Consider the following 72089-nt stretch of genomic DNA (forward strand, 5'->3'; position numbering starts at 1 on the left):
TCTCGTTCCTTTCCTCGCTCTCTACTCTCGCTCCTCTGGACTCCCACCCCGAGCTAGAGAGCTGCAGGCTTTTTATAACAGGTGACCATCTCCCGATTAGCAACAAATTAAATCACCTAATTAATTCGGGAGATGGCCACCTTCTGCACGAGTTTTAATTATGTTGTGGATGGGGCTACCCATCCACACTAAACAAAACAAATCGGCTACGCCGTCAAAATACAAACAATAAAACATACGGCGCTCGCCGACATAAATATAATAATCAAAATAAACACACACAAAATAACACAGGGGCGGAGGGGGAACCCTCGTTCTAAAAATAAACAAACAATATACAGGGCTGCTCGCCCTGTTACACCCTGCCAATCACATCTCAAAAAGTGCACCTGTCAAACAATTTTGTGTAAAATCAAAACCATACATGATAATTAAAAAATTGTTTCAGACTCTAGTTCCTGGGTTTGTGGCTACCACTGATAACTTTACATCGTTTAAGTAGGAAATCAGTAAATTACACTTATGAGGACATTTCTAAATATATATATATATATATATATTTCAAGTGTATTTTTTAACTTCTGTTTCTCATTCAAATTAGGCCAATGTAGGGTATAGTGAAACCATTATTTATTTAGTAATCTGCAGAACAACAGCTTTTTAGAATTGTATCATACTGTATACTTTAAGTGGATATTTGGTCTGGTACATTCTCTAAAGTTAAGTCATGTCAGTTGGCCCTTAAAAAGTAGAATTCTCACAGTATGCAAAAGGGCAAGAATATTGTTGTAAAAACTGTGTATTAAAGCTGAGACAGCTATAAGCAGAAATATTATTGCGGAAGTCTGTGTTAGCCTAAATAAGAGACTTGGTGAAACTATAAAACACTGACCTAATTTAATAACCTTGATGGGGCCTCTTGGAATGCACGTATAGCTGCAACTTATAACAGGAGAGCTTCTTGCTTTTTGCTTTTATCATGTGGGAGTACCAGGATTCTTATGGTACCAGAAAATATATTTAAACAACCAAGGCAGAACTCACTGACACAACAGGTGTTCTAATTCAAGGTCCTCTCATTTTTATAGTCTTTATTTTAACAAGTGAGAGGCAACTCCATGGTACAAGAATATATATTATTAGTTTTAGATAAGACCTCATATATCCTTATCTTATAAAAATAGGAAAAAACCTGGTATTGCATGTTATTAGTTTTAAGGAGTACCCTAGCACCAGAAAGTATATTATTAAATTTAGAGATAAAGGCTGTCTAACAAACCAGATGTTTAGTTTAATTAAGCCTTTTGATGCACGAAGGGAGAGAAAAAGTCCTATAAATAGGGAGCAAAATTACAATTAAGTATCAGTTGAGTTTGTTAAAACAGACTTAACTGGTCAATCTTTTGGATACCTCTCTGCGAAGCTGACTACTGGTGTTGTATTCAGAGCCTGTGGTTTGGACGACTGATCTTTCTTTGTTCTGTTTTATATTTTAAGATATACTTCTCTGCAGGAGGGTAAGCATAATGTTGAATTTATTTATCACCATATTGAAGCATGATGCTATAGGATAGGAAGACCTCTTCTTCCAAAAGATTTGCAACCCTTCCTCGATCCATTAGGGTTTGGTTCAATGACCATTAAATACAAATAAAAAAGCAAATGATTACATATAGTCCAATAAAATGTAAATAACGTAAAGCATATTTCTCACTAGAATAGTCTTTGCAGAGCATAATTTTGCAGCTGGCTCGCAACATGTGGCCTATCATCTACATCGCCCAGCCCTCCTTCATTTGAAAGTGCAGTGGTGGTGAGTTTTAATATCAAATACACTTTTTTCACCAATATATTCAAATTTTAAAAAATGTGATTTATATACACCTGCAGTTTATAAATAGGGGTGTGTGGCAAAGTGGTTAATAGTGTACAGGTGCAGGTGATTAAAGAACAGACAGACAATTGTAATCCAGGTGAAAAGGTTTGTTTTATTTGTTTTTGTCCAGTGCCTGATGGTGAAACAAACAGTAATCAATAATGAAGGTAAGTAATACAGCAGCGTGTATTACTTAATTTATAATCCCCGGGTTTGCCCTGCAAATAATAATCCTGTTTTTATTATACACTTACACAAAACACAAAACACATACACAAGTCCATGCGTGAATTAGTGCTAGTGGTGCAAATACAGTTAGTGATCCGAGTGCAGTGCTGTTCCGGGTTTGTGCTGGCCTCTGGCGACAGCTCCGGAACGTGTTAGCTGTCTAGTGAATACAAACAAACAAATAGACAGAACAAAAATAACACTCACGATTATTTCACCAAACACAGGTCCTTCCGGGTCACTTATTAAATAACCAAAACGAAGGAACAGATAACATTGCTTCGACCCTTATTTATACCGTCACTCATGACCCCTTGGTAAACGATTGCAGCTGCTTTTTATGATCTGCAGCTGCCACATCATTTCCCCTCCGGGTCAATGAGTTAGTGTACCGAAGCACCGTCTCTTTTCTATGTGTCCGACTTCCTTTTAACCCATGGAATGAAGTGTCAGACAACCTAGTCCAGAATACTCTGTTCCCGTTACTTAGCACCCTCACAGGTCGAGAGGGAGATTTACCACCAAGAATCATTGTCTCTCTGTCACAGGGGGGTCTTAGATTTTAGTTTAATTTACAGGCTTTGCTGCACGCAGAATGTAGACAACAGACAAACGAAGGTGCAACATTGTATTAAATAAATCTTTTATAAAGTTATAATAAAATTATAATAAAAAAATTAAGCTAGACAAACATTACAATTACTATTCGTAATTGCATTAATATTAATAAAGACTAGTCACTTATTAAAATGTTGGACCCTTGTTTTCTCGTTCTTTATAACTCTTTTAAATGCGAAAGTAAGGACATGAGGGAAAAGCTCATTTAGTTGTTTCACAGCAAAACTCTGTAAATTAAACAGATTTTATTACTACTAGTATTGTAGTATTGTTAATACAGTATACCTTTAATTTCACAAACCTAAAAAAATGTAAATGCGTTTCAGTGATCACAGATTAAAAGTACTAAGGGCATTCTACTAGTGAGACCAGACCGTGATATAAATAAAAGGTATACTGTAATAATAATAGTACAATCAGTTTAATTTACAGGGTTTGGCTGTGAAACAATTAAATGAGCTTTTAAATCCTCCACGTCCTTACTTTCTCATTAAATGTGGAATGAAGACCGAGAATAAGTGACTATGTTAATACAAATACGAATAGTGATTGTACTAAAATGTATCCATCTTAATATATATATATATATATATATATTATAACTTTATTAATGATTAGTTGCTTATTTAAAAGTTGCACCTTTGCCACTGTCCCAGCAGCTGCACTGTATCCTGGTAGAACCTACAGCACAATGCTACAATATTGTAACGACCCAGCGATTTCCATTGTTGCAGGACTTATTGACTGTCCTATTTGTTTGTCTTTTATGTTTCTGTATAATGCATAATGTTTTGCTGTGCCACACCACTAGCTAGCGGGGGGGAATGTTGGTTGCCAGTCTGTCCGGGTTCACCGATTCTGGACACACATTTGTACCCCCAGAATACTGGCGGGAGACTCGAATCCAAAAAAAGTTTTGGGAACCCCTGCCCTAAGGCAATCACAAAACACTTTTACGGACAGTAAGCACACCAAAATCAAGCGCACATGTGGGCAAATAGACTTTGCCCACTGATGTGATTTAGCAACCGTGTTTTAGTGCCCATCCGGCAAGTCAGCGTTAGCACTGGACATGGGTTGAACTTTAGCGCAATGTCCTCATTTACATATAAATGTAATGATTTAGCAAACCATCAACAGTGTTAGCGTTTGTGTTTCAATTGACATGTGAAAACCAGGTCTAAACTGTGCGCAAATTACATGGTCGACTATAAATACTGCTGAAACTACCAGGGAAGCAAGTAAAGAAAAGAGAGAAAAAAGAGAAATAAAAGAAATGTTAGAAGCCATCTGTCTTTTCTGAGCCTGTCTGACACACAATATGCAGCAATTCTGCCTCAACACACAAACAATCATTGACATCTGCCAACTGCTCCAGGCTGGCCTGGAAGGAGACATGCGGACAGCACACTGTTTGCCTGTAGCACTAAGGGTACATTTTGTGCCACTGGCTCGTTCCAACTCACTGTGGGTTATTGTAAAACCATAAATATTTGCGACCAAAATATTTGGCGAATCATAACCATAAAACCTATTTTGCTCCAGAAATGTTGGCTACCTGTTGCACTGGTCGTAGTATAATACTTCATTATATCTACAGCACTAAGGTATTCGTGCCAAAAATGTTTCTTTTTTCATACGTGAAAAACGCATAATGAAAGTCTCGCAGATGTAACTATCACTATTTAATCATATCCTGATGTAACTTTCACTATTTTCTGCTGTATTATTGAATTGTGGTTTGTCACACTTGAGAATTATTGTATTTCTTGTTCTTATTGTATGACTTATATTGTAACACTTGAATGTATTTGTATTTGCTTGCGATTGTAAGTCGCCCTGGATAAGGGCGTCTGCTAAGAAATAAATAATAATAATAATAATGATCCAGTCAGCTGTATCATGTGCAGTGCGAGATGTACCTGCAGCTTTAGTAACAAAATATAAAGCAGGGTTTTCTTGGGAGGTATGGGTTTCCTGGTGTCCTGAGAGCCATCAATTGCACACCCACACAGAATAGGCACCTCTACATAAATCGTAAGGGGGCCTATTCTGTCAATGTTTCAGCGGGGTGAGAGGCTGGTTGATAGGGGACAATGGGTATCCACTGAAGCAGTGGTTACTGACTGCTGCTCAGCCCCACAACCCCTGACGAACAGGAGTTTAACTGTACCTTTAAATGTGCTTGTACTTTAGAAAGAGAAAACATTTGAAATCCTCAAAATGCGATTCCGATGTTTGGATGTCTCTGGGGGAACACTACAGTACACTCATCAGAAGGATAGAAATGTAATCCTGGCTGGTTGTGTTTTACATAACATAGCACTCCATAATGGATGTGATATTGAACTTACAGAGGAAAGATTACAGGGTCTGAGGGAAGCAGATGCTGAACTTTAAGCATCAGTGGTGGAGGTTGCAGATGCTACAAGTGCCAGGCAGGTCAGACAAAGCCTTATAGATTACTTTTTTATTTTGTAAGTATTCACTCTCCACCACCAGGCTGCTAAAATAAAATGTGTTGCCTTGCTTGAGGGGCTTGGTCATCCTCCTCACTTGGGCTGCTGTACATTTTTATTTTTTTTTGCGCTTTTGTCTCCTTTCTTCTTTTTTGGGGTTTCAAAATGCCATGTGTTCGCTATCGCAGACGCACAGGTGCTTTTAAATGGACTGTTGAATGCTTATTTGTTGTAACCTTACTCCCCCCACTGTGCTGGGCACATGATTCGTTATTTTTTTGTGATCAATTGTTTTTTTTATTTTTAATAACAGAAACAAAGCACAAAAAACAACTAAAATAATATAAACTATTTACAATATTGCCAATGCTTGCACATTAAAATAAGAAGAAAAAAATAAATAAGAAAAAGTTACTATCCAAAGCCATAAAATTGATTTCTTGGCTGCAGTTAACCCTGCCAGAAGTATCCTGCTCTGGTGTTGACAAAGGCCCAGGGAGGAGTCATCATTCAATAGAAATACAACCAGATTTTTTATGATGAGAACCTCTGTCAGCTCAGTAATAGTTTGAGCTACACTGTCGCAGAACGCAGCCACAATCGGACATTCCCAAAACATGTGTAGGTATGAGCCCACTGCACCAGCCTGACAATCTGTACAGAGCGGACTAGGGGACCTTTTCATTTTAAAAAGTATGTATGGAGTCGCATATGCTTTATGGATAAGTTTAAAGTGTATTAATTGGTAAGCTGGGTTCTTGGATGATTCACAATTTGATTTGCGTTAGCCCATGCATGTGACCCGGGGCATGATTTTCAAAACCAGTGTTATTGTATCAAACTCATGGTATACTAACTAGAGCTTTAGTAGCAAGTGATTTTCAAATGAAATGTGTTAATTAAATCAATCCATTAATGCTTTGAAATTGAGTTGATGAGGTTGTTGAACTGCGAGTTAGTCAGGGAACCTGCAAATGTGCTAGGAGCTAGGTGTTTGGTTTAGTTTTGTTTATTTTTATTAAAAGTGCGTGCAAGCGCTGAACTTACAATTTTGTGTCGGTCTGTGTTTTAAAGGGGTAAAACGAACCTCGGTGAGTGTGGCCATGTTACAATATATATACTGTGCAATAAGGCCCGACAGGCTGTCAGTATACATTGAATATACAGACGCCTCGGTGCGTTGTGAGGAATGAGGCTTTGTCTTGTGCCTCCAACCCCTGAGAAGTCCATATATTCAATGTATACAGATGCCCTGAAGGGCCTTATTGCATTTATAATCCAGATCAAACAGTGGATTAGGGCAAAAAATTATTCATTTTTTTTATTAAATATCCTTACGTCAATAAAGTAGTCCCATTTTTAACTACACACTAAATTAAGCTGAGTAAATTAATTTTATTGGAACATGCAAAAGAAAGTACATCTGTATTTTTGATATTGTGGACATTGAAAAAAATACACCATGGGGTGGAGTCGAGATGGCACTGAGTTCTTTTTTTCCCCTGTCACTGTTTGAGCAGAACAGACGGGAGGAATAAAAATAAATACAATGACGTCTCGGATTTCAGTGTCTGAGAGAGGTGTTAATGTGCTGAAGTGTCTTTTTCTGTAGTGTTTACAAACCGCTATAAACATATATGATTCTACTTAATTAAATACTGCATGTGCTCATTATTTATTTTTAAAATCTATTATTATTAATTCCTTTAGCTAAAGCCTTTATCCAAATCAATTTACAAGATTACTCAATTATTAAAATACATTATGTTGCATATTTATTCTTACTGTCAGAGTAATTAATATTGTGCACTGCATAGCATGTTATAAAAAATTGCGTAGTTATTTATTTTTAATCTTAGGTGCACTGGATACAGCACTGGAGAGGATAAAGGAATTGGAAGCCCAAATTTATAAATTATCTTTAGTTGAGCTACAAATTGATTGTTTCTGTGCATCAGATGAAGACTTCCGCTATTATACTCGTTTCTCATCTGAACATGTTTTTAAAGTTTTTTGGGACTCAATTGAACCGTCTGCTGCAAGACTGGTCTATTGGTCCAAGGCACAGAAAATGGGCTTGGTAGCAATTGATGGGGATACAATACCCAGCCCTCTGCGGACACTTCCACTCATTGATGAGTTTTTTTTTTATATATTGTTGTCGTGTTGCTGCAGTTTTGAAAGAGAAGGTTTTGGCCGACATTTTTAAAGATAGTGTTTCATCTGTCAGTCGTATAATCATCACCTGGACTAACGACATGTATTTAGTGTTAGGTTCAGTGCCTATCTGGATGTCCAGAGAACAACTAAACACTACAATGCCAGAGAAGTTTAGACAGTGTTGTCCAAAGCTGAGAGTCATTCTGGACTGCACAGAGCTCAGATGTGAAAACCCAAAATCGCTTACGTTACAGTCTGAGGCTTTCTCTATCTACAAAAATTACACCACCTTCAAAGGACTGATTGGAATTGCCCCATGTGGAGCAATTACATTCATCTCAAAACTCTACACTGGATCCATCTCTGACAAAGAAATAACTAGGCTTTCAGGTATTGTGTGTCTTCTGGAACCTGGAGATGAATGCATGACAGATAAGGGCTTTCTCATTGAGAAGATGCTGGCAGACGCCGGAGCAAAATTAATAATTCCACCTTTTAAAACTAATGAAGTTCAGTTCAGCAAGGAAGAAACAGAACTTACCCAACTCATTGCTTTCTGAGGATCTTAGTTGAGAGAGCCATTAGGAGAGTTCAAGAGTACCACACTTTACCATCAGGGCTGGCCCCAAGATGTGGAGCATCTGGGTGCACTACCAAACCACAAGGCAGGACATTGACATTACACATGTCTGCATACTGCTGTAACACCTGTGGATCAAGGTCTTTTTTTATTGCACCTGTCTGCCGAATTCCCTTAATCATTCTCGCTGCAAGAGTTTGGTTAAAGGATTCTCCCCGAACATGACAAGCTTCATGAAATCTGCTAGCTGTAACTCGTGGTTGATGCATGCTTACCCAGAGTGGGGAGGTGGACTGCTCTCAGGTAGCCTTCTCAATTATTAACGATAATAATTATACAATCATATAAATAAACACAGTTTTATAAGTAGAATGGGCAGTTAGTAAATATATATGCAACAATGTAGAAACAACACATTTAATTCAACAATGTCCTCTTGGCTTAATAATAATATAAATATTGGCTAACCTGGATATGCTCTTGTGGCAAAGTGGCTGCTGAGATGAACAGGTGTAGAGGTGATACAGTGCAGAAATAATCACAGGTGAAAACTGTAATCCAATTTGGAAATGTTATTTTTATTATAAACACAAATCCTGGTCTGGCGACCAAACAATAATCCTCCGGTAATACACCCCTGGTGTAAAGCTCAGCAGGAAAATGATAATAATGATTTGTAAACAAAACAAATCCGCTCCCACAATACTACTAACACAACTCCCGTTATCCGCTCCCACAATACTACTAACACAACTCACCAGTCCGGGTGCGTGCAGTAGTGCTCAAGGTGGGTGATAACAAATAACAGTGACTGTGGTGTTGTTGTTCCGGGTAGTGCTGGCCCAAGGCGACAGCTCCGGAGATGTGTTAGCCATCTAGTGAATTTACAAACAAAAGACAATTACTAACAGTGCTACAAACAAACAAAACACTCACGAATACTTTTTTTCATTATTTTGGGAACTCTCCCAGTCCTTCCAGTTCCGTGCTTCTCTGAACCCAAGCGAAGGAAAAGATTTACGATTCTCCGGCCCCTTTATGCCATTCCGCATGACCCCTTGGTAAATGATTGCAGCTGCCTTTACTGTCTGCAGCTCCTACCTCGTTTACCTTCCGGGTCAATACGTTCCTGCAGTTTTTGGTAACCTAAACTTTTTTTTTTAACCTCTGGCAGTTTACCGCTTACCTTTGTACCATTTCAGGTTATTCACTTGACTTGAACTGCTTAAATTTCAATAAAAACTGGAAAAATGGGGGTGTTCTAAAACTTGACCGGTAGTATATATATATATATATATATATATATATATATAATGTGTATATGTCATCTAAATTAATGAATTAATAATAATAATATTAACCGGCAACAGCGAAAAAGTCCGATGTTTAGCTATGTATATGTCGTATATAATGTATATATATGTCAGCTATTAATTAATTATAATAATACCGGCAACAGTGAAAAAGTCAGATGTTTATGTATATGTAATGTTTATATATCAGCTAAATTAATGAATTATAATAATAATAGCTGGCAACAGTGAACAAGTTTGATGGTCTATTTGCCGCTACACTGACAGCTACTCCTTGACAAGCTACTGGAAGTTGTTTTACCCTGCAAATCAGTCAGTCAGATTTCAAAATGGCTGTGTGAAAGGGGCTAATAATGCAGCCATCCCAGCAGTATGTTTGACTCTCCCAGGAATCACCAAGAACCTCCCTGCATCTCCTTCCAGACTTCCAATAATTGCTCCAAAAGCATCATTACCAGACACTGGTTCTCTTCTCACCTCTGTGCTCTCGTCACCAGAGCAGGTCTTTCTCTCCAATTCTACACCACACACTCCTTCAGGATTGGCGCAGCCTGTTCAGTAGCCAGAGCCCGCATCAGCCATCGCCTGATCAAGACCATGGGGCGTTGGTCCTCTTCAGCAGTCAACTCCTACATCCGATCGCTGCCATCTGATATCACTGCAGCACATCAGTCTATAGCTAGCATGCCCGGAATAGGGGTGCCCTCTCCACAAGGACCATCAGAGGTTTTCCTCCTAACAGAGGGTTTTTTTTCCTCTCTACCAAGCGGATGGCCATCATATAGCTAGTTCCCTTAACCCATTGCGGTCCTATGTCGGACCTGTCTGACATCATCAAAAAGACGTAAAAAACAGGTCTCTAGTTGTTTTTTTCTCCGGAAAAAGGCGAGAAAACCATTCAATGGCCGAGTGGGAGCGACAGGAGCCGAGACAAACCGATCAAAAAAAAAATTTAAAGAACGACGTATCTCATGAATAGTCATTCTTGCCCCTGGCATCCCATATGGGCGGTCATAAGGAAACAAGCTGGCTGTTACTGTATCAGTGCACAGAGACTATCACGGACATTTGCAGAGCTTTTTTGAGATGTTATAGTAATAAAATAATGACTTGGATTGCATTATTGAGGAGTTTGGTGATAAAACGAGTGATCAGGAGATGATTGATCGGTATGTACAACTATTATTATTATTATTATTTATTTATTAGCATATGTGAAAGCGATAGCGAACGAAAGGGTGGGGCGGGGCTGGAGATACCTAGTGAGTGCTTTGTTGATATGCAGGGCCTTTTAAACCCATTTGACTGTGGAAAAAAATACTTTTAAACAGCGCGTCTAAAATTAACTGCGGGTGTGAAAATAAATTGGACCTGACGTGCCTGACGCGCACTTCATAAATAGACTGCAAAGGGTTAAACATCGTAAAATTCTAACTATAATTTGTGAGTTAAATAATGTTGTTAATATATTTCAGAACAGAAAATAGGAGGCACTTTTTTACACAGAGAATTGTGAGGGTCTGGAACCAACTCCCCAGTAATGTCGTTGAAGCTGACACCCTGGGATCCTTCAAGAAGCTGCTTGATGAGATTCTGGGATCAATACGCTACTAACAACCAAACGAGCAAGATGGGCTGAATGGCCTCCTCTTGTTTGTAAACTTTCTTATGTTCTTATATTTCTCATTGTGTAAAAGCTATGAAAGCGCTTTGTGATGGTGGTCCACTATGAAAGGCACTACATAAAATAATTAGATTGATTGATTGATTGAGGCTTTGAAAATGATTTTTCTTTTCTATTAAAATGTCACTTGAATCTATTTATTCTTTAAAAGCAAGACTTTGTGCCTAACTTGTGCTTTCATAGCTTACCTTTTAGGGGGTCGTTTTCTTTGTTTAGGAGGCAGTGATGTTGCTAAAGTTGAAAATTATTATTATTATTTATTATTATTATTTATTTATTAGCAGACGCCCTTATCCAGGGCGACTTACAATTGTTACAAGATATCACGTTATTTTTTACATACAATTACCCATTTATACAGTTGGGTTTTTACTGGAGCAATCTAGGTAAAGTACCTTGCTCAAGGGTACAGCAGCAGTGTCCCCTACCAGGGATTGAACCCACGACCCTCCGGTCAAGAGCGCAGAGCCCAGAGCCCAAACCACTACTCCACACTGCTGCCCTGTAGTACAGTGTAGTACAGTGATCTTCTTCAGCTTGAACAGGGACCTTGTGGTCCAAAATCATGAGAAGTCTGGTCTGTACCGCTATGGGCAACTGATGTGATGCCAACACCTGCTGAAATTAGTATGAACTTCAAGGGAGAAACATAAACTAGTGTATGCTAGAAATGGAGCTGCAGGAAATGAGACAGCAACAGGAACTTGAGGAGCTGGCATACCCACAATTCATGCAATTCATGGAAGTCAGCACCCCTAGCAGACTGAAAGCCACCAGGGAGATAGAAGAGGGTCAAAACAGCTGGGTTCAGGTAGGCAGAAGCAGGGAAAAAAAGAAACTTCATCAAACACAACCACCAGAAATCAAAACATCCAACAAATTTGAGCCAATTCAAAATGTAGATGATCAAAACCAACATCAAAAGAACGAAAGGAACACATCCAGGACCCTATAAACAGTGCTGGACAGGCAGCAAAGAGACGGGAGGTCATGATTGTTGGGGACTCCATATTAAGAAACACAGCAAGTTCAGTTCGCAGTATGGACCCCCTTACTACAGCAGTGTGCTGCCTTCCAGGAGAACGTGGACAGACTCCTAGAACGAACAGGAGACGACCCGGTAGTAGTCATCCACATTGGTACAAACAACATTGGAAGAGAGAGGCCAAGATCCCTGCAAAACAAATTCAAAGAGCTAGGAAGGAAATTAAAAGACAAGACCAAAGCTGTGGTATTTTCTGGGATACTGCCAGCACCTTGCAAAGGAGCATACGGACAGCTGGAAATACATAATCAAAATGCATGGCTGAAATTGTGGTGCACACAGGAAGGCTTCACCTTTCTTGAACATTGGAGCACATTCTACAACAAGGACTATCTATATAGGCGGGACGGACTGCACTTAAACAAAAAGGGAAGCAATCTACTCGGAGGAAGGTTCCTTGAGGATGTTCAGAAGCATTTAAACTAGAAAGGAAGGGGGGAGAAAACAAAAAAACAGAAGGGAGACCACATCAAAACAAGGGCAACAACTCAGGTAAGACAGCCATTCAATGTATTTATCTAAATGCTAGAAGTTTCAGAAACAAAATGTTAGAACTTGAAGCTACTGCACTAACAAGTAACTACGATGTGATAGGTGTTACAGAAACTTGGTTGTCTGAGAGTGATGGAATATAATATTAGTGGGTACACACTGTATAGGAAAGACAGGCAAGACAGAAGAGGTGGAGGGGTAGCGCTATACATAAGAAACAGTCTTGAAGCCCAGGTGTTAAATCAGGATAAAGAAAACAACGCAGAATCAATATGGGTCAGAATAATGGAAAAAAATTCAAAGGGCATAATAATAGGAGCATGCTATAGACCGCCAAATTCAGATGGAGAGCAAAATAATCTGTTATACAATGACATTATATATGGTGGATTTCAACTTCCCCCATATAAAATGGGAAAACCCGGTGGGGAGCACGACGGACGAAATTGAAATGGTGGAAATGACAAATGACTGCTTCCTAACGCAATTTGTCAAGGCACCGACTAGAGGAGAGGCATGCCTTGATATAGTCTTTTCAAATAACAAAGGCAGAATAACTAAAACAGAGGTCAGAGAACCATTGGCAAACTCAGACCACAACATGGTCTCATTGGAAGTGATTTTTAAAACCCAAAAAGTAATGACTAAAGCTAAGGTTTACAATTTTAGAAAAGCAAACTATGAAGGTATGAAACAGAGACTAAGAGAAGTAGATTGGGGTAAAATAGAGAAAACATCCACAGAAAAAGGATGGTTGTTTTTTTTTAAATGTAGTACTAGAGGCGCAAAACAATTACATCCCAAAAGTAGACAAATGTAAATCTAAAACAAAATGGCCAAAATGGTTTAATTGATCAATTAAAAAAAATATTCAGCGAAAAAAGGCACTTTACAGAGCGTTTAAAAGGGACCAAAAACAAAGCACACAGAAAGAGTACTTGGAACTGCAAACACAAGTCAAAAAGGAAGTTAGAAAGGCCAAGAGAGAGATAGAAATCAATATTGCTAAGGGGGCTAAAACCAATTCCAAAATGTTTTTCCAATATTATAACAGCAAGAGAACATTCAAAGAGGAGGTTAAATGTGTAAGAGATATAAATGGCAAAATCATAGACGAAGAAAAAAAATAGCAAATATATTAAATGATTACTTTTCACAAGTTTTTACAAAGGAGGACACGGACAACATGCCCCACATGTCGACCTGTTCCTATCCAGTTTTAAATAACTTTAGCATAACAGGCAGAAGTGTTAAAGGGACTAGGAGCTCTTAAAAGAAACAAATCCCCTGGACCGGATGAGATCCTCCCAATAGTACTCAAAGAAATGAAAGAAGTTATTTACAAACTGCTAACCAAGATCATGCAACAGTCTCTTGAGACAGGGGTTGTACCGACAGACTGGAGAATTGCAAATGTAATACCGATCCACAAAAAGGGAGACAAAACCGAACCAGGTAACTACAGACCAATAAACCTGACTTCTATTATATGGAAACTTATGGAAACTATAATAAGATCCAAAATGGAAAATTACCTATATGGTAACAGTATTCTGGGAGACAGTCAGCATGGTTTAGGAAAGGGAGATCACGTCTAACTAACCTGCTTGATTTTTTTGAGGATGCAACATCGACAATGGATAATTGCATGGTTTATTTAGATTTCCAGAAAACCACAGGGATCAATATTAGGTCCTCTGCTATTCCTAATCTACATTAATGATTTAGATTCTGGTATAGTAAGCAAATTTGTTAAATTTGCAGACGACACAAAAACAGGAGGAGTGGCAAACACTGTTGCAGCAGCAAAGGTAATTCAAAATGATCTAGATAGCATTCAGAACTGGGCAGACACATGGCAAATGACATTTAATAGAGAAAAGTGTAAGGTACTGCACGCAGGCAATAAAAATGTGCATTATAAATATCATATGGGAGATACTGAAATTGAAGATGGAATCTATGAAAAAGACCTAGGAGTTTATGTTGACTCAGAAATGTCTTCATCTAGATAATGTGGGGAAGCTATAAAAAAGGCCAACAAGATGTTCGGATATATTGTGAGAAGTGTTGAATTTAAATCAAGGGAACTAATGTTAAAACTTTACAATGCATTAGTAAGACCTCATCTAGAATATTGTGTTCGGTTCTGGTCACCTCGTTACAAAAAGGATATTGCTGCTCTAGAAAGAGTGCAATGAAGAGCGACCAGAATTATCCCAGGTTGAAAAGGCATGTCGTATGCAGACAGGCTAAAAGAATTGAATCTATTCAGTCTTGAACAAAGAAGACTACGCGGCGATCTGATTCAAACATTCAAAATCCTAAAAGGTATAGACAATGTCGACCCAGGGGACTTCTTTGACCTGAAAAAAGAAACAAGGACCAGGGGTCACAAATGGAGATTAGATAAAGGGGCATTCAGAACAGAAAATAGGAGACACTTTTTTACACAGAGAATTGTGGGAGTCTGGAACCAACTCCCCAGTAATGTTGTTTTTTTTTTCTTTTTATCATGTCTGCTGCTGTTCACTCCACATGTATGCTACTTGAGTTTTCAGGCAGTCCTTGTTTTCAAAATACAGGATACAGCGATAACTGTCTGTCATGGTGGACTTATGGATTCTGGATTTCTTTTCTGCCTTCCTCTTGAGTTTGTCCCAGAGTATTTTACCTACTGTTAAAATTACTGGGTCTGTGTGACATAGGTGTCCAACATCATCGTCCTGAAACTTTACACGAATCTCATCCCAGAAGTTCTTGTTGATTTGTATCTCAGTGTTAAGCAGAGAGAGACAGGAATACTTGTCGTATAGTGGCGTAGTTTGTCTCTCCTCTGCATCATATTTATGTCTTCAGATAAAAGTATTTGAATAAAACCCATTGCAAAAACAACACAAACCTAAAGGATTCTCTGTTTTTGTTTTTGTTTTCGCTCACACTCTCTAATACATAGGGTTACTTAGTTTCATCTGCTCTTCATTTCTGTTCAAGACTCCCTTTTTCTTAAATTTTGAGAACATTATTTTCCTTTCTTTGGCTGGGTGTTTAAGTGTGTTGGCCACATCTTGTTCTTTGTGCTTCATTTTAATATGTTGTGATAGCACTATGTAACACAATTTTTGTTCCTAGGTAGTAAGTGTTATTTCCTAATTGCTTATGCCTCAAAAGTATAGAAAATGGCTATTATTCCCCACAAACTTTGCTTTTGTGACCAGACAGTGATATTTTGAAATTTACCTATTTCCAACGAGAAAACGGGCAAATTTGTGTCTTTTCGTTAACATAAAGTCAGAAAAAAACAACATATGAATCCAAATTAACATGTATTTATACTAAAGTAATACAAAAATGACTACAAAAGATTTAGATAACTCCACATAGTTTTCGGCCTTGTGATTGCCCAGGAAGCCCCGAACCACTGCGACAAAGCTGTTCCACGCCGCTTTCCCCTTACTAGTGAGCTTCTTGGGGAATTCATTGCACTCCAGGATCTTCTTTATCTGTGGTCCGACGAAGACACTGGCTTTGACCTTTGCCTCAGACAGCTTAGGGAAGAAGTCTTGAAGGTACTTGAAGGCTGCCGACTCCTTATCTAGAGCTCTGACAAATTGTTTCATAAGGCCCAATTTGATGTGCAGTGGTGGCATCAGCACCTTCCGGGGGTCCACCAGTGGCTCCCACTTGACGTTGTTCCTCCCCACAGAGAACTAGGTCCGCTGTGGCCAGTCCCGCCTGTGGCAGTGCGCCTTGGTGTCCCTGCTGTCCCAAAGGCAAAGATAGCAGGGAAACTTGGTAAAACCGCCTTGGAGACCCATCAGGAATGCCACCATTTTGAAGTCTCCTATGACCTTGATGCCATCTCAGAAAAATGCAGATATGTATCCACTTAGGCAGCTGGAACTAAACTGAACTGGTGGGCTTAAGGCCCCTGTATTTATACTACTATTTATATTACTGGAAAGCTCTAGAAAGTTCTAGAAGTTACTCCAAGTTTACTCAGCACTGAATCTATCTGAAATGTTCTGGAAAATAGGTAAATTTCAAAATATCACTGTCCTGGTCACAAAAGCAAAGTCTGTGGGGAATAATAGCCATTTTCTATACTTTTGAGGCATAAGCAATTAGGAAATAACACTTACTACCCAGGAACCAAAAAAAAAAAAGAAATTATTAAACGGTGTAGTTTGCTCTGCCTAATGGAGCAGAATGGATAAATTCTGTATGTTTTTTTTTTTTTATATGGTTGGGGCTTTTCTGTAGATGTTGATGCAGGAATGTCATCATCGGATATAGAAGTAGAAGGACAAGAAGCTGAATTAGTCCTCAAGTATTTAAGGATGATACAAACTATTCATCTGCAAATATTAAGGATTATATGATTCAGACTATAGCAAGGAAAACTATTAACATGCTTTCATGATGTCTGTCATATTCATTGACATGCTTTTATGATGTCTCATAAAAAAAAGAGGTGGAGAAATATGTCAAGTGACTAGGGGTGTTAACAATATATGGTGCATCGATCAATCGTGTTACTTTCTTACACAATGTATCATATTGCAAAATAAAAGCACTATTTAGCTCCCTGTTATCAGCAAAACAGATCTTGAATTTTGGATAATGATGATTGTGGCAGGGCCCCTGTACACAATATGTTTTATTAGTTTATAAATATGGTTTGGTGGGATCTGTTTGAGTTTTTAAATAAAAATGTATAATTTTCTAAATTAAAGTATGTGCAGGGCAGGAAGGTCAGACTGCCATCCCTGCCTAATTGAAATTGAATGTGCAGCAGGTGGCCAGGTGGCAATTGGTCATCTGCCTTTAAAAAGGGTCTGGAAAGCCAGACCTTTGTTCTGTGCTGTTCAATGCTGTGTTCTGCTCTTTTTATTTATTAAATCAGCACATCAGCGCATTCATTCACATTCACTAACCAGCCTGTTTCCATTCAGTTCCTGGTCTGACGTCACCCCTACAGCCATCCTGCCAGGGAAGTTTATTTTTCTTTCTTTTCTAAATAAAAATGGAAGGGGAGTTGGAGTCAAGCCAGTTGTGGGATTGGATTATGGAGAATCCAGGGCTAGAAGACCAGTCAGAGGGATGGGGACTGATGGAGGGCCTGGCAGCGAAGACACAACCCAAGGTCACTGCAGGAGGTTGTGGAGTTGGTCCTTGGCCACTTGAAGGCAGATATGGAGAGAACATCAGTCCAGGTATCTTCAACACAAGAGGGAGAAGCCCCGTTGTCTCCAGCGCGAGAGGGAAAAGCCCCGCTGTCTCCAGCGTGAGAGGGAGAAGCCTCACTGTCTCCAGCGTGAGAGGGAGAAGCCCCGCTGTCTCCAGCTCGAGAGGGAGAAGCGCCACTGTCTCTGGCACGAGTGGGAGGACCCACGCCTACCGCAGTGACTGAAGGAGAGCCACACCAGACCCCTCGAGTGAAGGAGAGCCGCACCATTCACCTGCGACCAAGGGAGAGCGCATCAGTCCCCAGTGATGGAGGGAGACTATGTGCTGCTCTCGCCTTTGCCGCCAGGGGGAGACTACCCGCTGCTCCCACCTGCGCCGCCAGGTGACTGCATTTTGCTCCTGACTCCACCGCAAGAGGGAGACTGCCTGCTGCTCCCACCTTCACCGCCATGGGAGGACTGCCTGCCGCTCCCACCCCCACCACCATGGGAGGACTGCCTGCCGCTCCCACCTCCACCGCCATGGGAGGACTGCCTGCTGCTCCCACCTCCACCGCCATGGGAGGACTGCCTGCCGCTCCCACCCCCACCACCATTGGAGGACTGCCTGCCGCTCCCACCTCCACCGCCATGGGAGGACTGCCTGCCGCTCCCACCTCCACCGCCATGGGAGGACTGCCTGCCGCTCCCACCCCCACCACCATTGGAGGACTGCCTGCCGCTCCCACCTCCACCGCCATGGGAGGACTGCCTGCCACTCCCACCTCCACCGCCATGGGAGGACTGCCTGCCGCTCCCACCTCCACCGCCATGGGAGGACTGCCTGCCGCTCCCACCCCCACTCCCACCGACCCTGCACCACCTAGGGTTGCCGAACCTGCGCCGCCTAGGGCTGTTGACCTGCATCGCCCGGGGAGGCCAGCTAGCCGTCGCCCAGGGAGGACTGCTCCCCGTCGCCCGGGGGAGGCCAATTCGCCACCGACTGGGGATGCCTGCACAACACCACCTGCTTGCCATCACCCGGGGCTTTGTTGTATTCAGCAGCAGCAGTTGTGCTGCCAGAAATTCTGGGGCTGGAGCTCGAGAGAAGGGAGCCACCGGCTACAGAGAAGGGGGAGTAATAGTGATACGACAGAGACAGTTCAGAAGATGGTGAGCTTTTCAATACAGGAGATAAAAGATGCTCAATCAATGTATTTGCCTCATAGCAATGTTTCTCCTGCGCAGTGAAATGTCAAGGTTTATAAACTACCTGTAACCACATCTTTAACAAAACGTTCTTCAGATGTATTCTCCCATAACTAAAACATGTAATCAAGTAAAGATAGGAAACTAGTGTGTCTTCTAGTTCTCTATCAAAGAAATGGGCTGGTTTTGTTACGTTACATTGTCTGTAGGCTTTTTCTTCTTTAAAACACTTTTGTATAATTGCAACACGCAGCAATACAATGTAACAATTATGCAAGAATACCATAGTTGAAAATTGCAACTTTGAATATAACTGTGTACCAAACTAGACTGGTCGATGTACATATAAAAATCACACCGGAATAATCCTGAGGAGCTGGGAGAGTGAGAGAGGAAATAGAGAGAGGAGACAACAGCTTGGGTAGCAGTTCTTTGGGGTGATTTATGTTTCTGTCAGAGCCAGAAAGTCTAGAGAGATGAAAGGTATAGACAGAGATGAAGTCTGCCTTGTTGCAGGCTAACTAGCAGTTGCAGAGGGCACCAGAGAGAGCAGGAACAGAGGATGGGGGCAGAGGTAGAGAAGTCAGGTTGGAAGGGTTAGAGAAGTGCTGGTGAGAGATTATGTGAGTGCGAGAGGAGAGAAGGATTTGGATAGGAGAGACAGTAATAGTTGATAGAGTGGACCAACTAGCAGTTAGAAGGTAGCAGAGGCAGGGAGCAGTGTAGACAGTGCACAGAGGCAGAAAAGGCAGAGAGTATATATAGAAAATAGCCTGCATTTTGGGAACTTATCTAGACCAATGGTGAGTGTGGTTGCAGATCACGCCTGTATCAATAGCACCTGTAAGAATCTAAACAGTCAGCAAACAATTAACCTAGGAATGTTAACCTAACAAGCAGATTAACCTGAAAAAGGCTCTATTCAAATGGCAGTAAAATAAACAGCCTAACCTTAATGGCACAGTAAGCCTAATCAAAGCTAGAATTAAAAATAAGTCAAAAAGTAAATCCTAAGAATTAAAGCTGGAATTAAAAGCTGCCTGGACCCAGATTGTAATAATAATAATATTTGAAAAATGATTTAATTGTCTTTTTGACTGTTGTATATACTTTAACAAAACACCTGACACACCACTTTGGTCTTTACTAATCAAAAACACTGTGGAAGACATCCCACCATAGATCCATAACAAAACTATTAAAAGGAAATGGCCTAATACCAGCAGGATGGATTCAAGTTCAGCCCAGTCCATGGTCCACGCAGAGGGCAATGCAGCAGTTCCTCCTCTAAAGTCTCAGCCTGTTTATCTCTTACTGGAAATAAATCAATCCATCTTGTCTTGCATGTTATAGTTCTTTTAGATTTGATTCCCCGTTTATCAGAGACGGATTGTTTTCTTCACTGGAGATATATAGTAACTTTAAATTAGATTTTTGTCTACAATATAACACACATATATAACACCTTTTTGGGCATTTATTATTGCTTATTTTGTTTTAGAAGACACCGTATTAGAAAAGCCTACAACCTTTTTTCATTGTACTCATTGCATTAAATAGAATTTATGACACCCAATGAGCACATATAAACAATATTGACAACAATAAAACAGAAAAAGTTTTAAAATATGCATTTTTATTTATTTTATTTAATTCGCCAATTGATTTTACCACGTTTTTCTCCGAATTTGAAATGGCCAATTTTATTTTAGACTCAGCTCACTGCTACCACCCCCGCGCTGAGTGGGAGCGGCGAAGACGAACACATGCTGTCCTCCAAAGCGGGTGCCGTTAGCCGACCGCTTCTTTTCACTCTGCAGGTCCACGATGCAGCCAACCCCAGCTACAGCATTGGAGGATAATGCAGCTCTGGGCAGCTTACAGGCAAGCCTGCAGGGGCCCGGCCACTCTACAGGGGTCGCTGGTGTGTGGTGAGCCAAGGACACCCAGTCTGACCTTATGCCCCCCCCCACCTCCGGGTGGCGCTCAGCCAATTGTGCGCCGCCCCCTGGGAGTTCCCGACCACGGTCGGCAGTGGAATAGCCTGGACTCAAACCGCCGACCTCCAGGCTATAGGTCGGATCCTGCACTCCAAACTGTGTGCCTTTACCGGATGCGCCACTCGGGAGCTTGCATTTTCATTTTGACATTCACTTATATACAAAATATATTTCCTCTAAGCTAATGTTATTGCCACTTTACATCTAATCCAAAAGATATACACATTTCCATCCATAGGAAGGTCATTCCACCACTGCGGGGCGAGGGTAAAGAAGAAGCGGGCTCTGGAGGCAGAGGAGCGTAGAGGAGGTACAGCCAGTCTTCTAGTGCAGGCGAAGCAGAGAGGTCGGGTGTGGGTGTAGGGAGAGATGAGGGTCTGGAGGTAGCTGGGTGCAGTCGGTAGGCATCGGTAGGCGAGTACAAGAGTCTTGAACTGGATGTGAGCGGTGATCGGGAGCCAGTGGAGTGATCGGAGCAGTGGAGTAGCGTGGGTGAAGCGAGGCAGAGAGAACACCAGGTGAGCAGCGGATTTCTGGATGAGCTGGAGCAGACGTGTGACGTGTATTCTAGGCGGGAGAGTACCAGGGCCTGGACGAGGAGTTGTGTGGAGTAGTTGGTGAGGAAGGGTCTGATTCTTCGTATTTTGCTCAGGAAGAAACGGCAGGTGCGTGCTAGAGTGGAGATGTGCTGTGAGTAGGTGAGGCAGGGGTCCAGGGTTACTCCGAGGTTCTTGGCTGAGGAGGAGGGAGAGAGCATGGTAGATTCCAGAGGAATGGAGATAGAGAGATAAGAGGAGGGGGATGATGAGGAGGGGAAGAAAAGGAGGTCAGATTTAGAGAGGTTGAGTTTGAGGTGATGCGAATGCATATGAGATGGGATGGCTTGGCAAATCTTAAGAAATGCATAATATAACAATATTAATATATTTCATAATCTTCTGTTTTTTTTAATTAATGTACTGGGATTATTGGACTAAATTAGGGCTTGCTTTGCATGATGAGTTGGTGTGTTACATGGGGATGGGAGAGGCTGGCTTGGCTAAAGAATTAAAATACTGTATGCCTTTTTCATACAAAAGATTTAGTAACTTCACCTAGTGTATATACTCAGTGCTCATTTATGAGAATGATGCAACAAGATAAAGTTTAATTTAAAAAGTTATAAAAAAGTACAATTCAGGTTGTGTAACATGCAAACTTTGTGATTTTAACAAATGGGCAGATTCACATTTTAAAAACTTTAAAGATGTGGGTACTCATTAGTATAATCATGAAGTGACTTTTTACTTGGGCATAGTATGTTAACCTATGAGGACTGTAATTCAGATAGAAATAATTTGTCTACCTTTCTTGATAAGAGAATATTCTTTAAATACCATGGTGTCGGACATACTCAGACAAAGTGACATGTTCAGCCACACTGTTATGGTATCAAAATAACTGTGAGTTGAGGACAAATACAATTTTTTTTCTATGTGTACGTATATCAGACCCTTATCAATACACTACAATGGAAGTACAATATTTCATCCTTGGGGTAAGATCTGCTTAAAACATTACCATTTGTGTATTATTTTTATTCAATCGGGACGGTCTTTGGAGGGGACACAATGCAGCTTGGACTATTTGCTAATGAACTTTCCTTGTATATTTGATATATGTGATTTGTTGTTTCTTTGTCTAAACTGAGTTTGATGTTATTTAGTTACATACAGAAGAAGTCAACATTAATTAGTTTTATTTTGTGCTGTCTGCTGGAGGTGGGATTTATAAGAGTCTTTGCAACATATTGATGTCGACTCCTTTGTTTTTCTGGCAAAATACACTTGAGTGTTTGTTTATTGACAATTCTGTGTCTTGAATGTATTCCTTACACTGATACTTCCTCAGTGCCCCAAAACTTTTAAATTTAGGTCCAAAAAACATTAACTTAATTGTGTTTGTATTAAGCAACAGCTTTAAATTCCCAAAACGTTCTTGTACAATATTGAAGCCTCTTGGAGTTTTTTAATTGTGTCTATAACAGGGTATCCAGTAGCATAAAGCACTGTATCATCCTCATATAGATGACAATAGACTCCATTCAGAGTCCGACACACATCATCGATATACAGTGAAAACAGTGTAGGGCCCAGGATAGAGCCCTGTCTTTTCATCTCTAAGATAGAAGACAATATATCTCCTCTTTACCTGTTGTTGTCTATGGATCAATCATGGCTTTATCAGACAAACCCAATTCCCCCAACCTATCACATAATAATCTGTGGTCCACAGTGTCGAAATTCTTTGGACAGATCAATAAAGACTGCAGCTGCCATTGGCTTACTATCCAAGCCACTAGAAATATAATCAGCCACTTTAGTCACAGCTGTTATTGTTCCATGGCCTGATCTAAAACCAGACTGGATTGAGGACAGCTGGTTGTTTGAGTAAGTAAAGGCTTTCAGCTGATCCAGCACCACCTTCTCCAAACATTTTGTCAGAACAGGCAACAATGATATGTGTCTGTAATTGGCGACCTCCCTTATGTACTGGTACTTCCTGTTCAAGCTTCCACAATGTTGGGATGGTTCCAGTATTTAAGGATAGAGTAAGCAAATGTGCCAGAGGGTATTACTAAAATAATATTACTAAAAAAAAGGCTCAAATTGATTTGCTTCAGCCCCCTTTGAAGTATCCAAGCCTTGTAATAATGCACATATAGCTGATGTCACATTCTTAAAATCAAATTTAACAGAACCAAATGTTTCTTGTCTATTAAAATAAGTAAAATGTCTTGAGAGCTGATGTGGATCATCTTTCTCATACATACCAGAATTACATTAAATGCATTACTAGCTTGTATAAAATACTGATTAAAGACATTAATAATATTTCCCAGATGCTGAACTTGTTCATTTCCAGTGTTAAGTTCTGTTGGTAAAGCATTTAAAGAGCAGGTACCACCAATATCCTGAACAACAGACCATATATTCGTGCACCAGCTCCTCTCTCTGCTCCGCCACCCCCACCACCGGGACCGGCTCAACGACCTTCTAGATCGCCGGCCCCAATGGGCAACCTTGCCTCCCCTCCATGGAGACCAAGGTTGGCCCCCAGCTGGGGTAGAGGTGTTGCCCCTGCACCGTTGCCATACCAGCAGCAGGACAAATATCTAACCTCTGTGCCCAACTTTCCCCCTACCTGTTTTAGGTGCCACCAGCTGGGTCATCAGGCCAAGTCATGCCCATCTGCGATGGAGTGTGATGTGGCTGCATGCAGTCTAGCATCAGAAGCTGGTAAGCGAGGGGAAAATGGTCGGGAGGGGCCTTGTATTGTTAATGTCATTTTGGCAAATGTGAAAACCCATGAATTAGTGGACACAGGGTGTTGTCAGACATTAATTAGAACGTTTCCCTTGGGTGGTGTGTTGTGGCAACCACAAGGTCAGATGGCTATCTCCTGTACCCATGGAGACACGGCAACATACCCCACACTAAAAGTATGTTTATCGGTTGGTCCGATAAAACGTCACCTGGTAGTTGGGGTGGCGGAAAAGCTACCACACCCAATAATCCTGGGTGGAGACTGGCCAAACTATAAAGAATTGGTGAAATTAATGTCAGTCCCGACCGCACACATAAACGTGGCAGATAAAGACGAAAGGGAAATAATTGGTAATGTTTTTCTCTTTCAAACTGAAATGTTTTCTCCTCTGTTCCGCCCGAGAAAAACAAATAAAGAGAGAAGGATGTGGAAATGGGAGGGAGCATTAATGAGACAAGGCTAGGGGCTGGTGGGAGCCTGCTACAATGGTGACAAACGCCAGTCAAAGGGGGTCGGAACGCAGTGTGACCGAGAAGGCGAGGTTACTGGGTCATCAAGGGCAGATGTTACTCCACCCCTCTCAATATACTGGACATGTGGCACTCAAGCGCGGACATAGTGTGGGGCCAAAATAATGACCCCTCACTAGTGCACACTTGGGGACAGGTCCGTTCTATTGAAGGTAAGGATGTTGAAGGTGCTGGGGCGCTAGTATTTCCACATTTCATTATCAAGGGGCAATTACTGTATAGGGTAAACATCACCACGGGCACAGGACAGCCTGTAACACAATTATTGGTTCCCCCGTCTTTTCGACTGGAGGTCATGAGGCTGGTGCATGATATCCCTTTTGCGGGGCACCTTGGAGCTGACAAGACAAGGGAGCAAATATTGGCTCAATTTTATTGGGTAGGACTTCATAAAGATGTGTCGAAATATGTAGCCACATGCCCAGACTGCCAGCGAGTAGCGCCGGGTTGAGTGCGCCCCGCCCCTTTGGTCCCACTGCCGATTATTTCCACCCCCTTTGAATGCATTGCAGTGGACATAGTCGGTCCTTTGCTACCTTCTGACTCCGGGTATACGCATATATTAGTGGTGGTAGATTACGCAACACGATACCCGGAGGCAGTTCCATTGAGGTCCACTGGTGCCACTGCGAAAGCCAAAGAACGAGTGCAGATTATGGCGAGAGTAGGGATCCCCAAGGAGATCTTGACTGATCATGGAACACACATTTTGTCTAATACGTTACAGCAAGTATATAAAATTCTAAAAATACATCCCATCAGGACGTCTGTTTATCATCCACAGATGGACGGTTTGGTGGAACGCTTTAATCAGACCTTGAAGGCGATGCTGAGACGATTTGTAAATCAGGAGCAAAAACATTGGGCATCGCTTCTTCCCTACCTCCTTTTTGCAGTGAGAGAGATGCCGCAGAGTTTGACAGGGTTCTCCCCCTTCAAGCTCTTGTACGGCCTCATGGCATTCTCGATCTGTTGAGAGAGGGATGGGAGGAGCACAAAGGCTCGTCCAAAAATGTAGTGGAACATGTGCTCCTACTTAGAGATCGCCTGGTCGGTCGTTTGGCCAAGGACAATCTCAAATCGGCTCAGCACCGACAACAGCAGCATTACAATCAAAATGCCTTAATTCAAACCTTTCGACCTGGAGACAAGGTAATGCTTCTGCTTCCCTGGTGAATTATGAAATTAGACAGCCCGATCGCCGTAATGAAAAAGAGATTTATCATATAAATTTATTAAATCCCTGACAGGTAATGGAGGCCTTATTTATCGCCTCAGGCAATGTAGAGGATGATTTGGGCCCCAAGCTAGAGATCTCTAGTACAAAGTCTCTCCCCCAGTTGTCACAGTGCAAGAGAGACCTTATCGGATCCCAGAAAGTCGACGAGGTGGCGTTCGCAAAAAGGTATGGGACATGCTCGAACTTGGGGTGATTGAGCCTTCCAGGAGCGAGTGGTGCAGTCCAATTGTGATAGTGGCCAAAAAGGACAGCACCAACCGCTTCTGCGTTGATTTCCGCAAGGTAAACGCTATTGCCAAGTTTGATGCATATCCCATGCCTCGGGTCGACGAGCTTCTAGATAGACTGGGGATGGAAAGGTTTATTTCCACTCTGGATCTGACAAAAGGATACTGGCAGATCCTGTTAACTCATAGTTCTAGAGAGAAAACCGCATTTTCAACACCAGAGGGGCTGTTTCATTTCACAACCATGCTGTTTGGGCTACATGGTGCACCCGCTGCCTTTCAGAGACTGGTGGACCAGATTTTACATCCACATCGTGAATATGCGGCAGCGTATATCGACGAAGTGGTTATTTACACCTCCACCTGGCGAGAGCATTTGGCTAGGATCACAGCCGTCTTTCAGTCTCTAAGGGCAGCCCGGCTGACAGCTAACTTGCGAAAATGTGTATTTGCCAAGAAAGGGACACAATATTTGGGATTTATAATGGGGAATTCCAGGGTGAAACCTGTTGTCACCAAGGTCCAGGCCTTGGTGTATGCGGCAATCCCCAAAACCAAGGCTCAGGTGAGGTCTCTACTGGGGTTAGCTGGTTATTACCGCCACTTTATCCCCGAGTATACAGTATACAGTATACAGTGGTTATTCCCTTAGTTGACCTCACCAGAAAGAGCACACCAAATTCAATTAAGTGGTCAGAAGAATGTCAGGGGGCATTTGATATTGTTAAGCAGAGACTTTGCCAGGCCCCCGCTCTCATCACTCTAGACTTCACCAAGAGATTCATCCTCCACACCGATGCATGGGATGTCAGCTTGGGTGCAGTCCTGTCCCAAATGGTAGACGGAGTAGAACATCCCATTCTGTATATAAATTAAAAAAATGCTCCCTCGGGAGCGCAACTACTCCATTGTCGAAAAAGTGTGTTTGGCCATCAAATGGGCTACTCACTCTTTAAGATAATACCTGCTGGGGAACTCATTTGATCTCGTCACTGACCACTCCCCACTCAAGTTGTTAAGCACAATGAAGGACAGCAATGCCCGGATAATTCGGTGGCATCTGGCGTTGCAGCCTTTCATGTACCACATGGTACACCGTGCGGGGAAAGACCACCAAAATTCGGATTATTTTTCTCGGGAGGGGGAAGTAATGGGAAAGGTAGATTTAGCTGAGTGTTCCTTCAGCTCCACTCTGAGTGGTGGGATATGTGACAGAGAACGAATGATTCTTGGTGTTAGATCTCCCTCTCGACCTGTGGGGGCACTGTGTAAAAGGAACATAGTACCCTTAACTAAATGGCAAGACAATTTATTCCGTAGGGTAGGTGGAAGTCGGTCATTTAGGAAAGGGGCGGAGCTACGGTATCCAAACTCAATGACCCAGACGGTAAACAGTGTGGCATCTGAGGATTGGAGGAGCGGATGCGCTCGTTAACCCAGGAGTCATGAGCGAGGGTATAAATAGGGGACATAGCGTAAATGCTCTGTTCCTTTGTAAATGGTTAGAACAACCTAGAAGGAGACCGCTGTGATAACGAAACATGAGTGTTTGTTTGTTTTGTCTAGTAAAAACCATTTGTTTTGTTTCTAAAGCCTACTAACACTATCCGGAGCTGCAGCCGCAGGCCAGCAACAAACCTGGACACCAGCACTTCCCTGTTTCACAACGAACGTCTTTTCACCACGAGCACTAGTTTCACGCACTAAATTAACACTGTGTCTTTGTGTTCTGTGTTATGTGAGGGTGAGGAAAGAACCAGGACTTTTGTTATTGGTTTCGGGTCAAACCCGAGGATTACAAATGAAGTGATACACACCGTTGTATCATTTCCAACGTTTATTATTTACAGGTGTTTGCCCTAAGGCGCTGGACATTGTAAAAACAATAAACACCCTTGCACCTGGAAATCATTGTCTGTGTGTTTTGTATCCGTTCTGCACTGCACACATCTGTAACCATTCACCACTTTGCCACAGTGACCAATTATTATTATTTTTTTATTTTCCCCCAATTTGGAATGTCCAATTCTTTTTTTTCTCCACACTGCAGCAGGTCCCCACACATCACATACATTCTGAGGGCGTGTGAGAGTCCTCCGATCTCAGAAGCCTAAAGCCAGAATCGCTTTTACACCGAGCCATCAAGATCAGATGTGGGTGGGCTACTGATCCCGGAGAACAGAGATCAGCCATGCTTTTTCAACATGAATGCTGAAATCCCCCGTGATGAGAACTTAAACCTGCATCAGTACAGAAAATCTGAAAATTCACGATAAAAGAAGAATTGTGTTTTGGGGGACGATAAATGATACAGAGAATCAGAGAAGACAATAAAGGGAGTTTAAAAGTGAGGTGCTCAAATGTGGAATTTTGTTAGGATGAATACAGGAGTCAAATGGGATATGTAAATAAGTGCTAGACCCCCATACTGGCCACTTGCACATGGTTTCTCCATAAAAGACCCTGTGGGGTAGCTGACTGAATAGGGTGAAGATCATGGGGAGAGTGCCAGGTTTCAGTGTGAGACATAACATATCAAGTGAATTATCAGTGATCAAATCAGCAATAAGAAGAGCTTTAGAAACAAGTGAATGTGTGTTAAATAAGGCCACTAAGTGTAGGAATTTTAGGTACAGGTGCATGTAGAGTTCCCGTCAGAGTAGAAACTGACCCAGGAATTAAAGTTAAGAATCTTTTTCAAAAAATCTTTCTTAGTGAGTAACAAGATGTCTGGGGAATCCAGACATTCGAAACAGAACTTGGTATAAGAATAGTAGTTTGCCTCCTTGAAGGCAATTTAGACAGACACATGTTAATGCTAATGCTAAACAGTCAGTGTTCCAAATCATGAGCAAAGAACATATTGTATATATTGCTTCAGGTGCGGACAAGCCCTGCACTCTGCACACCGCATTTACCTGTGCTGCCACCAGCAACAGTTCAGCACAAAGTCAATTTTAGAAAGCAATGGAAGGAACGTGTCCCAGTGCTGTTTACAGCTAATAAAACTGGGGGGTACAAACTGCCACTTCTCATTGGAAAGAGTAAAAAACCACGCTGTTTTCACCGTGTTATATGCACAATCTGCCTGTGATCTATGAAGCAAGTAAGAATGCCTGGATGACCAGCCACATAATTAAGTCATGTTTTTTTTTTTTATATATTTGTGCCTCAAACCATATGTTTTTGCAGTGTAAAAATCTTGAAGAAAAGGACCTTCTTCTGTTGCATAACTGCACCGCACATCCTCATGCAAACAAACGTATTACGAATGATGGCAAAATTAAGGTTGTGTACTGAACAAAAAACACAACCAGCAAGATCCAGCAAATGGACCAAGGAATGATTTCAACTTTTAAAGGGCACTACCGCCGAGAGCTGCTTCGCAAACTTCTTGCAGATGAACGGGTTTCTTTCCAACAAGCCATCAAAGCGCTAACAGTAAAAGATCTGGTGTATATTGCTGCTGATTGCTGGGGCCGGATAAGAGCAGAGTCAATCAAAGTGCTGGGAGGTGCCTTTGATCAAGTGCAGATACTGAGGATACAGAGGAAGCAGCTGTTGCAGAACTCTCAGAGACCCTAACTAATGTAAGTGAAGATTATGTGTGTGTGCAGACACGTGGAGACATTTTGATGACGACTGTGAAGCATTTGCCCCCTTGAGCAGTGCCGGCGCTAGGATTTACTGGTCCCTGGTGCAAGACTGTGACGTGGACGTGAATAGCTTAAAATTAGTCACAGAATGTATTATTAATAGGCACAAAATGGATTTTGTAATTTATATTATCAAGTGCAAAAGTTAGTATGAAAATGTTTCTATAAAAAAAAAAAAACACTTGTGCATCTCAAAACCTAGCCCATAGTACAAATACATGTTACAACAGTGAAAACATCATTCTATGAACACACTTAACAAATGAATATCCCAAAAGCATGTATTTTTTTTAAAATACTGAATTTTGATCATCTGTTAGTAAAGGCGGAATTTCGTGAGGCAAACAGACTGACACGTTCAGCTTGTTTGATGTGGAACAGGAACAGGTTTTAGCCTTTTCGCAAAATCATTTAATTCAATTTAGCATCCTGGCTGACAGCAATTTGGAGATGCTGCTTATGCATTGTGGTGATTTTTTTTTAGACAGAAAGTTCCAAGCAGTAGTTACATCATATGTAATCAACTATAACATTAACATTATGGGTCGAATATACAAAACTATACAGTACAGACCATCATAAATCAAGGCTACATTTATTGTATTTTGCCAGTATTGCATGTACCGTTGTAATGTATCTATTAGAATGCAGTGAATTAGCAGTACTGTTATGGCCAAAGGTTTTGCATCTCCCTATATAATTAAATAAAGTTGCTTCACAGAGTCGAATGAAGCCTGTGGAATAATGCTACGTTACATATTGAATTACATACCGCTTTGTAGTTTTCCATACTTAATGAAAAACTGACAATTTAAAAACGTGACATTTCTAAGTCCAACCTGCCTTAAATACCACTGTAAAACTGTTATGGCTTTTGGTATAAATAAAACATCTACATTATGTTAATCTAGGTTTTCTTTTTTTAAATTGTCTCAATCCAAAAAAAAAAAAGAAATGTAGGTGATACAAAACTTTTGGCCATAGGCTGTACCTGCGGGGCTTCACCATGTTTCACCGTGACCTTATTCCACTCCTGGTCTTTATTATTAGCAGCTTCAATTAACTAAATTAGAACCTGCTTGGAGTAAAAACCTGGACTGGAGTAGATCAAGGGTCAGAGTTGAGTACCACTGGTTTAAGCCATTGCAGCAAAGCTGTAAGTAGCACATTCAAGCAATCACGAGAGGGTATGCCAGCTACTACACAATAATTATTATCCAAGAGAGTAGTGTGTGGTGGTCGTCAGTTCCAAGAATATATATAGATAAAACATCGACTACGCCATATATATAGTTTAAAGCGGAATGGAACCTGTAATATGAATTCAAAGAGGTATGGAATATTCAATAATACGTGGTTCCTCGATACAAGCCTCTTGCAACTAAATGAAAGTCAGAGACAAAGTTATAGTTATGCTCGTCCAAGCAGGATAATTTATTTTAACAGTAATAAAAATAAGTTTTTCACAGGCAGACCAAGCACGGACACAAACCAGGGACAAAGATTACCAGGTGAACTCACCTATTATCACCCTACTCATCCAAGCCCCAGATCAGATCAGACGCAGCCAGGCATATCACCCAGTGAAATAAATAGTGCTCACAATACTAAGCAAAATAGTGCCAAGTGCTCCTGACTAATATATTTAGGGCCTCATTTACGAAGCGTTTACTGTATGCATTTCAATTTCTGAAACACCATTCGCATCTCAATTTTCCTCCTGCAATTCTGGCCAAATTAGCGCTGCTTAGTAAATGAGGCCCTTAGAAAACCGTGCATAAATAAGAAACTAGGCAATGAAAAAATAAAGTAAGAACCAAACTACATGCGTGGCTGGAGCCAGAATGAGTCCAGGGGAGCAGAGCGATGAAAAAGAGTGATGCACACCCGCCCCCAGTACAGCAGTCCAGCCTACCAAGCTCCCCTAGGAAACTAATCTCAAAACACTACTATTTTAATAAACACTAAAAAAGACTCAAACAGACTTAACATAAAATGATTAAGACCTTTAAATAATGCACAACACAGGTAAAAACAATGATAAAACCTACATGATTTCCATTACACGAGAGTAGATGTTAAAACTTCATGCTGATTTGAACTCGGCTCTCGCCAAGATAAGCACCAACTAAGACATAGCTTTGCAGTAAACTAATGTGATCCATATGTGTCTCCATCCATTTGCGCTTCTTTCCATATGATGATGTAGCTATCCTTCTGTCTGGTTTTGATGGCTGAAGTGTAATGCTGGCTCCAGGGATCAGCTTATTGCCTCCCTAGCGCATCAGCACACACAACGGCTGCGATGCTGGCTCCGGGGATCAACCACAGTGCGGTCTCCCCAGCGCATCAGCATGACAACCATCTGGATTGAGCTAAGTAGAGTACATCTCTGGGGTCTTCAAGTGGGCACCTTCCATCCTCTGTGTTTCGTCGACTAGCCCACGACACCTCAAGAGGGCTCGACGGTGATTGTGTCGTCCGAGCATCACCCCCCTCCGTCCCCCACTCAACTCAGCCCAGCTTACTTACCTGTACATCAGCTTTCCTTTCTATTGTGCTTGAGATCCCCAACCAGAATCTTTCCGTCTCAACCACAGCCAGTTGCTGATCCTCTCTGCTGCGTCACTGTGCGACGCAACTCTTGGCCACTGAATCCGACGTCTTTGAGAAACCGGGTTGTAGAGTGTGCCACAGATCCTTGACAACCCACCTCCACTGGGTAAACCCTCCATCCTCGCTGTTCCGCTTCAGAGACTAGTTGAGCATACCGTAGTTTCTTCCTCTCATACGCCTCATCTACAGCATCCTCCCATGGCACTGTTAACTCTACCAGGTGAACAAGGTGTGCTGATCCAGACCACAAGACAATATCTGGTCGAAGGTTAGTGGTGGCAATCTTGGGTGGAAAAATAAGCCGTTGACCAACATCTGCCGGCATTTTCCAGTTTCTAGCAGCTTCCAGTTATCCTGGGCGAAGATTGGTAAAAGCAGTAGACAAGAAAGCAGTGGCTGGCTGACATCCTCGGGGAGGTCAGAGAAACGGCCATCCTATACACAAAATACACTGGAACTCTCCCTTGTAACAGGTGGGGAAAACTTGACAAACTCTAGAACCCAGGACACAGTGAAACTCTTTTCCTGCTTTTCCAAGTGCATTTTATATACATGATAATTAACCCTTTGCGGTCCTATGTCAGACCTGGTCCGACATTGCAATTATTCCTATCCGGTCTAATGTCGGACCCTGTCCGACATCATCAAAAAGACACAAAAAACGAGTTTCTAGTCGTTTTTTCTCCGGAAAAAGCCGAGAAAACCATTCAATGGCCGAGTGGGAGCGACAGGAGCCGAGACAAGCCGGAAAAAAAAGGGTGTATCTCATGAATAGTCATACTTGCCCCTGGCACCTGATAATGGAGGCCATAAGGAAACAAGCTGGCTGTGACTGCATCAGGGCTCAGTGAATATCACAGACATTTGCAGAGCATTTTTCAGATGTTATATTAATAAAATAATGACTTGGATCACATTATTGAGGCGTTTGCTGATAAAACGAGTGATCAGGAGATGATTGATCGGCATGTACGACTATTATTATTATTATTTACTTCTTAGCATATGTGAAAGCTATAGCGAACAAAAGGGTGGGGCGGGGCTGGAGATGCCTACTGAGTGCTTTGTTGATATGCAGGGCCTGTTTGACTGTGGAAAAAAAATACTTTTAAACAGCGCGTCTACAATTAACTGCGCGTGTGAAAATAAATTGGACCTGAATGTTCAGGGGCATTTCTTACGACGGAGAGTGCAGGCTCCTGAACCTTCCTGAACAACCCAGGAACAGAGGGAGAGTACTGAGAAGAAGGGAGAGTATTTAGGGTCTGCATTACCCTTTTTGATCTCCCTGAGGATTAAATTATAGCTTGATACCGGCTAGTTCAAGGGAGCAGTGTGGAGTAGTGGTTAGGGCTCTGGACTCTTGACTGGAAGGTGGGGGAACTGCTGCTGTACCCTTGAGCAGGATACTTTACCTAGATTGCTCCAGTAAAAACCCAACTGTATAAATGGGTAATTGTATGTAAAATAATTATGTGATATCTTGTAACAATTGTATGTCGCCCTGGATAAGGGTGTCTGCTAAAAAATAAATAATAATAATAATAATAATAATATTTCATTATGTACAATTGTTTGTAATGGTCATACAATAAACTTGGTTCATTATATAATTTTCATTATCTATATTTGGTTTTATCCATTGTAAAAGAACCTCACCACTCACGGTTCTTTGCCCCTTTAAAAATAGACCCAGACACAGGAAATGGATTTTTCACGGCTGACGCACTATTTTTTAAATTCACACAACACAATAAAATAAACAAAATCAACACCTAGCTCTTTTTTTGAGCAATAACTAATACACAAACAGGAACCTAAGCTAACCCGCAGGATGGCTAAGCCGTTTACCTGCCCAACAACAAAACACTCAGTTCTGTAAACTTACACTTTTACTGTCCTTTTTCACAACTGCTTGGAAGCAGAGCACCCCTTCTGCCTCCTTCTCCTCAGCAGCCCTGAGCAGACTGACTGCTTCTCTCTTATACCCTGCAACTGGCTCTAATTTAATAAAAATCACCAGGAGCAGGGAATAATCACCAATAAAATAATTAACAAAACTAATTAAACAATAAAACAAACAAACAAAAATGTGCATGCGCACATGTCTTACGCAGGGAGGATTTTAACCCCCTCCCTGCTATGTTACACCATCTTATAATAATAATATAATATAATGTCAACATGGGTCATTGCCTCTCTAAATGACCTACCTACCTGAGCAACTTTGGGGAGGAAGATAATAATAATAATAATAATAATAATAATAATAATAATAATAATAATAATAATAATAATAATCCTAACAAAAACTTCTTTCATCCGTAATCAATAAAACAACAGTGCTCTCTTGTAAAGGAAGAGAGAAAACATGGAGAAACAAAAGGTCCTCCCTAGATGACAGAATTAAAGTTATTAAACTCGTAAAGACAGTAAGTGCCAGAAAAACTGCTGAAAAATTTGGCACTAGAAAGACGCAGATACAGCATTTTGAAACAGAAAGAACTAGGGTTTGAAACTTTAGGTTTTTATTTTTGTTCATGTGACCGTGTTTTGAGCTGATTTCAATATCTCAATTAAACTCGGAAAAAGCTATTAATTACTAAACAAAGTCTCTTCTTTTTACCGTGATGTCCTGATTGACACCTTCATTATTCGAATACAAGAGCAAGCAATGATATTAATCACTTCCCCCAGATGCTCCTTTAACTTGCATTTCGTTCTCACACTTGCCTGGGAACTAGGTAGCTTCCAATGTATCTGTTTCATATTGTGTTGTTCTTTCCCACTAATTTAACAGAATGTTCTCATAATTAGGATGCAGTGGCTTAAGACTTAAAGGAAAACCGTTAAAAGGAAAATAATCACTGAAAAATTCAAGCCATACTTATAAGAGTACGAAAACAATATGCGCGGTAATCGAAAAAGATCTTATGCTTATGCTGGCGTTGGTTTCATGATGCAATGAATCGACACGTACCTGAAAGGCAGACACAGGCATTGAAATTTGCAAAGGATTTAAAATAATTTGTGTGACCTGAGACAGGCAAGCATTCATTACTTTCACAAAATAATTTGTTTTGTAGATGCATTACCTAAATGAATGTTATTAAATGACATACTTTCTTTTGTTAATATTACACGACATACATAATTACAGGAAAGCATGACAGAGACAAATAGAAAATTCATAAGTTATGGGCCCTCTTCTAAGAGACCACCTGTGTGAAGAGGCCACTGTTAGACTGTCCCTTGAGTGGTCTCTTAATACAGGTTTGACTGCACTTCCAGGCACAGGAGGAGGTCTCCCACAGTTTAGGGCCCCTCAACTTTTTGCCCCATAATTCGAGTACTGAATAAGCATGATAAATAATCGAAGTAGCAGCATCAGTAATTAATTATATATATACCATTAATTACTTTCATATTGAATATATATGGATTAGATTTAAACCTATTACATCTCTTCTAATTGGATGCATATGCCCCATTTACTCTTTCATGAAATAACATGCTCATCTCATTTCTTTTATTTCATTAAGTGTGAGTGGAAATTTAGTATTTGTACTTTATATGAGATTTGTGCTTTGTGAGTCGCAGACCTTGAAACTGTTGCTAGGATGTGAATGTCTCCATGGAAACTGTTAAACTCCACTGGCACTAGCAACTGCTGTATGTTTCAATCCATGTCTGGAAATCGTCAACTAGTTTTTAATAGAATATTTCTTATACCGTTATATTGTCAGGAAATCTTAGTTGTCTAATCATTTTGCATTATAAATTGTTTATTAAATGTTCATTAAATATTTATTGGGCAGTGAAATCAACTTCAATGACATACTGTAATTACAATTATAGTTAAAATGCAGATTTACTCTTACAGGTCTATACACTATATGTGATAGCTTTATTATTTATATTTTACTTCACACATTTTTACCTCTCAGAGGTACAATAATTTCATTTCATATTTTCAATTCCATATTTTCCACATAATATACAACAGTGATTTTGAGACTACTGCCTGAGGTTTCTGAGATTGTGAAATGCCCAAAGGTGAAGGAGACACTACATGTATTTTACCATTATTATAACTTCTATATTAACTATGTAAATATTGTAAAAATCAATTGTCCTATAAATGGCATATAAATCAATTCCTTAAAACAAATAATGTGTATAAAGAGGACTATATTTAATGTACTACAAATAAATAAAAGGTATGAAGGTATGGAAAATATGTAAACAGTTAATCTTTTTTGTATTTTTAATACTAGTAGTTGCTTAGCAACACAAATCATTTTGTCACCAAACAAAAATTACTTTATGATAAATCCAACAAAGATTACAAAGACTTTGGAAAAAAAAAAACACATATGGAAAGACATTGCCGTGGACTTGGGCATGAATGATATGTATTATAAAACATGAAATTATGAACTGATAGCATACATAAACATGTGGATTTTGTGCAGTAGGTTATTACAAGCATACACTTTTTATTTCAATTGTAGTCGAAGAAGTAAAGAAACAATGGCCTAACCTGGAGACACATATCAGAGACAGAAGCGTGACAGGGCAAGAGCGGTCAGGGCCTAACAGAGGGGCAGTACATAAAACCGATGGAATCTCTGGCTCCATACACAGAGAGCAGTAGAAGGTCATTATGATAAAGTATTTTCAGTAGCTCATTGCTAGCTTCCCAACCTTTAGATATATTTATTACAGGAGCGAGTGTTTGAAAAATGTAATATTGGTCATATGGTTTCTGATACTATGACAACTGTGTTGTGTAATATCATATGTTTTTTTAGTTTTTTTATTATTATGTACTGCGTAACATTATTGTAGATCTAGTAGAAATATAATGATCAGCGTTCGCTGATCATTAAGTTTATACTACATTTAACAATTTGTGTTCAAAGTTATGTACAAAGCCTCCACTGCACACCAGCACTCTGAAGTACGATATTAACAAATTTAGTGTGCAATGGACTGATGCACACATTTTTCGGATGACGGATGCTAAATGACGGAACGGATCCAGTGTGCAACGGCCTTAAAGCTTGGCTTTAAAATTGAGTTTCTGTTTGTGTTGTGCATATATGCTATTTTGCAGTATGATCATGTATTGCTGTGTAACTAATCAGAGGTTGTTGTTTTTTTTTTTTCCAAGCGGCAACCTCTAATGATGGAGATAAACTTTATTGTGTCTGGTTTAGCTTACAAAGAAGTGTTTTTTTTAAAGTTAGTTAAGTATGACTATGCTTGCAATTAGTTGTGTCTCCCTTTTTCTAGAATTATGATGCCATTATACATTTTGGAACTTTGTTCCTTGCATCAAAATGCATCAAATTGAAGGAACAAACTGAAGAATCATCATCTTACTGAGAAAGAAATACACCTCCTTATACCCTGTAATCCCATTGCAGGTCTAGTGTTAAGAAATCCGTAATATTTGCAAAGCCTCTCCTTAATCACCATAATATGACACCCACTGTCACAGCACTTAGAAGTTTGTTGCAAACCTATGTCATACTAAAAAAAAGTTTTTTTCTCAGGAATAATCATTGCACAATAGTGTGCTGCTTGATCTTGTAAATGTTTTACTTAATCTGCTGTATTTTCAAAAGTTAACATAACTTCAGTTACCTGAAAGTCATTGTTTCCCATTCAAGACAGCCAAAACATAACTTACTACATAAAGCCTTTACGGGATGAAGATCTTTAACACTAGAACTGCCATGCAGGTCAGTTTGACCCATTTTGCATTTAAAATGTTAATTACTCTTCCTTTGTAAATCGTACGTGTGTGTCAATTTTTGGCTTTTCCTAAATATATGCATTAAATATCCTGACGGCGTTTGATAGCCAGAATCGCAAAAATGATAAAGTTATAAACAGTTCTACCTAGAACTGCCATGTGGGTCAGTGTGACCCATGCATTACAACACATGTCTTTTTTATATAATGTAAGATATTCTATTTCTTTTGTAAATGCAGCAAACAATACACGCCTCCTCCTCCTAGCACACATTATTTTTATTTCAAGCCTTTCTTTGTTTGTAGACTGACTACAAGACTGAGATTGCTATGATTGTGGATTTGTCAAGATGCCAACTCAGTGAAAGCCTAGTTGCTTATTTTTCAATGTACCTTGAAGACAACTGGGAATATAGCAGAAGGAAATACATCTTGAAAGTAATCATTTTGATTGTAATATGGCAAGCTGCACTCAGATGCACACAGCAAACTGAAATGACAGGTAGGATAACAACTTATGTGCCTAATATGTTATATATTCTTTTTTCATATTACTTTTAGAAAAAAAAAAAACATTTTGGTTTTACAGGTTTCTACAGTGCCTTGCATAAGTATTCACCCCCTTGGACTTTTCCACATTTTGTAGTGTTACAACCTGGAATTAAAATGGATTGCTGCCAAAGGTGCTTCTACCAAGTATTGACTCAGGGGCGTGAATACTTATGCAACCAACAAATGTCTTTTTTTTTGTTTAATTAACTTTTGTGTCACAATAACAAATATTTTGCAATATTTTTCAAAGTGTTAAGTATGTTGTGTAAATCAAATGGTAAAAATCCCAATTAAATCCATTTTCATTCCAGGTTGTAACACTACAAAATGTGGAAAAGTCCAAGGGGGGTGAATACTTATGCAAGGCACTGTATGTACCAGTTTACACATGTTTACACAATAGCATTCAATGGAACTGTGTCTGGGTTTACAACACAGCTCCTGGATGCAGGTACAGTCAGCTGGCAGACGTGTACACTACTCCATAGAGTACAATGCAGCCGTCACACCGGAAGTAGTGTTATATTTTCTTTTTATGTAGTATGATTTTAATGATTTCAGTTTTATGTGTAATTTTCCATTTAAATACGGTGTTTCTACAATGCAAATGTTAGATAAGATGTTCATGAATAAAATGTTTCATTATTCCTGTAATCAAATCATATGTATGGGGTTAATTGAATATTTCTAAACACTTAATAAAGCATAAATAGCATTCACTTTATTTTAAGTGGCAAATGCAATGCTATTAAGTCATCTATAGACATGCATTTGTGTTATCTATTGACATCATGTGGCTCATCTATCATTAACTCTGTAGTGCACTCTCAATAGACCCTTAATAAAGCATTAATAGCATTCACTTTATTTTAAGGGGCAAATGCAAGGCTATTAAGTCATCTATAGACATGCTGTTAACATACTGTTATGTTATCTATTGACATACTATCAATACATCTACTGCCATGCTATTTATCATTTCATAACACAATGATGCATATAAGGATAACTGCTATTAGTCAAAACAGTCTACCCGTAGCTAATAAATAATAATCACATTAATAACCAGGTCAAGCATGCATAGGCAGTTTGATGCTGGACCCACACTTAACACGTTACAAAGTTCATATAAGGTACCATATCACATTCAAAGGTAACTGAAAATGCTTTGCTTACAATCCAATACAGTTCCATACGTGCACTACTTCATCATTTGCCCGTTGACTATCTATAAATCATTGTACATATTTCTAACAGAGTTTTTGGTCAATGTAACAACGTAGAAGCTCTATTGCATATCAATAGACATATAATTAATATGCTATAGAACTTTAGTTAACAATGTCAATTGCTTTTGCAACTGCATATTAATGCAACATCCTGCATATCTATATAGATATTTAATTAACGTGCTGTTGAACTATATTGAACAATTTATTGAATATCTCTTAAACATCTATTGATAACACTCAATCTAAAGCGTTACCCATATTTTCAATGGTAACAAAATGTAATATAAATGGATGTGATATGCAATTACATTTTCAGTCAACATTTGGTTAACATTTAGCAGGAAACTAGCTATTGCGTATTTATTAAATATTAATTTAACATTAATATAATATGCAATTGAATACACTATGTAACACAATTTTTGTTCCTGGGTAGTAAGTGTTATTTCTAATTGCTTATGCTTCAAAAGTATAGAAAATGGCTATTATTCCCCACAAACTTTGCTTTTGTGACCAGGACAGTGATATTTTGAAATGTACCTATTTCCAATGAGAAAACGGGCAAATTTGTGTCTTTTCATTCACATAAAGTCAGAAAAAAACAACATATGAATCCAAATTAACATGTATTTATACTAAAGTAATACAAAAATGACTACAAAAGATTTAGAAGTGAGTAGTTTTTCGAGATTTACGATTATACTGTAAATCACTTTCACGAATCAGCCCCCAAATGTAGTCTCCCATCATGTTCTCGTTATACTATCCTTGGTAGCGGCGTTCAAAGTCCAGTATATCCTGGTGGACGCGCTCGCCTTGCTCCTCCGAGTACGCTCCCATGTTCTCCTTGAATTTATCAAGATGAGCATCAAGGATATGGACTTTGAGGGACATCCTACAGCCCATTGTGCCGTAGTTCTTCACCAGAGTCTCAACCAGCTCCACATAGTTTTCGGCCTTGTGATTGCCCAGGAAGCCCTGAACCACTGCGACAAAGCTGTTCCAAGCCGCTTTCTCCTTACTAGTGAGCTTCTTGGGGAATTCATTACACTCCAGGATCTTCTTTATCTGAGGTCCGACGAAGACACCGGCTTTGACCTTCACCTCAGACAGCTTAGGGAAGAAGTCTTGAAGGTACTTGAAGGCTGCCGACTCCTTATCTAGAGCTCTGACAAATTGTTTCATAAGGCCCAATTTGATGTGCAGTGGTGGCATCAGCACCTTCCGGGGGTCCACCAGTGGCTCCCACTTGACGTTGTTCCTCCCCACAGAGAACTCGGTCCGCTGTGGCCAGTCCCGCCTGTGGTAGTGCGCCTTGGTGTCCCTGCTGTCCCAAAGGCAAAGATAGCAGGGAAACTTGGTAAAACCGCCTTGGAGACCCATCAGGAATGCCACCATTTTGAAGTCTCCTATGACCTTGATGCCATCTCAGAAAAATGCAGATATGTATCTACTTAGGCAGCTGGAACTAAACTGAACTGGTGGGCTTAAGGCCCCTGTATTTATACTACTATTTATATTACTGGAAAGTTCTAGAAAGTTCTAGAATTCTGTGCAATCTGTGTTGGAATATGATTTGTTCCATTTTCCAAGTTTTTGATTGTGCCCCTCAAAAGGAAAGACAGAAGTACACCAAAGGGTGCCATATATCTCACATAGATGCATAAGCTGATGTACATTGTATGGCATAAACTACATTCCATATATTGCAGGAATGTGTTTCATAATTTTTCAAATTTTAGATGTTGACATTGCCCAATCATGTTCAGATATAGTCTGTTTAAGAAAGCAAAATATGGCACTGACTAAAAGCACCCAGTCTTTCATGAATCGCTTCGGTAGTATTTTGTCTAGCACAGGCAGGCTGTAGAACGGTAACCAATTGCGACATTCTGAAGCTTTCCACTTCTGAGCTACTGTCACACTCTGTGGTAGTCTTGTTATATCAGTAGCTTTTGGTCTACATGATTTTTTGCTGTGCCAATGTACCATGCAAATTCATAGTTCTTGCTATTCAACCACATATCTAAAAACTGTTTAGTGACACCTAAGAATACACAGTGCATGTAGTCAACAGGGAAGCTTTTTACCATGTCAAATCCACTCAATTAATTTAATAGAACTAATGGAGATATTGTTTTAATACCAAGTACATGTCTTTATCCGTTTTGCAAGGCTCTCTCATCACATTCTATAAGATGATCATGGGTTCTTTTTGCAACTTCTTCCGGTGGATAAACCTAGTGAACCCCCTTCCTTTAGGCACTTCAATGCCTTTGTTTAAGCAATAGCTGCATCCATAGGCTCCATTGAACTGGTGGATGCCCTGAAGCATACATCGAGCCACTGCATCATAAGAACAGATGATACTTGTGAAACATGTTTTTTTAGTTTGTGGGTGAACCCATTTGGCACCTTCTGCATTTATCTTGTCAATGTCATTCACAAACTGTTTTAAAAATGTTGACATAACAAGCGTCTCCTTTCCAAACCAGATACTGGTGAGCAGTAATGCTTGAAACTAACTGGTGGTGTCACTCATCCTTCAGACTCCCTAAATCTACATTTGTATTGTAAAATGTGCAAAGCCTATCTGCCACCTGAAAGTGCTCAGTGCAGTGAGTGCAATACAGCATTTAATAGAGAAAGTTATTTGATTTTTTTAATTAATGTTTCACTCAAAGAGCAAATTGTGGATATATTACAAAAAGAGGAAACAGTTAAATGTGATAAATTTGAAAGCAATGCTGCTAAGAGTGACATTTGTACTGGGGAAAATTATAAATCTATCCCACAGTTCACAGATAGTGACATTTCCTTATTATGGAACTGTGATGGAGGATCCACATTCAAATCATCTGCATATTCTTTGTGGCCAATCCAGTGTGTGATTAATGAATTGCCACCAACAGTTTGTTTCAAGCTTGTACTTCTTGCCAGTATCTGCTGCATTGTACACATTTCAGGATACTGTATTTACACTTCACAGGGTGAAGCCAGGCCACCTGATGTATTGTTTAAAGACATGGAGTTACTAACATATAAAAAGTGTAGAGAGAGGGGCTCCGCCTCTTTAAGGCCCAACATATAGAAGGGGGGTTCCATCACTGAGGAGACCCCACAAACAGGAGGGGGGTTACCGTCTCTGAGGAGACCCGACAAACAAAGAGGGGTCCCACCGCTTGGGTTCCCTCGCATAAATAGAGGCATCAGAACCTGAAAGAGAAGAAGACAAGGGATCATGCATGCTAAAGGAGGGGTTTGGCCAGGGGACCCCTCTGACTCATGGAGAACCCTCCTCTAAGAGGTAAATGAAGCGAAGCTTAACAAGGGTTGGAGAAAGTGGAATCACTAACCCCCCATAGTATGGATCCCCAGCTCCCCGCTGAAGACACCTACGAGAAGAAAAAGGGGAAACGCCAATTCATAAAAAAGAAAGAAAACACTTAACATGACCCTACTGACTATGTGAAGACCCTCCACACGGTGGAAAGAAAAAAAAAACATTTTAGGGGGAAATCTTTGGTGGCCCTGGCGGAAAGTTCGTCCCGACTCCAGACATACTAGCAATGGACTGATGGGCAGAGGATATTTCGGATGATGAAGAACTAATATAAGCTTTGACTGCTGATGAGGTCCAGCGCTCCATATTTTTGATTAGATGCTGGTTGATATTTGCTTTTGCTGCTGATGTGGCTGCCCCTATTCTGAATTAATGAGGAGTGTAGAATTGCAAGGGAAGACCTGCTCTGGACACCAAAGTGGAGAGATGTGAAGAAAACCAATGCCTTGATACAATGGACCGGCTTGAATTGATGAGCAAAGGGTCAAAGGATAAAATGGCCTTGCATTCTGCAATGTACTTCAGCATGGAAGTGTAGGGGCATAGAGGAGAGATTTTTGAAAGTTGAATACATTGTCCATGCCGCAGCTGATCCGTTTTTGAAATGCGAAGGAATAGGATGAAATGTGAATCTGAAATGAGCTTGAGGTCACTGCAGCGGATACCTAGAGTAGGAAAGCTGGAAGTAGAAGGAACATCTCAAAAAATCAAAAAATGCAGATAGGCATATGGTTTCCATAATTAAATTATCGAATGGAGAGAAGCAGCCTCGGTGGAGAATTGAAATCAAGTTGCCGAGAATGTCTATAGAGATGAGCAGGAGATGGACCCGGTGAGCACTTGGAAATTCCCCACAGGAGGAGACAGACAGCTGGGACTGATAGTATAGTTGGAGAAGAGATGGACATCAAGCGAAATTGGTGTTGAATTCCTGACAAATAGGATTTGACAGTAGCTGGTGCCAGATGTAAAGAATCCTTTGCATGAACTATGAAATCCATGATCCAGTCCTGGTTAAATGGAGTAAGATTAATCCTGCTTTGGGAGCAGAAAGTTACATAACAAGCCCAACCTGTAGAGTATGAGGATCTGGTAGAAAGGGCAAGAGCTGAAGCCATGTAATCTTGAGCTGAATTAAGTAGTTTATTGATGGTTGGATTAAGTTGAAAATCAGCTGATTGAACTGTGGAGTTGATGCTGGAAATGGCAGAGCTGTAGGGACCAGACTGTGGAATTTGGAAATATGTAAACGAGAAAGAGCATCAGCTACATTATTATAAAAGCCTGGTAGATGGCGAGCTTGTATTACTAGACACCGCAGTAATTGCATGATAAGAGGAGAACTGTAACGGCCTTTATTTATAATGTGCACTATAGCTATGTGCACTATAGCTATGTTATCGCAGTAAAATAATAATGATTTCTTAGACCAGAGATAACCCCATAGCTGGGCAGCTGCAACTATTGAGTACATTTCAAGAAGAGCTGTGGATTTTAGATGAGGAGATAGATTTTCTATTTCCTGAGGTCATGTATTGGAAAACCATTGATTGTTTAAGAGACCTCCGAATCCCAGAGGTGAGGCATCTATAAACAAAGCCAGGTTGTGTGGTGCTGAAATGAAATCGTCATAAAAGAGTCTGAGTTTTTTGCTGTCGATGCAAGTGCAAGTAGTCTCTTGGAGGATAATGTGAATTGCAAAGTTGAAACGACCCAGCAAGGAAAGCAATGCATGTTTCCTAATTGTTTTACTGATCTGAAAGTTCTGAATAAGAAAACGAATATGGTCGAGTTTAGACTCAGGTAGGCTGGCTTCAAATGTTTCTGTGTCTAGAATGATTCCAAGAAATTCCAGACAATGCTGGGGGGCGATTGGTTTTTCTTCTGAAAGCGGAATGCCGACTTCTGAAAATAAACTTTTAAGATTAAAAATTGCTTCTGCTGGCAGATGTGAAGGAGGAGAGATCAATAAAAAATTGTCAAGAAGATGAAGCAGAAATGGAACATGGTAAGCGTTGAGAAGTATCCAGCATAATGCTTCTGAAAGTGTATTGAATATCTTCGGGCTGCCGCGGCAGCCGAAAGTTAACCGAGTAGCAAAATAGAACTTTCTTTCCATGCATATACCAAATAGATGATGAAGAGAAGGATGGATTGGCCTTACTTTAAATGCATCTAATATATCTGCTTTAGCTAACCAGGAACCACAGCCTGATAATTAATGCCTGCGAGTTAATGCTGGTGGTGCTTGACCCCCGGGGTGCTGATAAATCGATGATGAGATGCTTTTTTCCTGACATTTTCGGAGTGGCGATGCCAATGGGATTAATTCTGTAGACTGGAAACGGGGGAGCTAAAAAGGGACTGACTTTAAAACCTTTCTTGATTTCTTTTTCGATGAGAGAATTAACCCATTGCAGTCCATTTATTAAGTGCGCATCAGGCACGTCAGGTCCAATTTATTTTCAGACGCGCAATTAATTTTAGACACGCTGTTTAAAAGTATTTTTTTCCACAGTCAAACGGGTTTAAAAGGCCCTGCATATCAACAAAACACTCATTAGGCATCTCCAGCCCCGTCCCACCCTTTCATTCGCTATAGCTTTCACCTATGTAAGAAATAAATAATAATAATAATAATAGTCGTACATACCGATCAATCATCTCCTGGTCACTCGTTTTATCACCAAATTCCTCAATAATGCGATCCAAGTCATTATTTTATTACTATAACATCGCAATAAAGCTCTGCAAATGTCTGTGATGTTCTCTTTGCGCTGATGCAGTATCAGCCAGCTTGTTTCCTTATGACCGCCCCGTTATCTGATGCCAGGGGCAAGTATGACTAATCATGAGATACGCCCTTTTTTTTTTTTCATCGACTTGTCTCGGCTTCTGTCGCTCCCACTTGGCCATTGAATGGTTTTCTCGGCTTTTTCCCGAGAAAAAACGACTAGAAACTCGTTTTTTGCGATTTTTTGATGATGTCGGACAGGGTCCGATAATGGACCTGATAGGAATAATTGCAATGTCGGACCAGGTCCGACATAGGAGCGCAAAGGGTTAACTACCTCTGGTTCTTGAATGCCAGAATGAATGTTCTTGCTTTTAAATAGGAGGAAGGAATTTGACTGAGTCTGGTTGAAAAAAAAGTTTTTTAGTCCATGTGGCAATGTGCCCCGTCCCTGTGTGCATTTGTGTATATGCGTGCGTATGTTAATGTTGGTGTATAGATTGGTACACGGGATATAAACAGGTCTGTGTTTCACGTGTGTTTAAAAGTGTAGATTTGTATTTAGGCACGAGGAGGGCACAAATCACTTCACGTGCTGATTAAATGTAATATGTGAGCACAGGGTTGCACAGAATTAATTCACGTGCTGGGATTCAAGTGAATAATTAATTAGTAATTGAATCCCAGCACAACAGTATAAATAGGCACATTTTTAGTCACTCGTGGTTAGGTGTTCGGTGAGTGGAGAACGGGAGAGAGAGAAGGAGAAAGTAAAAGAAAGCAAAAGCGTAAAGATAAGTGTTTTCACTCACCGTGTTTGTTTGTCTCTCCGTGCACCGTTTGTTTAGTGTTAATCCGTTTTGTCTGTCTGTTTATTTTGGCGCAAGTGCCGTGTCCTGTTTTGTGTACCGTTTAAAACCTTTTTATTTGTTAATAAACGCTGAGTGCAGCCATTGCACTCAGCTCATCATCACCACCGTCTCTGTCTGTGTATTCCTGTCTGGTCTGACGCCACCCACTCTGGCCGTCTTTGTGACAGTCCATCAAGAGGAGGAGCCATAAGCAGATGCAGTAGCAAGGTTGTTAATTGGAGGGTCTGATGAAATGACCGAGGTTAGAGCGGAACCGGAAGAAACTATAGCAGCCGCTAAAGTGTTTACTGCAGGAATTAGTGAGAGAGATGAACTTTGTTTCTCTTGCTCAATATTAGATACCCTTTTATCCAAATCACTGAGTTTGGTATTGACCGAAGATAATGTGTCGGCAAAAGGCTAGCGCGGCTGACTGCTGATTAGAAGTTCTGGCTGTGGGGATGACTTTCTCTGGCACAGACTGCCTATTGTCTGGTTGGAGAGGCTGAATGGCTGGGCGCAGCTGAAAAGGAACTGCAATAGAGAAGAAAAAGTTGAAATCACTCCCTGCTGGAATCGCACTGCCATTTTTAAGAAGGCTTTTTACTAGTTTGTTCATGATCCAGTCCTTCCAAAACAATCGCTCAGGAGGAGCATCCTGAGGCCGGAGACGCTTGGATCGGCGAAGATTAGGTCCTTGGGAGGCAGGTAGACAGAAACTTGAATTGGAGCCTGATCAGATCTAACTGAGATGCGGAAGGGAGAGAAAAATCGGGGGCTGGAGGGACCCCGGATTGAAGCTGGAGGACAATGATCTGGTATAGATGGAAAATCCTGAGAATCATCTGAATCAGAAGACAGATGCGGTAAGTTCTCTATTATGCTTGATTAATAGAAGTCGAGAGTCTTGTAATCCGCTTAGGTTTACACCGAAAACGAAAAAATCACAAGACAGCTAGATAGGGGTGACTGATGGCTAAATAAGGTAGATTTAATTGATGAAAGAAGATGATAGGATCCAGTGGGGCCTAGCTCCACCCCCCAAACCACACTTAATAGGTTAACATTAAAAGGGATGCACAAGATCATGCAATTATGTATTACCGTTTCATACAAGTATAAATTGTAATCTTAATACAAATCTTAATAGAGAGCTATTTTATATGAAAGACTAATATACAATATGTATTTCAGTAAAAATATACAAATATCCTAATCATACTTCATATAAAATAGTTATAATATATACATGATTTAATAAAGCACTCTAAAATCCAGCATCTAACATCTGTTCTTTAGGATGATGTAAGCATGAAGTGTTACAGGTGAATACAGGGGACACAATGTTTACAATTGAGTGTATTATCATTACTACTATTTTTGTTGTTGTTATTATTGTTATTAATAATTAGGGGTCTACTTAAATCGCGGTAAATTTACCTATTTTTGCGGAATAAAATTAGGATTTTGCTGACATTTCCCGGACCTGTTTAAACATTAAATAAACCTTAGTAGACAGTATTTCAGAACAATATAAAGCCTAAAAATAGTAGTACTTGCTTCCTTACTAAAACAGAGTGCTGTCATTTGTTAAAGGCAAGCATGCAGCACCCCCCCCCCCCCCTGCAGTTGACTTGCCCATACATTGAGACTGCAGGTTCTGCATCCACTGAATTGGTTGGAAGTTAAGGCAAAGCTTTGCAAAGTTATACAGATGTAGAAATCGATTAGAAACAGCCCAAAAACTCGGTTACACAAGGGCACCTGGCATACTTTAATAAAGGCAATGTTTGCAGCACGTTCGTTGTCATGTTATTTGTCCCATCCAATAATGTATTTTATTAGTACCCAGTCAAAACAAAGGAAACGTGTATATTCGGGTCTAAAATTCCAACTGCGAAAATGTAAGCAGCAGGTTGAAGCGAGGTGGCTGTGCTGGATCGTTTTTGGTATTGATTTAACTTGCAGACAGGAATACTTTTTGTCTGCGCTGACTTTCCAGTTTGGTTTCTGAAAGTTGTTTATTTTACGTTTTGTTCAGCAGCCTCTGTAGTAGACTTTTGTTTAATGTGTGATTCTGAAGCTAAATAGCGATCAATCGTATTTTCTCCAAATACACATTAAGATATGCAAAACAATTACCTCAGTCTGCATGTACAGTTTCTTTGGGAATATTTTGAAACGATCATCAGCCTAAATATACTTTGCTTTCTTTGTTGTCCATTTCTACTATTTAACCTCCAGTGCTGAAAACTAGATTTTAGCAACCTATACAATGCAGCACCAACTTTGTCCCACCCCCTACTGCACAGTACAGGTCACATAAAAGCAGTACAGACACACTGATAGGCTGATTAAAACTTTGTCATTTGAATAATAAACAAGAACGTTAACCGCTTTGGATAATTTTTTTTGTAAATGTTACTTGTGGACGTTTTTTGTTTGTTTGATATTTGCTTATCTGCAATGCACACGGGACGGCAAAGGAATCAAAAAGGGCTATCTACAGAAGGAAGACGTGTAGTTTGCGTTGCTTGCATTGTGCAGTAGTTCATTTAAACGAGGTTTCTTTTTTTCCCTCTCTGTACTTGTTTGTATGCATTGGCCCCTAAGAGGTGAATTTCACGGTGACCCCTCAATTTCAAGATTTCCGCGAAATCGCGATTTAGGTAGACCCCTATTAATAATAATAATAATAATAATAATAATAATAATAATAATAATAATAATAATAACAATAATAGATTGTTTTGTCTAAACCATGTTGGTAACACTTTAGTTAAATAGGCCACTATGTAGAATAAATAATATCTTCATAAAGGCTACAGGACATGGTGAAGTTTTGTTTCATTATTGTTATTTAATTTGACATGATTTGCGAGGTTACAGCTACACTGCACAGCATTGAGCTGCCTGTATTGAAATACAAGTGGCAAGCTTTAACTGTTTGAACTGAACCCACTGTCTCCTGTCTCCGATTGTTTGTGGCATCCCCACCTTCGGTAACAATGTACCCATTAACAGTACCCTATTAAGCTAAAGCGTTACCACAGTATTCTATATTTATTTAAAATAAATAAATGAAATAAAGATTAGAAAATAAGTTAAACAGACTAAACTACACACTCTAGCCGCTTAGTGTAATTGTAATTGTTGGAGGTGGTTCCAAAAAAACAGCCGAGCCTATAGTAAAAGTAATTAGTGCGCTTTAAAACATCTGTAAAATTGTATAAGAGGTTGTTTTTTAAATATAATTCAAAGTATAGCTAGTAGACAGCATGGTGCAGTGTTTTGTGGTAGATTGCAACACCATTTCATAGCAATTTGAGCCATTCCAGATTTTATGGTGACTTTAATCATTCAGACACAATTAAGCTTGTTACTAATTAATGTATCTATTATTCAGGTCTCTTCTTTGCAATAGACTATTGTAAATCTGCTTCACGATAACAAGAATATTAATTTAACAAAGGTTTTCCACTCAAAACATGTTAATATTACTTTCACTCAGGGGCAACTTAAAATACCTGTCCTAACCCAGTTTCCCAGGAGTATTTTCAACATGAGCTTAAATGGTAACCACTTTATGAGGCACTGCACCTTTTAAATAAAAGCACATTTCAACTTTCGCATAAAAAAGGCTTTAGCTTTTTATTTAAACAAAATACAGAACATTTATTTACAATATTCTGAGGTAATGTGTCCATATGGAGAACAACGAAGTGAAACTGTGTTAAAATGTATAGCAGAATAATAAATCGGTGTCAGCTGTTCCACATATTTTTTCATTAATATAATCTACTACTATTATTATTATTGTTTAAAATTCATTTTTTTTAAATCATTTTCACAAGGCAGGAGCCAGGCCTGCGTAAGGGACTGTGTAAGGGACTACTGAATAAAGACAAAGTGCTTGTGACTTAGTAACAGAATAGGGGTTTCCCCTTGACTACTCGGAGAACCACCCTCGCTGAGGTGAGGCCGAACCGATCAACCTGCAAGGCCGGGAAGCGAGGACTTCCCCCAAGGAGAACAAAAGCGCTGGTTGAGTTGAGTCAAGTAAAATGCTCGAAAGTTGGGAGCAGCTTGCTCTCCGAAGGGGGAGACTGGTATGGGTGCAAATGAATAGATTAGCAGGAGAATGGAAAATTAAATATGGTTAAAGTTATTCGGCCGGGGATCCCCTCTTACCAGCGGGAACCTTACTCATTTAGATGAGAGAGGGCAGATGGAATGTGAATGAGCATCACCACAGAAACTGCACAGATGGAAAAAAAACGGCATCCTTTGGAAATGCAGAATGAGGAATTGAAAATCCGCCAGAATGTTTCATGGGTCTTTGTCACAAAGACGGCCGGAGTGGGTGGCGTCAGACCAGAAGCAGGAAATAAAACGACAGAGAGGTGTGGTTTGGTGGAGCTGAGCGAATGGTTTCGCTCAGCATTTAATAAACAGAACAGAAAATAAAAAGGTTGAACAAACAAACACAAACACAAAATGGGACACGCACTTACGCCAAAATAAATAGACAAACAAAACGAACTAACACTTAACAAACGGTGCACGGAGACAAACACACACGGTGAGTACAACACTTATATTTACTTTTCTTTTACTTATTTTAACTCCTCTCTCTCTCTCCCGTTCTCCACTCTTGAACACCCAACCCCGAGTGAAAGAAATGTGCATCTATATATACTGTTGTGCTGGGATTCAATTACTAATTAATTATTCACTTGAATCCCGGCACGTGAATTAATTCTGTGCAACACCATGCTCACATACTATACTTTAAATGCATGTGCAGTGATGTGCAATCCCGTGCCTAAATACAAATATACAATTTAAATCACACGTGAAACACAGACCTGTTTATATTCCGTGTACCAATCTCTATACACCAACATTAACACACGCAACATACAACACATAACACACACATGCACACAGGGGCGGGGCACATTGCCACATATACCCCCCCCTTGTGCGCAGCACACATGGCCTCAACGGCCACCTCCCCCCTTAAAAACCCAGCAGTCCAGGACAAAGTCTCGGGCTGGGAAGGGAGGCTTCAGTGGGCCCATGGCTGGCAATGCTGTCAGCACCCCTGCCGGTAGTGGCACGGCTGACAGCATGCTGGTCCACTCCTGCAGCGAAATTGCTGCGGGGGTTGCTGGTCTGACCTCTCCCCTTTTCTTCGTAGCCGGCAGCTCCCCTTAGTGGGGCTCCAACCACAGTACTTCCGGCAGCGAAGAAGCTGCAGTGGGAGCAGGTCTCCGGACCTCCCCCACGATCTCCGTCAGCGAAACTGCTGCAGTGGGAGCAGGTCTCCTGACCTCCCCCACGATCTCCGGCAGCGAAACTGCTGCAGTGGGAGCACGTCTCCTGCCCTCCCCCACGATCTCCGGCAGCAAAACTGCTGCAGTGGGAGCAGGTCTCCTGACCTCCCCCACCTTCTTCGTGGCCGGCAGCTCCCCTTGGTGGGGTTCCGGACACAGTACTTCCTGCTGTGATGCGGAGCAACTGGCAGCCCCAGGCGATGCGGAGCGGCTGGCAACCCCAGGCGATGCGGAGCGGCTGGCAACCCCAGGCGATGCGGAGCGGCTGGCAACCCCAGGCGATGCGGAGCGGCTGGCAACCCCAGGCGATGCGGAGCAGCTGGCAACCCCAGGCGATGCGAAGCGACAGGCAACCCCAGGCGATGCGGAGCGGCTGGCAACCCCAGGCGATGCGGAGCAGCTGGCAACCCCAGGCGATGCGAAGCGACAGGCAACCCCAGGCGATGCGGAGCGACAGGCAACCCCAGGCGATGCGGAGCGACAGGCAGCCCCAGGCGATGCGGAGCAACAGGCATCCTTGGGCGATGCCAGGCAGGCATCCTTGGGCGAAGCATGGCAAGCATCCTTGGGCGAAGCGTGGCAGGCATCCTTGGGCGAAGCGAGGCAGGCATCCTTGGGCGAAGCGAGGCAGGCATCCTTGGGCGAAGCGAGGCAGGGAGTCAGGACAAGCTGGGGTGCGGGTGTTGGCCCTCTTCTCGACCTCTGCGGCTGGGCAGTTCTTCCCCGTGCTTCCCTCAGCAGCCTATGCAAGGGCTGCTGAGGACCGTCAGCATCTAGTCCTGGTCCTTCTGGTGAAGGGAGAGGCAGCTCCTGCTCCTCTCCCCCTGATGGTGATGGAGGCAGAGGCAGCTCCCGCAGCTCCCGCTCCTCTCCTCGTGATGGTGGGGAAAGTGATACCAGCAGGCATTCATCCTCTGCTGGTGGGGGAAGTGATACCAGCAGGTATTCATCCTCTGCTGGTGGGGGAAGTGATACCAGCAGGTATTCATCCTCTGCTGGTGGAAAGGGACCCAGCAGGTATTCACCCTCTGCTGGTGGACAGGAACCCAGCAGGCATTCACCCTCTGCTGGTGGACAGGGACCCAGCAGGCATTCACCCTCTGCTGGTGGACAGGGACCCAGCAGGCATTCACCCTCTGCTGGTGGACATGGCGGAGGCAGCTCCTGCTGCTCTGCTCCTGCCGGTGGAGGTGGCGGAGGCAGAGGCAGCTCCTGCTGCTCTGCTCCTGCCGGTGAAGGTGGCAGAGGCAGCTCCGTCTGCTCTGCTCCTGCCGGTGAAGGTGGGAGCATCGTATAGTCTCCTGGCGATGGAGGTGGGAGCAGCGTGTAGTCTCCTGGCGACGGAGGTGGGAGCAGCGTGTAGTCTCCCCCTTTTGCAGGGGACTGGTGCTGCTCTGCCTCTCTTGCAGGGGACTGGTGCGGCTCTGCCTTTCTTGCAGGGGACTGGTGCGGCTCTGCCTCTGAAGGGGAAACCAGCAGGCATTCTTCCTCTTCCGGATGGAGATGGGAACCAGCAGGCATTCTCCCTCTGCTGGCAGCTTGGGTCCTAGGGCTGTAGAAGCCCCGACTTCCCTCTCTTCGGGCTGTAGACGCACCGACGCCTCCCTTTTGGGCTGTGGACGCACCGACTCCTCCCTTTTGGGCTGTGGACGCACCGACTCCCCCCTCTTGGGCTGTGGACGTTCGGGCTCCCCCCGCTCAGGCGTAGGACATTCGGGCTCCTCCCGCTCAGGCGTAGGACGTTCGGGCTCCTCCCGCTCAGGTGTAGGACGTTCGGGCTCCTCCCGCTCAGGCGTAGGACGCTCAGGCTCCTCCCGCTTGGGCTGTGGACGCTCAGGCTCCTTCCGCTTGGGCTGTGGACACTCAGGCTCCTCCCGCTTGGGCTGTGGACGCTCAGGCTCCTCCCGCTTGGGCTGTGGACGCTCAGGCTCCTCCCGCTTGGGCTGTGGACACTCAGGCTCCTCCCATTCAGGCATAGGACGTGGCAGCAAGGGCTCCTCTTCTTCATCCTGCATGGGGCATAGGGCCAACATGTGCCCATATGCCCCACAGCCAGGGCACCACTCCCCCCATCCCAGTCTTTGGGCCATTGCCTGAAGGGTCCTGTCGATGGTGCAGGGTATGGTGGTGTGGCTAGTTTGGCCACAGTCGAAACACCACAGCCCTGCTTCCGCCTTTCTCCCTTTGCCCTCCTGTGCTCCTCTCCAGCCTCTTCTCCCCATTTCTTTTACTTTTGTTTTTTTCAGGCTCTGGCCTGAGTCCTGGAGGCGCTGTAGATCCCACGCAGGACACCACGTGTCACAAAGACGGCTGGAGTGGGTGGCGTCAGACCAGAAGCAGGAAATAAAACGACAGAGAGGTGTGGTTTGGTGGAGCTGAGCGAATGGTTTTGCTCAGCATTTAATAAACAGAACAGAAAATAAAAAGGTTGAACAAACAAACACAAACACAAAACGGGACACGACACTTACGCCAAAATAAATAGACAAACAAAACGAACTAACACTTAACAAACGGTGCACGGAGACAAACACACACGGTTAGTACAACACTTATATTTACTTTTCTTTTACTTATTTTGACTCCTCTCTCTCTCTCCCGTTCTCCACTCTCGAACACCCAACCCCGAGTGAAAGAAATGTGCATCTATATATACTGTTGTGCTGGGATTCAATTACTAATTAATTATTCACTTGAATCCCAGCACGTGAATTAATTCTGTGCAACACCATGCTCACATACTATACTTTAAATGCACATGCAGTGATGTGCAATCCCGTGCCTAAATACAAATATACAATTTAAATCACACGTGAAACACAGACCTGTTTATATTCCGTGTACCAATCTCTATACACCAACATTAACACACGCAACATACAACACATAACACACACATGCACACAGGGGCGGGGCACATTGCCACAGTCTTCCATGATAGTCTTTGCTTGTTGAAAAAACTGGTGGAGCTGAAGAATGAATAGGAGAAACTGCAGATGCACAATTCCTAAAAAAAGGAGTGTTGTCGAGAGCAGGGGGGAATTATTTGAGGCTGATGAGGAGACTGAAGAGGAGGCTGCCTTTGGACACAGAGAGGTAGAATGGGTGGTGGAAGCACAAACTCCACAAGCGTTACCATGGAGACTACTGAGGAATCTATGCTAACCAATGCTCCAATGCTAAATGAGATGCTGCTTTGGCTGAAAAAAAGCTTTATGATACTCATAAAAAATGGTACCGCTATATCTGACCAAGAGATCAACAATGTTAAATAAATATCCAGTTCTTGTTGTCAGTGAGCATAAACTTCACAAAGGACATCACAAAAACCAGAAAAATGCAAACACAAATTCTCCATGAGTGAGTTTTTTAGACAGCCGAGGATCCTGAGATTTTAGAGTAACAGACAGATCTCCACAGTCGACTACCCTGTGATCCAGAAATTCTGAAGTTCCATTAAGAATTGAAACTAAATTAACGTATTTACCAGATTTTGTTATTATAATTCAGTGTAAAGACATAACAACTGAAACCTGATTACAAAATCAATCAAGGGTGATTGTTCAATATTTATTTATTTATTTTTTGAAGAGACCGTGTCCACGCATGCCCTAGTTCTGCCTGGCAGAGTTCCTGGATACAAATGGGATGACTTTAGGTTCCTGTCATCTTCTCATACTAGGGTCAAGGTCTATGAAGCCTACAAAAAGTCTTTCCAAGGAAAAGGTTTGAATAATTAATGTTAATTTATTTTACAAAAGTCTTATTAAATTGTAAGAGACATATTTTTTTCATTGATATAATAATACCTTGCAAATTATGTAAATATTGTTTGTTCTGTTTTAGTTATTTGGATGATTCATTTGTATTGTATACTTGCATTAAATCTAAGTTTACCAAATTATTGTTTGCAGAAGATTGTGTCGTTGGAACAAGCAGCTTTATGGCTCTGTGGAAGCAGCTTGTTCCATTTGTCATAACAGCAAAGTCGATGATGGATCTCTGCTGGACCTGCCAGCACAACAATACCCTGATCTTCAGGAGTGCAGACCTGCAGCATGAGCAGAAGAGCGAGAGACTCTTTCAGCAGGAAGAGCACTTGTGTGTTGTGCATCTGGAGAGGTCTGTCTACCAGCAGAGGTTGAAAATGCAAAGAAGACCTGTAAGAATCTGGGAGTCATAGACCTGCAGCAGAGTGCTCCCTGTAGCCGCATAGCATTCTATGCACTGCAGCTTTGATTACGCACAACAAGTTCACCTGCCTAGCAACCCCCTACAGCCTGGCCCCTTGTACTTTCTTGTTCCTAAAAAGATTTGTTTGATATTTGCTGTGAGGGGCTTCCTCGACAGGTGAACTTAATTGTGGATGAAGCCCATCTCATTACTAAGTGTCCTACCTACATCTCTTATTTGACAGTTTGGACTTGGCGAAACCAGTGTCCACCTCCACAGCGACAACTGCTCAGGGCAAAATACGAACCGCTTTGTCCTGTGGTACTGTGCATGGAGGGTGGCTACTGGGCTCCACAATTCCAAAACACTCAATTTTCTTGCGGCTGGACACACCAAGTTTGCCCCGGATTGGTGTTTTGGGCTTCTGAAGCAGGCATTCCGACGCCATGTTGTATCATCGCTGTCGGACATGGAGGCTGTGGTGAATGGGAGTGCTGTCTGTAACATTGCCCAACTCGTTGGAAGGGAGGATGGGACATCAATTGTTCCAGTTGGAGACTGGCAGACCCATCTGATTCAGCACTTCCATCTCCTTCCTGGAATCAAAAAGTTCCATCACTTCAGGTAACTAGTAGACATTGGTTACAAATACAGGTGCTTTTATACTTTGCCAAGAAGAATATTTATGAATTAAGGACAGAAAAGTGTAATCATACCATGTTATTTTTTTGGCTTTTCATGCAGGTTTGATGCGGCCAGCCCAGGCACTGTGTTCTATAAAGAACATGCAGACGAGGAAGAACAGCACCTTAAGCTGCTGGTAAGAGAGGACCATCTGCCTACCTCTGCCCCTCACCCAATCTAAACACCAGGTCTGGACATGAGTAAACAGCAATACCTCTACAAGCTTATCCGGCAGTTTGTTGAGGACCCCTGGAAGGATGTAATGTGCCCCCTGTCTGGTACTTTCGTTTCGGGACCCGGCACCTGTTGGCCCAACTGTTGCTACTCCAAGCAGTGGCAGTTCTGAAAGCTCCCCTAGTATTGCTTCGAGTGTGGACTCCAGCGTCAGCTTTCGAGGACGCTGTCTGGGACGGGGTAAAAAATAATATTATGTTAAAAAAGTTCACCTTGATTAGTTGTTTTTATTATTATTGATGACGTTAAATTATTTTTTTTTGTTTTCTCTTATCAGTTATTAATTTTACATGATTTTGTTTTCTGGATAAATCGCTGTACATGTTTACAGTCCCGCATTGGACAGGTGCAGGTTTGTTTTTATAGATTGTTTTTTAAATTTAATTGTTTTATATTACATGCACAATGTATGATGAACTTTGATTGTTACAATAAAAGTTGTCCAAATGTGGTGCCCCAGCTGGCAACCTAAGGTGAACTTCCAAGCTATAATAATGTGTCTGTGTGTAATAAGATAAGAATGAATGTTTTATAAACTATTACTCACTTAAAACTGAAAAACAAACTACTTTTGCCATTGTAAATCATTTTAAGCCAAAATATTACATTATCACAAGCTTAAGTTCAGTAAAAGCATTTAATAGTATCAATACTTCAATTTCAAATTTTTTTTTTGAACAATAAATAATGGTAATTGTTAAAAAATATATATATTTCCCATTGAGGCATACTGTTAATTTTAAATCTACATAATCATATTGTCAGGAATATGTTTGCCAAATTTCATGTAAATTGGATGAATATGTTGCTAAGGAAAGCTAAATTTAGCATTGAGGGCTACATTCTCAAAGCTATTTTCCAAGCTCATTTCATTTATTTTTTCTGAAAGGGAACATTTTCAAGTACAGTTTGCAAATAATAAGAAATGGCTGAGTTGTTGTTTCTGTCAAGCTTAATTTTGGAAACAGGCTTCACACTGCTATTTTATAATTATTATTATTATTTATTTCTTAGCAGATGCCCTTATCCAGGGCGACTTACAATCGTAAGCAAATACATTTCAAGTATCACAGTACAAGTAATAATACAATTAAGAGCAAGATAAATACAATGACTTTGGTTCAAGCAAGTACAAGTGTGACAAAATACAATTCAATAATACAGCAGATAACAGTGTCAGTGATAGTTACATCAGGATTTGATTAAATACAAAATACTACATATTAAACACTTGGCAGATTATAGTACTCTGAAGTACAGGATTAAATGCAGTAAAATAGGGGGCAGATAAGAGCAAGTAAAGCGCATTTAAGGAAGGGTGATAAGTGTCCCAGGGGAAAAACAGAGGAGTTCTACAGGTTCTTTCTGAAGAGGTGAGTCTTGAAGAGGCGCCGGAATATGGTCAGGGACTGGGCAGTCCTGACATCTGGAGGAAGGTCATTCCACCACTGCGGGGCGAGGGTGGAGAAGGAGGGGGCTCTGGAGGCAGGGGAGCGTAGAGGAGGTAGAGCCAGTCTTCTAGTGCAGGCGGAGCGGAGAGGTCGAGTGGGGGTGTAGGGAGAGATGAGGGTCTGGAGGTAGCTGGGTGCAGTCTGGTCAAGGCATCTGTAGGCTAGTACAAGAGTCTTGAACTGGATGCGAGCGGTGATCGGGAGCCAGTGGAGTGAGCGGAGTAGTGGAGTTGTGTGGGAGAAGCGAGGCAGAGAGAACACCAGGCGGGCAGCAGAGTTCTGGATGAGCTGGAGCGGACGGGTGGCGGATGCAGGGAGGCCAGCCAGGAGGGAGTTGCAGTAGTCTAGGCGGGAGAGTACCAAGGCCTGGACCAGGAGCTGGGTGGCGTAGTTGGTGAGGAAGGGTCGGATTCTTCGGATGTTGCTCAGAAAGAATCGGCAAGTGTGTGCCAGAGTGGAGATGTGCTGGGAATAAGAGAGGCAGGGGTCCAGGGTGACTCCGAGGTTCTTAGCGGAGGAAGAGGGAGAGAGTGTGGTATATTCCAGAGGAACAGAGATAGAGAGATCAGAGGAGGGAGAGGAGGAGGAGGGAAAGAAAAGGAGGTCAGATTTAGAGAGGTTGAGTTTGAGGTGATGCGAATGCATCCAGGAGGAAATAGCAGACAGACAGGTAGAGATACGGGAGGGGATGGTGGAGTCAGAGGTGGGGAAGGAGAGGAAAATCTGAGCATCATCAACATAGAAATGGTATGAGAAGCCATAGGATGTGATGAGGGGGCCCAGGGAGCAGGTGTAGAGAGAGAACAGGAGAGGACCCAAGACTGACCCTTGGGGGACTCCTGTTAAGAGAAGGTGAGGTGTGGAGGTTGCTCCACGCCAGGTTACCTGGTAAGTGCGGTTGGAGAGGTAGGAGGAGAACCAGGCCAGAGCAGTGCCAGAGATTCCCAGGTCAGCGAGAGATGATAGGAGAATAGAGTGATCAACAGTGTCAAAGGCAGCAGAGAGGTCGAGGAGAATTAGGACAGAGGAGAGAGAGGCAGCTCGGGCAGACTTTAGTGAGTTGGTGACAGACAGGTGGGTGGTTTCAGTGGAGTGAGCAGAGCGGAAGCCAGATTGGAGAGGGTCAAGCAGAGAGTGGTTGGACTTTCCCATCCTGTACAATTCCAGTTTTCACTGCTACTGAAGTAAAGATATTTTCATAATTTCGATTTTACCCCAGCAAAGCTGAATTTTTCACTCGCGCCCCGCTCCTACTCACTCAGCAGCACCAGCAACGCTTTGTCAGCAATAAACATTCGTTTAGATGGCATAGACGATTGCTCCAGCACCACTGCAGTTCCTCCTTCAGCCTCTCATGTGTCAATCTCCACCCCCTCTTTCATTTTCATCTTCTGTTCCAGTGGCTCCATTGCTCACCCCAGCCCAGGCAGTTCCGGCCCCACCCCCATCTATCAGCATTCCAGAGTACAACCTGGTTAAAGCATCTGCTTCAGGCTCCCAATCAGCAGCCCCATTTGACGTCATGCCCCCGTTGAGCCAAAGAATCACTGAGTCTAATTCAAGTTGAGATGGACAAATAATTAATGGCCGTCTCCTTCACAGCTCAGTTCCCCGTCTTCAGAATTAGCCCCATTGGAATAGTGAGCCACAAAATATCTTTCCGCTCCGAGAGATTCTTCCACTCCAGTCTCAACGCTCTAATTCCCCACAATCAATTCTCCCTTCATTACATTACAGCTTCCTACGCTATTAAATCCATCAAAGTAGCAGGCCATGCCGCCTGGCTCGCAAAAGTGGATATTTTAGACTCTTTTAAATCATGCCCATTCATCTCTCCCTCCACCACCTGTTCAGGATCTACGGGGGAACTTTCTCCTTATATCCCCACCTTCGGACCCCCTTGCTCAAGCAATCTTCTCCCTGTTTTCTTCATCTCTCTCTTTGTCCTTGTTTGTCCTTCTTCCCTGTTTTTTGTTGCGCATTGGCACGCAGTCTTTTGTTTGTCTTCACATGTGCGGTCCTTTTGGGGGGTTAGTGAGTCTCACTTCCACTCATCTACAATCTACAATCTTGATATACTAAAATCCAAATACTAACTAACTATATCTTTCAGATACCCTTGCGGGTGCACTCCAGTGTTTGGCCTTGGAGGACTCGTCTCACATCTTTGAGACCCGGTCCACGAGGCAGCGCCTCCAAGATTCTCCGCAGAGTCAGAGGATTTTGATGTTTTCAGGGTTCCCGGGGGTCCATGGGGCCGACCTCCGCAGTACGAGGTTCTTGCGGTATAAAGTCCGGACCCCATCCTTTGCCCTGGCCTGCAAGCCACTAGCAGTTCAAAACAAGCACTCCTGGCCCGCAGGCCATCATCATTTTCTCAAGGCTAAGCATCTTTAATTTCTAGTAAGTTAAGTTTTAGTTTTAAGTTGCAAATTAACACTTTTTAAATAGTTTATCAGAGCTCTTTTTTTCATACAAAAAATAATCAGATTTTCTCTTATTTCTTTCTCTTTTATATTTTCCCATTGGAACCTTTGGACTATGTTGGGCCCAGGCCATACAAGTACGTTTTCATTTACAGGTTTCTTTTGTTTGACAAGTTTGACATGGTTGTTTGTTTTTCTTTACAGGGTGTTTGCGGGAAACAGGTAAGTATTGTGGTTTGCAGTGATGCCGGTCAATGCCTAAATTATTACAGACCAGTACAAGCTCTTCAGAACATGCAGTACTGTCATTAGGGTGCTCAGATTTATAATATGGGTTACCATCACAATGGTCATTAACCTGACTTAGTACCTTACTTAAGGTGAAATATTAGAAACCAATGCTAATTGCAGCTAATTGTTTTTCTTTAGGGCTTTCAATGCAAGACTGCAAAACTTGCATCAGAGAGAAATGCTCCAAATCAAATGCAGATGATGAATGCCAAAAGGATTCTACTTAAATACAAAGACAAAATGAACAAAGAGGTAGTATGATGTCAGATTTTGCACGTACTTCCTTTATTGCTCTGAGCACACTCTTAAACTCAGGGGAGACGTTTAAGGAGGACAGAGATGTTTTAAACTCCTGTAGTGGATTGTTCGTGCACTCGGCTATCCAGACAACTTTCAGAAAATCACACAGACTCATTAACAGTGCTCCTTCTGTTTATTAAATGCTTAATAATTGATCGAGTGGTTGCAAGCCACTTTGGATCCCTGCTAATAGGCAATCTGGGCGTTTCCAGTGCCTTTACAGGTTTAACAGCATTAATACTTCAACACAGTAATACAGATATGTTTATCACATTCCCAGCCCTTAGGCTACACATGCAAACCGCTAAATCCTAAAACATCCAATATATCACTCTTCAAAGCTAAAATGTAATTCATATACCTTATAGCAATGCATCAATATAAATGAGATATAAATTAATATCAGATAATAAAAAGCTTACATCCTAATTTTTATAACTAAGCTCTCATTATTTTCTTAATATAATGAGGTACATACTCCTGTCTTTCTTAAAGCACCTTCCGTTAGTTATCATTCAAGGTTGGCAAATCCCGCTTTTAACAGCCAACACCAACTCCTGCTTTGAGGTGCCAAAGACTAAGCCTTATCTTTTGAAGGTCTAATGCCCTTCCAGAATTATACTGTGTGTCTGAGACAAACTTTTAATTATTTCACTTTTAACTACAGTTTCCCTGTAAATAAATACTTCTGTTTATTACTGCAGTAAAACCTTTACACTTATACTAGATTGATTTGTTAATTGGTTTATTACAAAACAACTGGTCATGTCGATTTTAACTTTTTAATCACATTTTTACTTATCTACAGTATGCATGTACCTGTGTTGTGTAGGTCTGGCCCTCCATGGACTTTTTCTGAGTACAGTACCAATGCAGTGGGACACAGTAGCCCCCTTTTGTAAAACGGTGCAGCATGTCACCAATATTTTACAGAGCGACTGATGTGGCAGAACGTGTTTTCCATTATTTTTAAATACAAATTAATGTTGCTTTGCTATAGAATTACTCTTATTCATTACTTCCAGGATTGCCGAGCCTACTGGAGGAACTGTGCAGCAGACTAGAATGTGAAGAGAGCTTAGAGAAACAGCTGGGTTATGCAGCAACAACAAACAATGTTCCAGAAACAGGAACTGACTGGCCATAAATAATGCAATGGCATCAAATAACTGTGAAAGCACCAGGAAAACAGTGTGTATACATTGAATATTTAACCCTAACTTTTTTTTTTGTTGTTTTTTTAATTATTACAGTACTAAAGTATAGTAGTGTGGCTCTGAAGAATTCCAATTGTCTTTTATGTTTTGTTGTTTTTTAGTTTTTTTTCAGTAACTGTGTTGTTTTACTTCTAGATAAAAAATAGGTCGCTGTACAAGCATCACCTCTGATCAATACTCTCATATAAAATAGGGGGGGACTCTAAGAAGGATACCAGAGAGCTCTATTGTGCAGTCTTTGGACTGGGAAGTGTTCTAATGCTTCTAATGCTTTTAATAGTAAGGAAACCAAGCCACAACTGGATCCTGGGAAAACTGCAGACATCATTAATGAGTAATTGTTAAAAGGTTTTTAACTGCTTAGTAGTTGCTTACTTTTAGTTGCAGAGAAATCATCTGGCATCTCTTTAATTGTGTTATAGTGATGATCCCATAATCATGAGAAGAAAGGTCATGATTTAATGATAAATCTTTTTGGATATTTATATTAATTCAATTAAGGGATTTTAAACGTATCTTTTGTTTTGGTGTTCTTTTTAAAACTATTAAGTTTAAATTACAGATATATATTTTTCTATTCCAATTCCAATATGTTTCTAAGACAGGGTATGCAAGTGCTTTGACCCTGCAAGATCTGTCTATTTTTCTTTAAGATTTATTTATTGAATTCTAGTATATCTAATACTATTAATTGCTTTACAGATTTTGTAAGTACAAAAACTGATCTGGAAAAGCAGCAAATAAAACAAGCCAATTGTCAAAAATGCAATGATGAAGAAAAAATGGTAAAGAGAAAACAGGGGTTTGTAGCAGCATTTTACTGTCCTTAAGATGTATAAAATAAGCTTGTGATTGTTATTTTGTATTTTAAATGAATTGTATAATAATGTTATACCGGTACATGTTATTTTGCTGTATGAATTGCATAATGCAACTTGATTTTACACTGTCATCTTGGATAAATTAATAAATAACATTAATAATAAACTTTTGTTAGATTTACTGTAGGGTATTATGTGTGTGTTTAAAGGTCACTCTCTGAAATCTTATTGCAAATTGTATTAGAAATGTAAACAATTCTATGGAAATCTCAATCTATACCATTTTAGTAATATCCCATTGCAAATCCTATTGGAAATGTTTTTTGTCAGTCTTATTCAAAGTCCTACTAGATTTCCTACAGAGAGCCAAATTGGAATCCTACTGGATTTCCTGTTAGGAAATCTTATTGGAAAGGTTCCAAAACCCAGTGTTGTAAGTGTTGAAATGATTTTCTATTGGATTTCCTATTGGATTTTGTTAATGGGATTTCCAATAGGATTTTTTGACTAGTTGTTACTTCCCACTTCTGGTGGGCTGTGATGTGTAAATTTAATGGGATTGGTGACACACAGTCAATACAATTTACAGCATTTTGGTTAACTATGACAGCGTCAAGAACAGACTGTACACGTTATATCCAGAAGTACTGTTAAGAGAATTTCCTTTTGGCATAGTCTTGTGAGATACTAAACCTGGCTGAATAAACTCAAATAATAACATGGAGCTGAAATCATTCACATTACGGTACAGTTCACAAGTCAAGCTACAAATAGAGCCTCTTTTTGTTTCACATTAACTGAGAAGGGGTTGAAACAGTTTGAGTGCTGAGTGCTGGAAGTGCCTGAGTGGCCTGCGGTGTCCTGGGACACTGTCGTGAGTGGCCTGCGGTGTCCTGGGACACTGTCGTGAGTGGCCTGCGGTGTCCTGGGACACTGCCGTGAGTGGCCTGCGGTGTCCTGGGACACTGCCGTGAGTGGCCTGCGGTGTCCTGGGACACTGCCGTGAGTGGCCTGCGGTGTCCTGGGAAACTGCCGTGAGTGGCCTGCGGTGTCCTGGGACACTGCCGTGAGTGGCCTGCGGTGTCCTCGGATTTGCTTTGAATATTGTGGTAGGTCCGGAGGTAAGTACAAACGTGCTCACATAAACAGTAGCAGATCCGTAAACAAAGTTCTACACAACACAGTAATACGGTATAAATCAGGGTGGCACCTGATGTATTTATTTTCCACAATCCAAAGGCCGGTCAAAACACAGACAGGGTTTGTTACACGTTACGGGTTCTCAGCAAAGTTCAGGTTCAGGCAACAAGTCGGGTAGTCAAACAATCCAAGGTCGGTAATCACAGGCAAACTGGTATTTAACAGGCACTTCCTTTTCTTTCCACTCACTCTCCCCCAACACAAAGCTGTCTCCTTACTCCTTCCCTAACCTTCTTCTTCTTCTGGTTAATCTATAGGGCACATTCCATCTATTATTTTAAATGATTAGCGCCCTCTATCTGTAGTCCTTTGTCTGTCTTTGTTTTACTTTATTTTTCTGTCATCTTTATTATAACTTCCCTTCTTTTCCTGTTTCCTTTATATATTTAGTCAATATCTTTTCTCTATTCAGTCTCCCATCCTCTTTCCCTCATATACCTCAATTTCCCTCAGCCTCCTCTCCATTTTCCTTCTCTGCTCCTCATATTTCTCACATTTTAATAAATAATGTTCTACTGTTTCAGCTACTTTACATTTTTCACACTTTCCATCTTCATGCTTCCCCAGTCTTAATAGATGTTCATTTAAAGAACTATACCCAATCCTTAACCTATCCAATGCTCTTTCCTATTTCCTTCCCAATTCTTTGTTCATCCAACTGTTATTCACCTCTTTCTGGATATTATGATAAAACCTTCCTTTTATGTTTTCATCCCATCTCTCCTGCCATTCTTTTACTATCATTTTTTTCACATAGCCTCCCATTTCCTGCGATCCCAGAGGAATCACCATATCAATTTCCTCTCTTTTTAACCCACTTTTTGCTGCCAGATCGCCAGAGTGACCAGGAATCCAAACTAAAATCACTTCGATCCCCATTATTACACATTCCTTATATTGTTGCATTATTTCAAACATGATATCTCTTCTATTAGTAAACTCCCTTTTTAATGCAATAAGTACACTTAAAGAATCTGAAAATATGACTGCTTTTTTAGGCTTTATTTCAGCTATTTTAACTATTGCAAATAGTATAGCTACCATTTTTGCAACATATACTGATAAATGGTCTGATATCCTCACTATTTTACAGATATCTAATTCTGAGATATAATATTATTATTTGTTTATTTAGCAGACACCTTTATCCAAGGTGACTTACAGAGACTAGGGTGTGTGAACTATGCATCAGCTGTAGAGTCACTTACAATTACGTCTCACCCGAAAAACGGAGCACAAGGAGGTTAAGTGACTTGCTCAGGGTCATACAATGAGTCAGTGGCTGAGGTGGGATTTGAACCATGGACCTCCTGGATACAAGCCCTTTTCTTTAACCACTGGACCACACAGCCATTGTCACCTGTTTTTGGATCCTTGGATCCATCTGTATATATACATAGCGCCTCCATACTCTTCTCTACAAAAGCTTGACTCTCTCTTTTCAATTCCACTTTTTCCCCTCCTTTCTTCACTTGCTCACTCAATTCTATACAACAGTTTGGTTTTTCCATCAACCATCCCGGTAACACATTTATATTAACATTCTTTACCAACTTCAGATTTTCCATTCCCAATTCCTTTATCCATTTTTGCATCCAATTCCCCAACGTGCCCCCATTTCTTTCCCACCTCTCCTTTTTATAATGATTAATCCACCTATCTTCCATGCTTTTCCGAGGAGGAAATTCTGTATGCAGAGAGTTAGCCTTTATCCAATATTTTATACTTAGCCATTTTCTCTTTAGTTTCAATGGCATCTCATTTATTAAAACCTGCATAGCATTTATTGGAGCAGATTTCATAGCTCCTATTTTGCAAATTATCCAATTTTTCCATCTTACTTTTACATGTTCCCACTAGAATCTGACTTCCATAATCTATTACACTCCTAATTAACCCTCTGTATATCATCATCATACTAGTTTTATTTGCTCCCCAACTCATCCCTGAAATACTTCTTAGAATATTCATCCTTCCTTTACATTTATCTATTATAGAATTTATTTGTTTTCCCCAATTAAATTTTTTATCAAACCACACTCCCAAGTATTTAAATTCCTCCACCTCTTTAAGAATCTTATCTTGGTATAATACATTTAACTTCTCCTTCTCTCTTCTTCTTCATGAAAATAATAGCACCTCTGTTTTTGTTACTGATATTTTAAAGCCCCATTTATTTGACCACTTTTCCAGATTATTCATTGCCTCCTTCAATTCCCTCCTAACTATTTCAATATGTTTATTCCTTTTATAAATAACCCCATCATCAGCACACAGACCTACAGATACTTTCGATCCTACTAATATCCTCAGCTAGATCATTTATCATTATATTAAATAGCAAAGGGCTAATAACACTTCCTTGAGGAGTTCCATTTTGCATCTCAAATCTTTCAGAGAACTTCCCCTTAATTTTTATTTTAAATCCTCTTTCCTTCAGAAACTCTCTGATCCACCACAAAGTCCTCCCTTTTATCCCCAATGATGCTATTTTATATATTAAGCCTTCTTTCCAGACCATATCATACGCTTTCTCTATGTCAATAAAAACTGCCCCAACCACCTCATTCTCACTTAATGCCTCCTTGACTTCAGTAGACAATCTTACCAACTGATCTGTCGTCTATCTATTTTTACGAAAAGCCACTTTGATAATCACTCATTAATTTTTTAGTTTCCAAAAAATTCCTGTTGTGGGCTGTACCTTTTTATGATGATTCATCCTTAATTCTGTGACATCATTTCTGGGAAATGAAGTTTCCCGCGGGTCGGCCATCTTACTTCCGGTAATGTGAGGTCATAATTTGCCAGCAAACTTGCCCTCACATAACTCCCATTCATGACTCTACCCCTAGCTTTATCACATATATATATATATATATATATATATATATATATATATATATATATATATATATATATATATACACACACACACATACAGGTTTCAGAGAAGGTAGAACTGCAGTGTACAAAAATGAAGGTTAATAAGAAGAAAAAAATATTTTAAAAAATAAAATAAAAATAATGTAAACAAAAAGTTTAAATGATTAAAAAAATCATTTATTTCAGGACGTTTCAGACAAAAGCCCTTCTTCAGCTGTGTAGAAAGAAAAGTAACATAGTGCAGTAAACTTGTTGATTTTCAAAAATTCTGAGGATGATGTTAAGATGATGTCAGAATGGAATGTTCATTCCAAAAGGCTGCAACTTACCCACAGAATTAAATGATTTCCAGTTTCAGGAGTTGCATGTCCCACAGTTTGTGAAAACAACACTGTCATGTTGCTGAAGGTCCTGTAAGAATATATTTAACAATACATTTAATATAGCCATGCACATCTATGACAATAACTTGTAAATAAGGCACACTGCTATATATTTATAGCCAATTAAACATACCTGAATCCTTTTTATTCATCCAGTATCTCCACCATAGCACATACCAAAAAATGTCAAGCATATGATACTGAAAAAAGAGAAGTACCTGTATATACATTTTTATTTTTTAATTTTAGTTTCACACACAAACATGCTTGCACAGTAAACATACTGGATGTGATAGACAGAAATACTTAGAAGTCTACACACAGAAAGTAGAAACAGTAACACATAATACACTTGCACCAGTACTTTTAGAAACAATCTGTGCAATTTGTGTGTTGATAACCTAAAATGAAAGAAAATAAGAAATATGATGCAATGTACATAGGCCAAGAAAATATGTATTTTTATTATTATTATTTTTACTTACATTATCAGTTAACCAAGGCATACCAACATGGCTAGTAACATTTTCCATCTGGATCAAAAGAATATCAGGGCACAGGCTCTTCAAATCAACTGTAGCTGTCCTTTTAGTCACAGAGAGTACTGTCTGTAGATCGTCATGTTCTGTCTGGAACAAGTTCTTTATCTTTTACTTCAAAAAAGCATATTATATTGTTATGATTAGAAACCAAGACAGTAAAAGTTCAATCATGCAATATTTTGTGATTTAGATATCAAAACGTTTTATTAGATAATTGGTGTGCACATTCTGAGAGACCAAAATACTGCTAACAACACAGTTCCTACACAACTACTTCCACCATCATCTATTTCATGGAGGACTTTCTCATATAAATTATGAAATTGGTAAGGAACAGATGGGAACTGAACCAAGAGTAGTTAAATGTATCTATATATAATTATACATTTTGTTCATGTTGTTCTCAAACATGTCAGCAGGAAAACTGCTTTCTATTTTTTCCGCAGTGGTTTGAAGTGCAGGTGCAGCAGTAGTCTGGGTTGTAATTGGTTGCTGTTTTTGGGTACCAAGTCTTTTTGCTGAAATCAAAACATTTTGATAATTACATTAACAGCAAAAAAAACCCTCAAAAAACCAATAAGATGGTACTGTACATGTAGTAATGTATTTTATTAATACATAACTACCTATTTTAGGGTAATTTAAAGAATCACCTGCGGCCAGCCTTCCGTCTGGACCAACCTCCAATGGATTCATTGTAATTTTCTTCATTTTATCATAAAACTTAGCATTCACTTTTTGGTTGTGCAGATGAAATATTAGTCTAGTTGAAAACAAGAAGTGAGTATCCTTCATTTCACATATGAAGTATCGGCTGAATGCAAGTTTTCTATTTAATTGCTCTGCTTCAGATGTATTTATTATGCCAAAAAGGTCTGGTAAAAATATCATACTCCTCAATTTCTCCTCAGGTCTTTTTTTTATTTATTTTAAATGGAACCTGTCAAAGAGAGTAGCGCTCAGTTGCACCAGTCACAGGATGTTTCTGACTGTATCTGTCATCTGTTATTTGCTCTCTTTGTACACCTGATGTTTTAAACTTCAGAACTGATAGCCAATCAAAACTTAATTGTAATTTGTTTGCCTGAATGCTTGTGATGTTATCTTTCATTGGTGCGCAGAGTCGGCGGCCGTCATGGGGCTAGAAGAATATATTTTTTGTCCGGTTGTTTGTGTGCCATGCTACTCTCCCAGCAATATCTGAAATGTATATATTTGGAGTGAATAAACAAGAAAAAGAAAAAAAAAACACAAACTGTTGTTTCTTTTACATGTAGATTGGGATAAATGGAGCATAAAGATTTACCTCCAGCATTTTGAAGTTTGGGTAGATATCTTTGTACAGGATAAGCTCTTGTAACCTGTTTATAAGGCCAGTTTTAGAACCTGATGAAGATATATCCAGCGCTTCACATGTTCCAGTCAATTGTTTTTTGTTGCCTATATTAATATATATATATATATATATATATATATATATATATATATATATATATATATATATATTTCTGTAAAAGTTAAATAAAATGTTTTAGTTTAGCAAGCAATATACTGAGTGGCATTTAGCTTAATCAATAAAGAAAGTACTATAGATAAAGCAAATCTATAACAATTTTTATTTAAGCATTTACATACCACCACACAGGCCTTGTGCAATTATTTCATGCTCCATTTTTCATGCTTTGGTCGCCGGAAAAGATTAACTGTAAAAGACACACAGATTTTTCAAATGATCAGTTGAATTGTTATTTTAATTATATATATATATATATATATATATATATATATATATATATATATATATATATATATATATATATACACACTGTATGTGGAGTAGTGAGTAGTGGTTAGGGCTCTGGACTCTTGAACGGAGGGTTGTGGGTTCAATATAAATGGGTAATTGTATGTAAAAATAACGTGATATCTTGTAACAATTGTAAGTCGCCCTGGATAAGGGCGTCTGCTAAGAAATAAATAATAATAATAATAATAATAATAATAATAATAATTATATATATATATATATATATATATATATATATATATATATATATATATATATATATATATATATATTACCAGGAAGGTCAAATGCTGTTTTCCAGTTGGCATCAGCAAGTAGAACAGGTGGGTGGTGTCCACATTTAAAGCAAAAAAAGTTATAGGAGTATTCCCTCAGAGCAGAAAAATGAAAAAAAAAGCCTTTCGAAAGGTGTGATGTTGGACTTTTACTTGCAAAACATCTTTCATTGTTGTAAGAAAGCATCCTATAGCTGTATGGTTCTGTGAAGAATTATCAGACATGATAGTTTTAGTTTAGTTATTTTAAGTAAATAGTAAGTCAAAACAGTACCATAAATTGAGAATAGAAACAGCCACAGAACATTTTCCTGTGTCTTTAAATGTAACAAATTAAATTGCATTTTATAGGGCCTGATTTACAAATACATTATTGTAACAGAATTATAACACAATTATAATTTAGACAAATACAATTTGAGATTAGCAATTAATTTGATTAAGATAATTAAACTGAAATGTTGTTTCCTTTACTGAGAAATATTGCAAAATCACTTGCAATGATGTTGTTAAAAGAAGACACAATGGAAGGCTAAGAAAAACTGTGTCATTGAAATTATGAAATCCTGAAGTGTAATCTTGAAAATGAACTGGAGTTTTGCATATGGTACAAATCCTCACATAAACATGGAAATAAAACAGTACAAACAATTAATAGATGCTTATGTAAATAATGAGATATGGATACGACACCTACCTTTATGGACCTTGAAAAGTCCATAGACACTTGCTCTTTTGGTCACTTATACTTGGCTCTGAAAGATTTGGAGGTCCAGGACAGTAAGGACAGACATCTTCTTCCAGCACAAACTGTTCTGGGATTTGTCTGTCGTGCTTTATTAAGTCATTAGGGAGTTCTTCTGGAATATGTTTTTTGGAATACATTATTTGGTGGGTATTTATGGAGTGGTACATCAAAAGAAGGCTGTGTTTCTACATGAATGGAATTGCCATCGACGCAGGTGGTATCTTCATGTTCTGCCAAGGATTCGGATACAGTTTCACAGAGCACCTCCTGTTTTTCTTGGTATATCCACCTCAATGACAGGTATCTGTGCACGCAGTGTGACATTTTCCTACTTCCCTTACACTGGCAGTACCATTGCCCTGTTTGTGTGTCAAATGTGACCCAAGTCCGTCCAAAACTACACCAGGAGTCTTGTTTACCAGTGTAAACT

This window comes from Acipenser ruthenus, chromosome 5 (genome assembly GCF_902713425.1).
Source record: "Acipenser ruthenus chromosome 5, fAciRut3.2 maternal haplotype, whole genome shotgun sequence".
In the NCBI taxonomy this organism is placed as follows: Eukaryota; Metazoa; Chordata; class Actinopteri; order Acipenseriformes; family Acipenseridae; genus Acipenser; species Acipenser ruthenus.